Genomic DNA, 71544 nt, shown 5'->3' with positions numbered 1-71544 from the left:
AGAACTCCTCTAGCACCTGCATGATCAAACATCAAACCATTCAATCATATTTATTTAAACTATGGGTCGAGACCCAAAGTGAGTCCTGGTCAAGTGAGAGGTGGGTTGCAAATTTTGAAAATACATCTATAATCATACACCATTTCTTCTTAGTTCAGAGGATCCCTGCATTAAATGCTGAAACAGATACTGAAAGGGCCTGGTGAGGAGCAATAACTCTGGAAGACAACTTGAGATGAACAAGACCCAGACCAGAGATTAATATTCTCCACTAAGGGAATAATGTATCTCTCTGCACATCATCTCTACCCACCTTGTCTAGTAGTGTGAAGGCGACCCTTTGAGGGTACTCGCTGTCTGCTATCACCACTGCACTCAGACTGTCATTCCTCACATACACGTGGCACAGGTACTCTGGAGGGAGAGGGTAGGAATTATAGGAATAACCTCCTGTGAGCAGGTCGAAGACAGCACTGTGAGCAGGTTTTTCTCCAGGCTCCACCATCACCCACTTTTACATCTTTCTTAACTTATAACATGGACGCGGGGTTCTTCCACAGCCCAAGTGCAGAACGGGACAATCGCTTCAGCAACAAGTAGAAGAAACTTCTAACTGGTCAGTTTTATCTCAATCTCTTCATTCAAAGACTCAGTCATGGACACTCTTACTGACAGTTGTGGCTGCTTTGTGTGATGTATTGTTGTCTCTACCTTCTTGCCCTTTGCCCAACAATGTTTGTACCATGTTGTGCTGCTGCCATGTTGTTGACATGTGTTGCTACCATGCTGTGCTGTTATGTGTTGCTGCCTTGCTATGTTGTTGTCTTAGGTCTCTCTTTGTGTAGTGTTGTCTCTATTGTAGTGATGTGTGTTTTGTCCTATATATTTTATTTTATTTTCAATCCCAGCCCCGCATGAGGCCTTTTGCCTTTTGGTAGGCCATCATTGTAAATAAGAATTTGTTCTTAACTGACTTGCCTAGTTAAATTAATGTTAAATACATTTATTAAATAAAAAAATCAGAACACCGCCAAATGCTATGGCCCAGTGTGTCAGGAGTTCACCTTGTTCTTTGACTGAGGCTCGGCTGCCGTGTGCAGAACGCTCCACAATCAAGGCGCTGGTGAAGGTCATGAACTCTTGGACACTGCCAAAACCAAACACACAGACAATGGTGAAAACAGTGTTGGTGTTCTTGTCAATTCTAATGAATTCTGTTAAACCATGACAGGATACTATTAATGACAGGGAAGTCATCTTCTCCTTCATCTGCACTGATGTACAAGAACTGGACAGGTGACAGAATATTCCCAGTCGGAGTCCATCGCACAGTGCTTTCATATATCCTGTCTTCAGATCAGTGGAGATTGAGGGGAATCACCTTTAGACTATTAAAATGCACCCAGGTGCCAAGAGGAAGACCCACCTGGAGCGTTGGAAGAAGCTAAAGGAGGATAGGTCATAGGCAGATTTAAGGAGGTTGGATTTTGTCGCTCCTTTGTGGAGGACGCTGAGGCTGTACAGCTTCATGATGACGCAGGGACAGAGAGTCACCGCGCTAAGGATGAAAGGCGTGTCCCCGCGCAGAAGCCTCAAATCAACAAGAACCACAATGCCAAGAGGTCTCAATGCCTGCCTGCCAAGAAAGGGAAACAATTCAAATCACATGAGCCAAAGCAAACCAAGCATATAGCCACAAAGGACATACTCTGTAAGATAGCCTACTACACACAGTGCCACATATTCTACAATCTAAACGACTGCTAAACTAGTTAACATTACCACGATAGAATCAGACGGAACAAGGGTTAGTTAAACATATATCTTTGAAATAAGTCGACATGCACCGCTACGTCATATACTGGATTTTCATCAATATTGCTGGTTAGTTAGTTAGCTCACACCGATTGCTAGCTCGATAGCTAAATTATTTATTTTATTTTCCTGGCGAGATGAAGAGCAATTTGACACTGGATGAATGAATCTAAATGCGATCCCACTTCATAGAGAGCTGGCTAACGTTACAACAACAACTCGTGTTCTTTCGACGACGGAGTTAGCTAAAGTTAATTTGTCGTACTTACTTACCAGACAAGACTGCACTGTTTGACATATGTTGAGAGTAAAATACCAACTGAATTAGTCCATAACTACAGATCGTTCACTAATGTAGTTTATTTCTATCACTCCAACCACGTCACGATATAAGCTATGTCCCACAGGATAATTGTTCCGGAATGCAACACCGCCTCATCTTCTTCTTCTATGATATCATGGCAGTCCGCAAACAATCGTTAAAGTGCATGCCGTCACCTACTGTGCTGGAATGATCTGCCCAATTCTGTACTACCATGAAAATAAAATTCAAAACCAAATAAATCATAACTTCTACCACACCCTCCCCAACCCCATAGAACTAGATCTATATCATGTTGAAACACTCCACCCTTAGGATTGTTCAGCATGTCAACAACCATTTCAACAGTAACATCTGTTACCCACAATATCTCTTTTGGAGTCTCCACAATAACCTTCAACCTGGCATTTCTGCTTTCCACAACCAAAGTTACATTGTTAACCTTACCAATAAAACCTATGAAGTCAACTTTATTCATTATTAACGTGTCATTTGACACCGCACATTCATAACCACAAGATTTCTGAACAGGCCTCAAAACCCTGCCAGGACCATCAGAAGCACCAGTCCTGACAGTAGGTCCACTTACTACAGGTACATTCATTTAAGCTCCATCAGTCCCCAGTGTAGTTCTACCAACATGTTTTATGGCCTCTGCATACGACACATCATGACTGATCCTATATCTCTGAGCCTCTCTCGGTACCTGGCATCCACCAAATTCTGCACTGTGTTCTCCTCACAATTAGTGCACTTAACCTTCACATTGCTTCCACATTCACTGTAATCATGTTCCCCTCCATACTTGGCACACATTTTCTTTCCTTTACATTGAGCAGCTGCATGTCCCATTCTTTGGAATTTAAAACACTGCACTGCAAATAATACAAATTCTCTAACGTTGAAACTAAGGAATCCTTTCTCAACTTTTCCCAGCAAAACTCTCAAACCTCAGCATCACTGATAAGCTTTCACTTATTTGACCCTCTTTCCTACCGATCAACCTTTTGGCCTCAATCTCTCTGCCTCCCTTCACATTTTCTTTAATATCATCTGTGGACATAGATATTGGGAAACCAGTGATGACTCCCCTCAACCTAGCATAAGCACCAGGAAAATGGCTTTTAATCTTCTTCCCATTAAGCTTTTCCATGTTCAAAATATTCTCTTGCTGAGCCTGGCTACCACACAATATTAACAATCTACCATTTCCAATGAACCCGGCTAATTTCACTTCATCTACCTCTTTATCTACAGCATTAGTTAGCCGGACAGGGTGTGAGGCTCTGTGGTCTCATCAAACACTATCACCACTTTCCACTCCAACAATCACTACTCTTGCTTCCTACCTTGGCCCTCTTTATGCTTTATTTACTAGACACTCCACTGCTTTCTGTATCATGATCTCTCTTCTTCCTTCTGATGACCAGATCACCACCTCAAGCTGAACCTCGGCAAGACGGAGCTGCTCTTCCTCCCGGGGAAGGACTGCCCGTTCCATGATCTCGCCATCACGGTTGACAACTCCATTGTGTCCTCCTCCCAGAGCGCTAAGAACCTTGGCGTGATCCTGGACAACACCCTGTCGTTCTCAACTAACATCAAGGCGGTGGCCCGTTCCTGTAGGTTCATGCTCTACAACATCCGCAGAGTACGACCCTGCCTCACACAGGAAGCGGCGCAGGTCCTAATCCATGCACTTGTCATCTCCCGTCTGGATTACTGCAACTCGCTGTTGGCTGGGCTCCCTGCCTGTGCCATTAACCCCCTACAACTCATCCAGAACGCCGCAGCCCGTCTGGTGTTCAACCTTCCCAAGTTCTCTCACGTCACCCCGCTCCTCCGCTCTCTCCACTGGCTTCCAGTTGAAGCTCACATCCGCTACAAGACCATGGTGCTTGCCTACGGAGCTGTGAGGGGAACGGCACCTCAGTACCTCCAGGCTCTGATCAGGCCCTACACCCAAACAAGGGCACTGCGTTCATCCACCTCTGGCCTGCTCGCCTCCCTACCACTGAGGAAGTACAGTTCGCGCTCAGCCCAGTCAAAACTGTTCGCTGCTCTGGCCCCCCAATGGTGGAACAAACTCCCTCACGACGCCAGGACAGCGGAGTCAATCACCACCTTCCGGAGACACCTGAAACCCCACCTCTTTAAGGAATACCTAGGATAGGATAAAGTAATCCTTCTCACCCCCCCCTTAAAAGATTTAGTTGCACTATTGTAAAGTGGCTGTTCCACTGGATGTCATAAGGTGAATGCACCAATTTGTAAGTCGCTCTGGATAAGAGCGTCTGCTAAATGACTTAAATGTAACGTAAATGTATGTCTTTCCACAACCAATCATTCCGGCCCTTGACCCTCATCCTCCCGCTCGATACCATCAGAACGGACACCCATGTTGTTCGCATTCCAGCACAGCTGTTGCTTCTCAAACTTTTTCTCCATTTAGTCCACACTACTCGCCGTCATTTCCCATTAACCTCTTACAACATTTCTGCAATAGCAAAACAAGTTTCAACGATATCAAACAACTCTGACTTGTGGTCAAACAATCGGTCACCTGCACTGCTGATCCACCTTCTCCCTGTTAGAAAAATGCACTCTTTTTTTCCACACATGCATAAATCAGAGATTTAGGAATGGTAAGGTGGTGCCATGAGAAGAACATCAATGGAGTGATTGCTCTACCGCCTCATGGCCTGTTTTCTGGACCTCTGGCACTCTCTATGGGGGTGCCACAGGGTTCAATTCTCGGGCTGACTCTCTTCTCTGTACACATCAATGATGTCGCTCTTGCTGCTGGTGATTCTCTGATCCACCTCTACGCAGATGACACCATTCTGTATACTTCTGGCCCTTCTTGGGACATTGTGTTAACTAACCTCCAGACGAGCTTCAATGCCATACAACTCTCCTTACGTTGCCTCCAACTGCTCTTAAATGCAAGTAAAACTAAATGCATGCTCTTCAGCCGATCGCTGCCTGCACCTGCCCCCCTGTCCAGCATCACTACTCTGGATGGTTCTGACTTAAAATATGTGGACAGCTACAAAATACCTAGGTGTCTGGTTAGACTGTAAACTCTCCTTCCAGACCCATATTAAGCATCTCCAATCCAAAATTCAATCTAGAAATGGCTTCCTTTTTCGCAACAAAGCATCCTTCACTCACGCTGCCAAACATACCCTCGTAAAACTGATCCTTAGGCGATGTACTACCCACAATTGCGACCTGTACACTCTCGTTAGCTGGCCCTTGCTTCATATCCGTCCCCAAACCCACTGGCTCCAGGTCATTTACAAGTCTCTGCTAGGTAAATTCCTGCCTTATCTCAGCTCTCTGGTAACCATAGCAGCACCTACATGTAGCAAGCGCTCCAGCAGGTGTATCTCACCAGTCACCCCCAAAGCCAATTCCTCCTTTGACCGCCTCTCCTTCCAGTTCTCTGCTGCCAATGACTGGAATGAATATCAAAAATCACTGAAGCTGGAGACTCATATCTCCCTCACTAGCTTTAAGCACCAGTTGTCAGAGCAGCTCACAGATCACTGCACCTGTACACAGCCCATCTGTAAATAGCCCATCCAACTACCTCATCCCCATACTGTATTTATATATTTATCTTGCTTCTTTGCACCCCAGTATCTCTACTTGCACATTCACCTTCTGCACATCTATCACTCCAGTGTTTAATTGATAATATAATAATATAATAATAATAATAATAATAATAATAATAATATATGCCATTTAGCAGACGCTTTTATCCAAAGCGGCTTACAGTCATGTGTGCATACATTCTACGTATGGGTGGTCCCGGGGATCGAACCCACTTATTACTTCGCCACCATGGCCTATTTATTGCCTTATACCTCCCTTATCTTACCTAATTTGCACAAACTGTATATAGACTTTTAATACTGTATTATTGTCTGTATGTTTGTTTATTCCATGTCTAACTCTGTGTTGTTGTATGTCGAACTGCTTTGCTTTATTCTTGGCCAGGTCACCGCCTACCTGGTTAAATGAAGGTGAAATAAATCAAACTAAAACTACAGGCTGTGGTGTGTCCACTACCATATCTTCACAAGCATCACTTGTCTTCTCAATTATTTTAATCGCCTTCTGAATAGGAGATTCATATGACCTTTCTAACCTTTGCCACCTCAATCTCTTTCACCCTTACAGGACACTCCAGGAACTCGGGGATCATGATCCCCACCACAATTGCAACACCAAAGTCCTTCTACACACCGTTTTTCAGTATATTATGTCCGTCTGCAAACACTTGAAACATGGCCAAATCCTCTGCAATTCTTACACTGCAATGGTTTGGAGATGAAAGCTCTAACAGCGTATCTTGCTTAACCAAGCTTCAGATGCGTAGGTATTTGCTATTTATCAAAACACAACAGGACCGGCAGACGTTTTTATTTTTCTCGATTCACCCATCGGGTAAGACACAGGGGCACCAACCACACCAGGAATACTCTTCAGGTATTCAACCTGAACATCCATCGTCACCCCTGACTCCTTTGACAGTTGATCTACTCCGAAGTCTAAAACACAAAACTTCTGTTGTTCGGATTCTTGAGGCTCACTGCAATCTTCCTATGTTCTTCAGAAATACAATGAATCAAAATAAGACCACTAGTGGTCACTGACAGACTCCACTTGTCCCAGTGCATACTTCATTTTTTGACATCTCAAACAGGTCTCCCACATATGCATCCTTACTCAAATGCATCCCAACAAGAAGCGATTCATTTTTCATCCACTCCAGTTTTCGATACCACTGTTGTCCATTCAGAACATTTGTCGTCACCAACTTGTCTCGACGCGCTGCTTGATTCTAACTCAGCATCCACTTCCGCCATCTTTCCCTCCCTTGCCACACACCGCCTTATCAGAGACAGTACAGCTCATCATCACAATCTGTGTAGAGGGGTTGCAGTTGCGTCACAAATCACAAGGTCCCATGTTGGAAGACCAGAGTCAGCCTTAAAGTTTTTTTATTTATATTTTGTATTATTATGAACACAACAAATACAAAACAGAAATATACAAACAAGAGTACATAAACCTAACAGACAGGGGTATTACATCAAGATTCATTTTCCATTTGTTAAATACTTTCATGTTGCATATTGCTTTTTTGTTTTTACATTTACTGATCATTTCAAAACGATTATTTAAATAATGTGAAAAGGGTTTGTTCTCTACACACTACATTTTATGGACAAAGAATACAAAATAACAAAGGGAATAACCGAAATAGTTCTGACAGGCGTACAAACACTCAACACAAAACAACAACCAACAACACCCATATGGGACAAGGCTACCTAAGTATGGCTCTCAATCAGAGACAACGATAGACAGCTGCCTCTGATTGAGAACCACACCTGGCCAAACAACAAAAAAATCCAAAACATAGAAAATTAACATAGAATGCCCACCCTAGTCACACGCTGGTCTAATCAAAATAGAGAATAAAAGCCCCTCTATGGCCAGGGCGTGACAGTCTTTCAAATTAACATGAATAGTTGTTTCTTTTAAAATAAAATCTTCTAACTCACAACAAAATCATATAAGAACAGTCCTAAAATAAATGGTCAAGAGTCTCTGGGTCTCAATCACAAAATACACACTTGTTATCAATAGCTATTTTAAATCTGTGTATAATAAAGGTCTTTACAGGGTAGATTCTATGAATGAGTTTGTATGATAATTCTTTCACCTTATTAGATATAATATTTACCAGATAATAACGAAACTTTGTTCCATTTCACTTGTCCTAGGGCTGCATTCCAGTACATTTTAGCAGAGAAAATAGTAACATATTGACATAGTTTCCTTATATATATGTTATTACATTTATAGTTTAAAATGTAAATTCCTTCTAGTTGTATTGAGGTTACAAAATCCTCAACAGTTGCACTTGGAGTATTGTTATATTCTCCTAAAAGAAGAATAGCACCTTTAGGGACAGCTCTAACAACAATTTGATACTCCTCAGGAGTGAAAGTAACATTGTGTGTTCTAATAAATTCTGCATAATCATATAGTTGTCCATCATTATTCAATAATTGTTTAACCCAAATAATGTTGTTGTCAAACCAGTTCTGGAAAGACAAAGACGTGTTTTTGTATCTTATGTCTTTATTATTCCAGATTGTATATCTATGTCGGGAAAATTGTGTTTGTACATGAGGTTCCAAGTTAGAAGTACTTGTTTTTGAAAGTTTGCAAGCTTAATAGGGATTTTACCCATATCAAAGTTGCATTTGAGTAAGAATTCTAGACCACCAATTTGTTGGAATATTAAATTAGGGATGATATTCCAGATGCAATCCTTATTTCTTAAATAGTATTGTATCCATTTCATCTTAAATATTATAGTAGAGGTTTTAAAATCCAGAGTATTCAACCCTCCCTCACTTTGGGTGCTACATATTACCGCTTGTCTTCAATAATGAGGTTTATTCCTCCATATGAAGTTAAATCATTTAGTATCAACCATTTTAGTTACTGACAGAAGAACATCCAAGGCAAGGGAGGTATAAACTCATCTGGACCTTCAGATTGTGATAAAAGTACACGTCCAGATAAAGAAAGATCTCTTAATAACCAGGAGTTTGTCATGTTTGTCATTTATTATCTTGTCTTGTCCCTGTGCTTCCCATTCTATTCGTTTCCCTCTGCTGGTCTTATTTGGTTCTTTCCCTCCTTCTAGCCCTCTCTCTCCCCCTCCCTCTCTCACTCTCTCGCTCTCTCTTCTCTCTATCGTTCCGTTCCTGCTCCCAGCTGTTCCTATTCCCCTAATCATCATTTAGTCTTCCCACACCTGTTCCCGATCCTTTCCCCTGATTAGAGTCCCTATTTATTCCTTTGTGTTCCGTTCCTGTGCCGTCAGTTCCTTGTTTTGTATTCCATGCTGTGATTGCGTTTCGCCCTGTCCTGTCGTGTTTTTTGCCGTGATTGTGTATCACCCTGTCCTGTCGTGTTTTGTGCCTTCTTCAGACGCTGCGTGTGAGCAGGTGTCTCAGTTGACTACGGCCTGCGCCTACCCGAAGCGACCTGCAGTCTGTGGCCGCTTCTCCAGTTGTTTTCCCCTCTACTAATCTAGAGGATTTCAGTTATTCGGTTTTGAACATTAATAAACTCTGTTTCTGTTAAGTCGCGTTTGGGTCCTCCTTCATCTGCATGACAGAAGGAACCGACCAAAGAATGGACCCAGCGACTTCAGACGCTCGTTACACTGCCGTCGAGATCCAAGGAGCCATGCTCGGCAGACACGAGCAGGAATTGTCTGCTGCTCGCCATGCCGTGGAGAACCTGGCCGCTCAGGTTTCCGACCTCTCTGGACAGTTCCAGAGTCTACGTCTCGTGCCACCTGTTACTCCCTGGCCTGCCGAGCCTCCTGAACCCAGGGTTAATAACCCACCTTGCTACTCCGGGCAGCCCACTGAGTGCCGCTCCTTTCTCACGCAGTGTGAGATTGTGTTCTCTCTCCAACCCCACACATACTCTAGAGAGAGCTCGGGTTGCTTTCGTCATTTCACTCCTTACTGGCCGGGCTCGAGAATGGGGCACAGCTATCTGGGAGGCAAGGGCTGATTGCTCTAACAGATTCCAGAACTTTAAAGAGGAGATGATTCGGGTTTTTGACCGTTCAGTTTTTGGTGAGGAGGCTTCTAGGGCCCTGGCTTCCTTATGCCAAGGTGAACGGTCCATAACGGATTATTCCATTGAGTTTCGCACTCTTGCTGCCTCTAGTGAGTGGAACGAGCCGGCGCTGCTCGCTCGTTTTCTGGAGGGACTCCACGCAGTGGTTAAGGATGAGATTCTCTCCCGGGAGGTTCCTTCAGATGTGGACTCCTTGATTGCTCTCGCCATCCGCATAGAACGACGGGTAGATCTTCGTCACCGGGCTCGTGGAAGAGAGCTCGCATCAACGGTGTTTCCCTGCTCCGCATCGCAACCATCTCCCTCTGGCTTTGAGACTGAGCCCATGCAGCTGGGAGGGATTCGCATCTCGAATAAGGAGAGGGAACAGAGGATCACCAACCGCCTGTGCCTCTATTGCGGAGTTGCTGGACATTTTGTTATTTCATGTCCAGTAAGAGGCCAGAGCCCATCAGTAAGCGGAGGGCTACTGGTGAGCGCTACTACTCAGGTCCCTTCATCTAGATCTTGTACTACTATGTCGGTCCATCTACGCTGGACCGGTTCGGGTGCTACATGCAGTGCTTTGATTGACTCTGGGGCTGAGGGTTGTTTCATGGACGAAGCATGGGCTCGGAAACATAACATTCCTTTCAGACCGTTAGACAGGCCTACGCCCATGTTTGCCTTAGATGGTAGTCATCTTCCCAGTATCAAATTTGAGACACTACCTTTAACTCTCACAGTATCTGGTAACCACAGTGAGACTATGTCTTTTTTGATTTTCCGTTCACCGTTTACACCTGTTGTTTTGGGTCACCCCTGGCTTGTATGTCATAATCCTTCTATTAATTGGTCTAGTAATTCTATCCTATCCTGGAACGTTTCTTGTCATGTGAAGTGTTTAATGTCTGCCATCCCTCCCATTTCTTCTGTCCCTACTTCTCAGGAGGAACCTGGCGATTTGACAGGAGTGCCGGAGGAATATCATGATCTGCGCACGGTCTTCAGTCGGTCCCGAGCCAACTCCCTTCCTCCTCACCGGTCGTATGATTGTAGTATTGATCTCCTTCCGGGGACCACTCCTCCTCGAGGTAGACTATACTCTCTGTCGGCTCCCGAACGTAAGGCTCTCGAGGATTATTTGTCTGTGTCTCTTGACGCCGGTACCATAGTGCCTTCTTCCTCTCCGGCCGGGGCGGGGTTCTTTTTTGTTAAGAAGAAGGACGGTACTCTGCGCCCCTGCGTGGATTATCGAGGGCTGAATGACATAACGGTTAAGAATCGTTATCCGCTTCCCCTTATGTCATCAGCCTTCGAGATTCTGCAGGGAGCCAGGTGCTTTACTAAGTTGGACCTTCGTAACGCTTACCATCTCGTGCGCATCAGAGAGGGGGACGAGTGGAAAACGGCGTTTAATACTCCGTTAGGGCATTTTGAGTACCGGGTTCTGCCGTTCGGTCTATTCGCCAGCGCTTTTGGTGGCCGACTCAGGAGCGTGACACGCGCCGTTTCGTGGCTGCCTGTTCGGACTGCGCGCAGACTAAGTCGGGTAACTCTCCTCCTGCCGGTCGTCTCAGACCGCTCCCCATTCCTTCTCGACCATGGTCTCACATTGCCTTAGACTTCATTACCGGTCTGCCTTTGTCTGCGGGGAAGACTGTGATTCTGACGGTTGTCGATAGGTTCTCTAAGGCGGCACATTTCATTCCCCTCGCTAAACTTCCTTCCGCTAAGGAGACGGCACAAATCATTATTGAGAATGTATTCAGAATTCATGGCCTCCCGTTAGACGCCGTTTCAGACAGAGGTCCGCAATTCACGTCACAGTTTTGGAGGGAGTTCTGTCGTTTGATTGGTGCGTCCGTCAGTCTCTCTTCCGGGTTTCATCCCCAGTCTAACGGTCAAGCAGAGAGGGCCAATCAGACGATTGGTCGCATACTACGCAGCCTTTCTTTCAGGAACCCTGCGTCTTGGGCAGAACAGCTCCCCTGGGCAGAATACGCTCACAATTCGCTTCCTTCGTCTGCTACCGGGTTATCTCCGTTTCAGAGTAGTCTGGGTTACCAGCCTCCTCTGTTCTCATCCCAGCTTGCCGAGTCCAGCGTTCCCTCCGCTCAAGCGTTTGTCCAACGTTGTGAGCGCACCTGGAGGAGGGTGAGGTCTGCACTTTGCCGTTACAGGGCACAGACGGTGAGAGCCGCCAATAAACGCAGGATTAAGAGTCCAAGGTATTGTTGCGGCCAGAGAGTGTGGCTTTCCACTCGCAACCTTCCTCTTACGACAGCTTCTCGTAAGTTGACTCCGCGGTTCATTGGTCCGTTCCGTGTCTCCCAGGTCGTCAATCCTGTCGCTGTGCGACTGCTTCTTCCGCGACATCTTCGTCGCGTCCATCCTGTCTTCCATGTCTCCTGTGTTAAGCCCTTTCTTCGCACCCCCGTTCGTCTTCCCTCCCCCCCCTCCCGTCCTTGTCGAGAGCGCACCTATTTACAAGGTACATAAGATTATGGACATGCGTTCTCGGGGACGGGGTCACCAATACCTAGTGGATTGGGAGGGTTACGGTCCTGAGGAGAGGAGTTGGGTTCCGTCTCGGGACGTGCTGGACCGTTCGCTCATCGATGATTTCCTCCGTTGCCGCCAGGATTCCTCCTCGAGTGCGCCAGGAGGCGCTCGGTGAGTGGGGGGTTACTGTCATGTTTGTCATTTATTATCTTGTCTTGTCCCTGTGCTTCCCATTCTATTCGTTTCCCTCTGCTGGTCTTATTTGGTTCTTTCCCTCCTTCTAGCCCTCTCTCTCCCCCCTCCCTCTCTCACTCTCTCGCTCTCTCTTCTCTCTATCGTTCCGTTCCTGCTCCCAGCTGTTCCTATTCCCCTAATCATCATTTAGTCTTCCCACACCTGTTCCCGATCCTTTCCCCTGATTAGAGTCCCTATTTATTCCTTTGTGTTCCGTTCCTGTGCCGTCAGTTCCTTGTTTTGTATTCCATGCTGTGATTGCGTTTCGCCCTGTCCTGTCGTGTTTTTTGCCGTGATTGTGTATCACCCTGTCCTGTCGTGTTTTGTGCCTTCTTCAGACGCTGCGTGTGAGCAGGTGTCTCAGTTGACTACGGCCTGCGCCTACCCGAAGCGACCTGCAGTCTGTGGCCGCTTCTCCAGTTGTTTTCCCCTCTACTAATCTAGAGGATTTCAGTTATTCGGTTTTGAACATTAATAAACTCTGTTTCTGTTAAGTCGCGTTTGGGTCCTCCTTCATCTGCATGACAGAGTTAAACCTCTTTCCAATGTTCTCTACAATAGGAGAGGTATTTAAGTTGGCCCTTTCTTTCTGATCTGTGCTAACTTTAATACCAAGATATGTGATCACATCTTTTACAGGGATATTACATAATAAGTCACATCTTTTCAACGCAAATAATTGCCATTTCCTAATATTCAGAGATAAACCTGATACATGTGTGAAGGCATTAATACACTCAATAGCTTTCTTGACTTCATTATGATCTTTAAAGATCAGCCAATTGTGAATCTTTTATCTCTTTGTCTTGTATCTGAATACCCCTAAAACTATCCTTACTTATATGAAGTGCCATAACCTGTGTCACCAATAAAAATAAGAAAGGAGAAATTGGGCATCCTTGTTTAATTCCACGTCTAATGTCGAATCTTTGCGAAGTCCCATGGGATAATTTAACAGAGCTGTTACTATTATTGTAAAGTGTCTCAATTACACTTTGAAAATATTGACCAAAGCCAAAAAACCGAGTCTCAAAAATAAAATAATGTTCAACTGTATCAAATGCCTTGTAAAAGTCTACAAATAGAATAAAGCTTTCTTCCATAATGTGCTCATTGTAGTCTATCAAGTCCAATACTAGTAGAATATTATTACCTATGTGTCTGCCCTTCATAAAACCAGACTGGGTATCGTCAATGATTTGGTCAAGACCTTTTTTAAGTCTTTCTGCAAAGATGGATGCAAGTATCTTTCCATAATTGTTCATTAATGTAATTGGTCTAACATCATAGAATCTTTGTTTGGTTTGGGTATTACAGAAATTAGGCCATGTGTCATAGAAACAGGCAGGACCCCTAAATCAATTGCCTCCTTAAAAACATTAAATATAAATTCAATAATATCCTCCTGGAAATATTTATAGAATTCCCTGATAATGTTATCATTCCCTGGAGATTTGTTCTCTTTGAACTTTACGCTCATTTTTATTATTTCATTAATACAATTAAATCAAATCAAATCCAATTTTATTTGTCACATACACATGGTTAGCAGATGTTAATGCGAGTGTAGCGAAATGCTTGTTCCGACAATGCAGTAATAACCAACAAGTAATCTAACTAACAATTCCAAAACTACTGTCTTATACACAGTGTAAGGGGATAAAGAATATGTACATAAAGATATATGAATGAGTGATGGTACAGAGCAGCATAGGCAAGATACAGTAGATGGTATCGAGTACAGTATATACATATGAGATGAGTATGTAAACAAAGTGGCATAGTTAAAGTGGCTAGTGATACATGTATTACATAAGGATGCAGTCAATGATATAGAGTACAGTATATACGTATGCATATGAGATGAATAATGTAGGGTATGTAACATTATATAAGGTTTATATAAGGTTGCATTGTTTAAAGTGGCTAGTGATATATTTACATCATTCCCATCAATTCCCATTATTAAAGTGGCTGGAGTTGAGTCAGTGTCAGTGCCAGTGTGTTGGCAGCAGCCACTCAATGTTAGTGGTGGCTGTTTAACAGTCTGATGGCCTTGAGATAGAAGCTGTTTTTCAGTCTCGGTCCCAGCTTTGATGCACCTGTACTGACCTCGCCCTCTGGATGATAGCGGGGTGAACAGGCAGTGGCTCGGGTGGTTGATGTCCTTGATGATCTTTATGGCTTTCCTGTAACATCGGGTGGTGTAGGTGTCCTGGAGGGCAGGTAGTTTGCCCCCGGTGATGCGTTGTGCAGACCTCACTACCCTCTGGAGAGCCTTACGGTTGTGGGCGGAGCAGTTGCCGTACCAGGCGGTGATACAGCCCGCCAGGATGCTCTCGATTGTGCATCTGTAGAAGTTTGTGAGTGCTTTTGGTGACAAGCCAAATTTCTTCAGCCTCCTGAGGTTGAAGAGGCGCTGCTGCGCCTTCTTCACGATGCTGTCTGTGTGAGTGGACCAATTCAGTTTGTCTGTGATGTGTATGCCGAGGAACTTAAAACTTGCTACCCTCTCCACTACTGTTCCATCGATGTGGATAGGGTGGTGTTCCCTCTGCTGTTTCCTGAAGTCCACAATCATCTCCTTAATTTCCTCACAAGACTTTTGGAAGTCTTCATCTATGAATTTTGCAGTCTTTGACAGAGTCTAGAAAGGCAGATAGGACAGGCATTACTGGTATAAAGGTTACCATAGAATTCTGAAACATATTTTGAAATATCTTTGGGGTTTTCATTTTCTTTGCCATCTATATTGAGCTTATGCATTGATGTAATTCAGAATTCTTTCTAAATTGCAAAAGTATTTTGTATGTTTTTCACCTTCCTCCAACCATCTCCTTCTTTATTTTACAAATGCCCCTTTTGCTCTCTCTTCATACATTCGGTCCATTTCTAGTTGTAAAGAGAGTAACTGAGCCTTTCCTTCTTCATCAAGGTCCTCTATAGAGATTAGAGAAAGTATTTCCTTAACAAGTGTATCTTCCCTAAATCTTTTAAGTTCAGCAATTTATTTACCTCTCTTCATGGCTGTTTGTCTTATTTCATACTTCATTAATTCCCAATATTTCCCATAAGACTTAAATAGTTGGGCTTTCCTCCAATTGTCTTGTATAATATCTTTGGCATCCATCTTGAAATGATCATCTTCCAACAGTCTACTATTGAGTTTCCAATACCTCTGATTCGGTTTAACTTCAAATCCATTCATATTTAAAGATAAGACTATAACATTATTAACTTTATTGATGGTTCAATTGAAACCTTGATTACAGAATTATCTAATGAATTAGAAATCAACCAGAAGTCCATTTTTGACTGTCTGGACATGTCCTTGTTACTCCAAGTGAATTCCTTTTTATCAGGATATTTACATCTCCAAATATCTACTAATTCAAGACCAAGACATAGGTTATTAAACTCAGGATGAACTATGCTGGATCTGTTAGGAGGGGGATATCTGTCAATCATCACATTAGATACAGAATTAAAATCTCCACCTAAGATAATTTTGATATCCTGAAATACACCTCTATTAATTTCTTCTTCAAAATCTTTAAATAATATCCAGTTGTTTTGTTTGTTGTTGGATGCATAAATATTCCCGAATAAAAACATTTCACTGTCGAAATTTACTGTTAAAATTAACAAAACGTCCAGAGTGGTGAGTCTTACTACTGATGACCTTCCTTTTAAATGCACCTCTTAAAATTGCTACACCTGCAGAGTGGTTGTTGCCATATGATAACCAGATATCGTTACCCCATAGATTTTCCTAAAAAGATAGATCGGAAGAACAAGCAGTCTCTTGTAAAAAGTAAAAGTCTGCATTAAACCGTTTTCAATACAGGAAAATAGCCTTACACTCGAGTAAATTACGAATACCCCTGACATTAATTGAATAAAGAGATAAAGACAAACTTCAACCAACAGCCTTGTTATGCTAATATAAGCTTTTCCTAAGGATATGTAACTCAAAAGGGTTTCCATACCATTATTAACCTCTCCAACAAAAAACTAATATTGGTCATAAAGTTACCAAAGTATTCTTACTCCCACAAGGGGGAGACATTGTGTAGACTTTACAATAAGCAGTTATTCACCTATAGTTAGTGGTTAGTGTGCCAGTTCTCAGGTCAGCCTTTTCTTATTCAAGTGTTTGTGTACATTTTTATAATAAAAGGCTGCTTTTCATCTGGTAATCAGTTTTTTGGCCTGACAGTTGTCTGAGTTAGACTCTGGCTCTCACTCAAATGTTCTGATTTGGCCGCATTTCTTTCCGATGATCGATGATCCGCATCGATGATCCACTCTTGCACCGATAAAAAAAATGCAGTTTTCCCTGCCTTTCTAGCTGCAGCCACCATCGGCCACAGTTTCTTTCTTGTCACGTTGTCTGCTGAGGTCAGATCCTCCGTGAACCTCAATTATTGCTTGATGGGGAATTCACAATTCTTCGCTCACCTCCAAAGAAGATCCCTTGTAGATCTGTTGGTGAACCGGATGATGGTTGTCCTCGGTCTCTTGTCTTGATCCTTAAGTCTTCCCAAACGATGGACGATGTCTACATTTTCCTGAAGTTTGGCTTTTGATTCGGGAATGACAGCTCCACAGATGTCAACAACTCAGCATTTGATGTCCTCACCCGCCTGCTCTGGAATTCCATGGAGCTTCAGGTTCCACCTGCGCTGGTATCTCTTCGACTCATTCACCTTTTGCTTGAGTTCAACCACCTTCTTTTCATTTTCCTGGCAGATAACTTCCACTTTCTTCATGTTGAGGTTTTCACTTCTCCAAAGATGAAGTCAACAGATTTGTTAATGGCCTCGATTTTCATCGTATTCTCCCTAACCATGACCGCCAAGCTATTTGCCCTTTCATTTATCTTTGTTGTCAAAAGCATTACAATATTGTTTTGCATCTCAAGAAGTGACATACCCTCCTGGCCTCTCATCTTTATTCCCTGGGGCTTGACTGGAGTGCCGGGGCGGGGTCGTAAGATAAAGGCCTGAGCTGGGGACTGGAGGGGCGCAAGTTGTGAGCATTGTTGTCCGTGCTCACCACATTTTTATCACCCATTGCAGTATTTCCCCCCACAGTTACATTCTGAAGAGGAGTACCCAAAATCATACTATCTGTTGTGGTTAATTGTCCATCTGACGATCTCTCAATTTCTTTCCTTTTGGTTCTGGTCATGGCAGTTTCCATGCACATTCGACAAGCTAGTTTTTGTGCTAGCTAACTTATCAGGCTATCTAGTGTTGTCGCAAACTTCATTTTAGAGGTGAATAACTTGCAGAAATGAATCAATTACTTTGGTAAATAAACTAAACCATATTCATACAGAGTTTTATGACAGTAGAAATAATCCAATGGTCATAATTGGGTAAAGAAATCCAATAATTCCTTCAGCTACCAAAACAAATGATCTGCACTGACCACCATCTTGCGCGCCAAATCGACCAGAGTCAGTCTGCTGGAACTTTGTTGCCTGTCGATCCACATGGCTCTGCATTTTGCTACCAACGAAAACATCTAGACGATTGCCCGTTATTTTGTTTTTCTAAGGACCCAGAAAACGGAGGCAGTGGTAAATACCATGCTATTGTTTGAGGAGCGTGCACAATTTTTAACATGAACAGTTATTAATAAACAAATTAGCCATATTTAGGCAGTCTTGATACCAACTTTTGAAGAGAAATTAAATGGTTCATTGGATCAGTCTACAACTTTACACATAGACTTATGCCATCTAGTGGCCAAAACCTAAATTGCACCTGGGCTGGAATAATACATTATGGCCTTTCTCTTGCATTTCAAAGATGATGGCACAAACAAAATACAAAAGAGCAGTTGGTTTTGTCTTTGTATTATCTTTTACCAGATCTATTGTGTTATATTCTACTACATTCCTTTCACATTTCCATAACCTTCAAAGTGTTTCCTTTCAAATGGTACCAAGAATATGCATATCCCTGCTTTAGGGCCTGAGCTGAAGGCAGTGATATTTAGGTATGTTATTTTAGACGAAAATTGAAAAAAGGGGCTAATCCTTAACCAGTTTTAACACAGTTGCAGTCAACAGTATTTTTCAGTGACAACGTCAGATCTTCAATGTTATATCCACTACCAGAAAAAAGTGGTGGGTAGCACCTCCTACTGAATAATCTACCTACAGCTATCCCTTTGGTCTCCTATCCAAGGTTTTAACTAAGCCCTGCTTAGCTTTGATATTTGTCACTGACTATTACCAATGTGCTATTGTTGTCACGACTTATGCCAAAGTCGGTTCCTCTCCTTGGGCGGTGTTCGGCGGGTGACGTCACCGGTCTTCTAGCCATCGCCGATCCATTTTTCATGTTCCTTTTGTTTTGTCTTGTTTTCACACTCACCTGGTTTCAATTCCCTAATTACATGTTGTATATGTTCCCTCTGTTTTCCCCATGTCCTTGTCGGCAATTGTTTATTTGTAAGTACGTGTGCATTGTGTGACTGGTGCGATATGGGTTCTGTGCCCATGTGTTTGTTGTTGTTCGTATGCCGGTAGTTATGTTTATTAAACGGCTCCAGCTATTTACCAAGTTGTGCTCTCAGCAGGAGCAGGTGGCCCTGGTATAGGGGTCGAGGAGCGCATGCAGGAGCAAGTGAAAATAATCCACCATCTCGGCGCCATCATGGATCAAGTTATCCAGACCCTGGACCGTTGGGAGAGACGGGGAGGTCCACCAGCGCCTTCAACAACGCAACCCGAACCTCCACTACTCACTCCTCCTGCAACCGGTCCCAGTGGGATCTCGCCCTTCCCGGGGAGTATGATGGGACGGCGGGACACTGCCTGAGTTTCCTGTTACAGCTGGATCTGTACCTGGTCACCGTTTACCCAGCTCCCTCGGGAAGGGAGAGGGTGTCCGCCCTCATCTCGTGCCTCTCAGGGAGAGCTCTGGAGTGGGCCAACGTCGTGTGGGGAGAAGGAGATGCGGCGTTTGACTTCACAGAGTGCCTCTTCCAGCTGAGGCAAGAGACGAGGAGCGACAAGGAGTTTGCCATAGAGTTTAGGACCCTGGTTGCCGGCGTGGGATGTAACAACAGGGCCCTGATCGACCACTACCATTGCAGTCTGCGGGAGGACGTCCGTCGGGAGTTGGCCTGCAGAGACACCACCCTCATCTTGGATCAGCTGGTGGACCTGTCCATCCGGCTGGATAACCTGTTGGATACCCGCGGACGTTCAAACCGGGGTCTGGTGGTTCCATCCCCTCGCACCCCCTCTCCTGAACCTATGGAGCTGGGAGGTGCAGTGCGTAGGAAGACCGGGGTTCCAGTTCGTGCACCATCTGTGGCCGCAGAGGACATACTGCCGGTCGGTGCCGGGTTGGTCCCTCTGGGAGTCGAGGCAGCAGGCAGGACACTCTGGCGTCACCCCAGGTTATTGACAGAGCGCTCACTCTTAGTCTTATTATCCCCATTATCCCTGTGGCTAGACCTGTCCCAGTGCACGCTCTGGATAGTCGACCATTAGGGTCCGGGCTAATCGGGGAAGCCACCATCTCCCTGGTCATGGTGACGCAGGGGAGTCACGAGGAGAGAATAAGTCTCTTTCTCATTGACTCCTGCGTTTCCCGTGGTACTGGGCCTTCCCTGGTTAGCTCATCATAACCCCACTATTTCATGGCAATAGAGGTCTCTCACTGGGTGGTCGCGAGAGTACTCAGGGAGGTGTGTAGGGGTTTCCGTTGGTGCTACTATGTTGGAATGTCCAGACCAGGTCTCCAATGTGCGCATCCCTCCCGAATATGCCGATTTGGCTCTCGCCTTCTGTAAAAAATAATTACCACCCCATCGTTGAGATGGAGACGTGAATCCAACATCTACATTTTTATTTGTGGACAATTTGAAATTAAAGCAACTAAATCAGTGGCACAGATGTAACAAGATACATGTTCTTCAAATGTTGATATTTGGATGTGTTGACAACCAAACACAATTCAATATTACTTTTGTAGGATAGTAAATAGCCTAAAGTTAAGGTTTTCTTACCAACTAACATAACATTATTTATTTGACCTTCCATGGCAACATTGAGGTTACCGTAACTGCATGTCTCCTTATGTAATCATAGAATGCATGTACAGTGCCGTGCGAAAGTATTCGGCCCCCTTGAACTTTGCGACCTTTTTCCACATTTCAGGCTTCAAACATAAAGATATAAAACTGTATTTTTTTTGTGAAGAATCAACAACAAGTGGGACACAATCATGAAGTGGAAAGACATTTATTGGATATTTCAAACTTTTTTAACAAATCAAAAACGGAATAATTGGGCGTGCAAAATTATTCAGCCCCTTTACTTTCAGTGCAGCAAACTCTCTCCAGAAGTTCAGTGAGGATCTCTGAATGATCCAATGTTGACCTAAATGACTAATGATGATAAATACAATCCACCTGTGTGTAATCAAGTCTCCGTATAAATGCACCTGCACTGTGATAGTCTCAAAGGTCCGTTAAAAGCGCAGCGAGCATCATGAAGAACAAGGAACACACCAGGCATGTCCGAGATACTGTTGTGAAGAAGTTTAAAGCCGGATTTGGATAAAAACAGATTTCCCAAGCTTTAAACATCCCAAGGAGCACTGTGCAAGCGATAATATTGAAATGGAAGGAGTATCAGACCACTGCAAATCTACCAAGACCTGGCCGTCCCTCTAAACTTTCAGCTCATACAAGGAGAAGACTGATCAGAGATGCAGCCAAGAGGCCCATGATCACTCTGGATGGACTGCAGAGATCTACAGCTGAGGTGGGAGACTCTGTCCATAGGACAACAATCAGTCATATATTGCACAAATCTGGCCTTTATGGAAGAGTGGCAAGAAGAAAGCCATTTCTTAAAGATATCCATAAAAAGTGTTGTTTAAAGTTTGCCACGAGCCACCTGGGAGACACACCAAACATGTGGAAGAAGGTGCTCTGGTCAGATGAAACCAAAATGGAACTTTTTGGCAACAATGCAAAACGTTATGTTTGGCGTAAAAGCAACACCCTGAACACACCATCCCCACTGTCAAACATGGGGGTGGCAGCATCATGGTTTGGGCCTGCTTTTCTTCAGCAGGGACAGGGAAGATGGTTAAAATTGATGGGAAGATGGATGGAGCCAAATACAGGACCATTCTGGAAGAAAACCTGATGGAGTCTGCAAAAGACCTGAGACTGGGACGGAGATTTGTCTTCCAACAAGACAATGATCCAAAACATAAAGCAAAATCTACAATGGAATGGTTCAAAAATAAACATATCCAGGTGTTAAAATGGCCAAGTCAAAGTCCAGACCTGAATCCAATCGAGAATCTGTGGAAATAACTGAAAACTGCTGTTCACAAATGCTCTCCATCCAACCTCACTGAGCTCGAGCTGTTTTGCAAGGAGGAATAGGAAAAAATGTCAGTCTCTCGACGTGCAAAACTGATAGAGACATACCCCAAGCGACTTACAGCTGTAATCGCAGCAAAAGGTGGCGCTACAAAGTATTAACTTAAGGGGGCTGAATAGTTTTGCACGCCCAATTTTTCAGTTTTTGATTTGTTAAAAAGTTTGAAATATCCAATAAATGTCATTCCACTTCATGATTGTGTCCCACTTGTTGTTGATTCTTCACAAAAAAATACAGTTTTATATATTTATGTTTGAAGCCTGAAATGTGGCAAAAGGTCGCAAAGTTCAAGGGGGCCGGATACTTTCGCAAGGCACTGTATGTTCAAGATAGCATGCAAGTCACAGATCTGTGGAGATCTTCACAATTGCTATAATAATCTGCATAGAATCTCGAACAGCATTGATGTACTTTTTATGTAATCTGAACTGCAATCCAGGACATTTGGTGGTGCTATTAGATGAAGCACAGTGATAACACATTAAGTTGTTGTATAAATAAACACATTATCTGACTTTGTATTCCTATTTGAACTTGGTTGTGCTTTTAAATGCTTGAAATTGCAAAGATAGCACATTTAGGTGACAACTAACCCAAAATCTGACATTGTTTTTCATTGGAATTTGGTTGTGTTTTTAGATGGTTGACAGCGTACTGACAACACATTCGGGAATTCAGCATATGTTTGGCCGTCTTTTTGAAAGGGTGAATATAAACAGAGTGGACAAAATATTAGGAACTCATGCTCTTTCCATGACATAGACTGACCAGGTGAATTCAGGTGAAGGCTATGATCCCACTTGTTAAATCCACTTCAATCAGTGAGGATGAAGAGGAGGAGCAGGTTAAATAATTATTTTTAAGCCTTGAGACAATTGGGACATGGATTGTGTATGTGTGCAATTCAGAGGGTAAATGGGCAAGACAAAATATTTAAGTGCCTTTGAACGGGGCATGGTAGTAGGTGCCAGGTGCACCGGTTTGAGTGTGTCAAGAACTGCAGCACTGCTGGGTTTTTCATGCTCAACAGTTTTCCGTGTGTAAGAAAAATGGTCCACCACCCAAAGGTCATCTAGAGCCAACTTGGCACAACCGTGGGAAGCATTGAAGTCAACATGGGCCAGCATCCCCATGGAACGCTTTTGACACCTTGTAGAATCCAAGCGAATTAAGGCTGTTCGTAATGTTTTGTACACTCAGTGTAGGCTGTATCTCATTGGTCAATGTCTCAATCAAATACTATCAACGTTGATATGACGTGGTGTGCCCAGGGGGTAGTAGTTTGGTAAACTATATTTTCAGAGTAGCTTTCCCAACACTGGTAAAATGTCAACAACAGGACAGGCCATGATGACCTAAGCCTCACCTAGGCTACTGTCATTTCTCAGCACCCCCAGTCTTTGTTTCCCTAAGTAATTTTGCTCCATTTAACAATTCCCACTTGGCCACTTTCCTCAGTGCTAAGTGTTTTCCATACCAGAAGTGTCCAGATAAATTGATTTCCAGGGCAACGGATTAAAAACATTGAGCATGGAGACTGTGAAAGAGAGTTCTTGGAAGCATCTGTTGATGGGGTGGTTGTGGCAGATTGAGGGGAGTTTTCCCCCCCTTGAATAGGATAGTTTTGGTTGCCATAGATATTCAGAAAAAAATATCCCTGCCTAGTCAATGAGACGTGGCTTTGGAGCTGTATACCGTAACCGTACGCAATTGTTTTCTCAAATGGAAAAGCAATAAAACATGTATTTTTTGGATACACATTGAGATTCATATTTGGTTGAAAATTCCGATCTGAGGACCAAGGTGAGAAGGACTTGATTTAACCTGATGTTGAGTAGTTTGCTTTTGGCCAGTACACTTATATTGACGGCCGCAGTGGATGCATCATTAACTGCAAAAGCACACGAATTAAGAAAAATAGTTTCCAGGCCTTTGAGTGAACACTTTTAACTGAATTAGCTATTGTTGTAAATTATTATTTTACAAAATAACTAGCCTAACAGCAGACAAAATGTTCAGCAGGGAGGAATTGGTTGGACATAAATGACTGGACCTTTGTTCAACACATGTTAAATAAATAGTTTAAAAATAATAATAAAAACATGTATTATGTATTTACAGATGAAGACCAATCATTTCTAAGTTTGTTATTTATCTTTACATTTCTGCGTTCTTCATGTAGCACCTTTAAAACAAACCGCTACTTTTTAACCTGCTCCTGTCGCCCACCTGGACAACACTGTACTATTCCACAGCAGACAGCAGACAGCAGACAGCAGACAGCACCCATGACCGGCAGGACTTGTGTTACATGGACCCTCATACGATGGACAAGGTAAAAACAGAAAACTATTACCATGTGTTTTTAATGTTACAAATTGTCATTGTGATAATCTAATCCGTTAATGGAAAATGACCTAAAGTGCCCTTTTAAATTGTCCTAAGAAAGTCTCAGAAATCTCACCTCCTCCCAGGGCAGTGGAAACTTTACTTATCTAGCAAACTGAGTTTCCAGAAGTTTAAGAATAAATCACTGCAAAAGTCCATGAAAGCATGAAACAGTGTAACAGATCATGAGGACATGAATGAATTAGCAGGTATTTGGATAAATGTTCTGGATATTTTACTTGTCTTCAGCATTCTAAATGCCTCATTATACAATTGGTTCTATATTTGCTTTACTTCTAAATTATTACTTTCACCATATTCTCAATATAGAACGTATTATTATTATTTTCTAAGTCAGGGGTCTTATCTGATGAGTGAGGCAGGTGGATGGAAGCCTCACCCATCAGGCCATCTCAGCAAACAGCCTAGCTGGAGAGCTCTAACTGGGTTCAATTAGCTGGCATAATCAGCTGTGGAGAAGCACTTGGCACACGTTCAAGTTCCATCCATAAAAGGACCTGACACAAATCAAACATGGCTGGATTTCTCAAACAGCAGCATGCATATGCCTGTGTGTGTGTGTCTGTATCTGTGTGTGTGTGTGTGTGTGTCTGTATCTGTGTGTGTGCGTGTGAGTATGTGTGTGTATGTTCAATCAAACTTGAATGATTTATGAATTATTACACAAGTTTATACTGTTAGAGAATAAAGAATGTTTGGATGAACTAAAGTCAGACGTTCTTAATTTGCAGTTCAAGGTTTGGCCAAATCTCTTAACAGTCTACTGATAAGAATTGTAGTGGACCCAGTGTGTGTCAACTTGTATGTCTGGATTATTGATGCATTTACTCTGAAACCAGGAGGTCCTGGCACCGAGGAAAGGGTCACCACGGCTATTTTTGGAGCAGTTTTTGATAACCTTTGAGTGATAAGCACAGGAACCCTTTGCCTACAAAGCTTCATTGTTGATTTTATGGGCCATTCAACTTTGCAGTGTGCTAAATTTAGATGTATATTTATCTAGTTAAATAATGATAGACTTTGAGTAATGCAAAATTAACCTGCATCTACCAGTATCTGATCTGCCTAGGTACACGTACACAGGCACAAATCATGTGCATGTTGAACCCAACGACATAGGCTACACTTAAACCCACTGATTTAGGTCACATCTCTGCCACGCTTTCAAAGCAAAGACAATAATCTGCATTTCAACTATTTCTAGGTCAAATTACGTTATCTGTTCTACTAAATTAAAGTCAGGTCATCGCATAGATACAGATCGGAAATTAACTTAATGGAATTAAAAATGATTTTTTAAGTGGTTTTTAGTTTAGATCAACATTTACCTCTGTCTGAGGCGTTTATTTAGTTAGTCTGCTTTTGGGGTTTCTCATTACCAGCCAGAATCTTTATTCAAATTGATAAAACATTGAGATCTTGTTGGCCATTACACATGTGACAGATTCAGTCACAGCAAAGTCAAATTGACCTGTTATGATAATAGAAAGGTATAATATACACTGAGTGTACAAAACATTAAGAACACCTTCCTTGAGTTACAGCCCTTTTGCCCTCAGAACAGCCTCATTTCGTCAGGCCCTGGACTCTACAAGGTGTCAAAAGCGTTCCACAGGGATGCTGGACCATGTTGACTCCAATGCTTCCCACAGTTGTGTCAAGTTGGCTAGATTTTTGATACACACGGGCCATTCTTGATACACAAGGAAACTGTTGAGCGTGAAAAATCCAGCAGCGTTGCAGTTCTTGACACACTCAAACTCACACCTACTACCATACCCTGTTCAAAGGCACTTAAATATTTTGTCTTGCCCATTCACCCTCTGAATCCATGTCTCAATTATATCAAGGCTTAAAAATCCTTCTTTAACCTGTCTCCTCCCCTTCATCTAAACTGATTGAAGTGGATTGAACAAGTGACATCAATAAGGGATCATAGTGTTCACCTGGATTCACCTGGTCAGTCTTGTACACTCAGTCTATAGCTCTCCTGAAATCAGGTCATAGATATTTCATCTGACCATATGACCTTGGCCAGATGGGATGAGGCATTAGGGTGTGGGTGTTTGTGTGTGTACAGAGGCCACCATCTTCTCCGGCCAGCCCCTTTTACCAGAGCATAAAAACAGCTGAGGTCCTCATTCAACTGTATTTACAGTCCACTGGCTCTGCAGACTCACACTCTCCATACACCTAGATACACACGGAGAGTCATTTGTAAGGCTAGAAAAGATGCCGTGTGTCAGCGCCTACACGGGCCAGATGGGGAAGATGCCTTGTAACCTCAGCTCTGTGCTAGAGACAGCCCTCATGGTAAGACACACATTTCTGAAGAGTTTAGATGAGAACTAATTTTGGTATCCAGTCTAGGTTTTAACGTCAGAATAGTTTACTTAGGATTGAGTTACTTGAATTGATTTTCAAATAATTTGTACATTATTGCCTTAATTATGTTATAATTTGACTACTATTATTACTCATACTGTTCTGCATGAATGTTGTCTGAATTAACTCGTCTTCACACACAGACTGCCACGTGTTTGAGAAGAAATTATGGGTGAGAAGCTTTGTCAGATGTTCAGTTCACTACTTTGTCCTCTTTGTGAAATAGCTGGATGAAATTCTGTGTGTCTTGGAGGCAACCACCAAACAGGGCATACTGCAAATAGCAACTTCTTTGACTTTCAACTTATTACATTTGATGTTATTTGTTTTCAATGTTTGTGTTTCAGCAGGTCACATTTTAGATGAACAAAAATGGAGAGCAAGGGCTAAAGTGAAATATTAAATCTTCATTATCCCTTACTCTCCTACACAACTTTTTTTTCAATATTTGCTTTATTGTGCTATAAATTATGTACTCCATCGTTTCCCAAACTAGGGTTAACGACCCATGTGGGGTCACCTGATTTAAAATGGGTGTGCGAGAAAAACTCTGAAATGAAAAGTAAAAAATGGTGCTTGGTTCATAGAACTGGGGTTACGTCAGTAACCTCCGGTAGCCGCTAGATGCGGTTGTAATAACAGAGCGGTTTCTGTTTTCCTCCTACAAATGTGGCACACTCTTTTAAGTTACAAAATATTATGACCCCATCACTGAAAGATAAGGAACACGTATGTGTCTTCTGTTTCCCTCTACAATCCCACAAGCTGCAAGGGACACATTAGAACAGAGTGGATAAGACCAGGCACTAAATCAGACTGGGGGGAAAATAGCATCAATGATAACGTTCTTTTCTACACAGAAGTTTCCAGAACATTATAGCCTGGGGATCTTCTGAACTTCCCAATACCTTTCTGATGCATTTCAGTCAATTCAAACCATACTTCCTTCAGATTGAAACACCATCACAAGTACTATCAGACTGATTTGTAATAGACTGTCATAGACTCAACTTAAAGAGTAACCATTGACCGTTGATTACAACAGTTTGGGAACCCCTGCTGTACTTTATCTGTGACGTATGTAAAGTGTCCTTGGGCTTGAGAAATGCCACACCTGGCGTTTCCTTGGGGGGAAATAATGTGATTCTATTCAAAAGGTATTTTATGAATGAGACCTGCTCTGACCCTGTTCGTCCCTCCCTCCCCAGGTGGAGCAGATTCTGTCGGAGTTCAGGTTGAAGAAGGAGCAGTTGAAGGAGGTGATGAAGAGGATGATGAGGGAGATGGACCGGGGACTGCGTGTAGAGACGCACCAGGAGTCCAGCGTCAAAATGCTGCCCACTTATGTCTACTCCACTCCTGAGGGATCAGGTAGAAGCATTTACCTCATTTGGGTCGCTCAACGAAATGAGTGCCTTTTGCGTATCTTTCATATTTTAAGTAGAAATTGTGCACCAATATTGCATTTTTAAAAGCCTGTTATAATAAAAGGATCAGACCCTTTTTTTCAATTTTCGCCTAAAATGACATACCCAAATCTAACTGCTCAGGACCCGAGGCAAGGATATTCATATTCTTGATACCATTTGAAAGGAAACACCTTGAAGTTTGTGGAAATGTGAAATGAATGTAGGAGAATGTAACACATTAGATCTGGTTAAAGATAATACAAACAAAAAACTTTTTCTATAAAACTAAAAATTAATCATCTTTGAAATGCAAGCGAAAGGCCATAATATAATATTGCAGTTTATAGGCGCAACTTACATTTTGGCCACTAGATGGGAGCAGTGTGTGTGCAAAGTTTCAGATTGATCCAGTGAAGCATTGCAATACTGAACAATATTTTGTATCAAGTCTGCCCAAACGTGCCAAATTGGTCAATTGATACATTTTCAAGTACATAACTATAGAGAACATACAAAAATGATATGGTAATACAAAGTGTAAGTTTACACACTCCAAGGAAAGTCCTACATGATGGATCATTAGCTTATACACTCACTTTCACACATCTAGATGGCCATGCGGGATGGGTGTGGAGCCAGAGACTGTAGATCCCAGTTCCTACATTTGAATATAAAAATGTATTTTATGAAACAAAACTACGCTACATTTTATCTCTGGGAAATCCGAGGAAGATTACAGAATGTAAGTGCATTATTTACCTTCAGAGGTGAATTTATCAAACCAGTTGCCATGATACATTTTTTGTTGTTGTTGTGGACTCTCCTCAAACAATAACATGGTATTTTTTCACTGTAATAACTACTGTAAATTGTACGGTGCAGTTAGATTAACAAGAATGTAAGCTTTCTGCCCATATAAAACATGTCTATGTCCTGGAAAGTTTGCTGTTACTTACAACTGTCATGTCAATCACATTAGCACACATTAGTGCAACCGTCCCGGTATAGGGACACCGATCCCGTAGAGGTTTTTAAATGAAGTGCCCTTTAATATAGACAACTAAGAGAATTCAACTTATCTGAATTTCAATATGAAATAGAAGTCACACCCTCTGACTTCTAGGAAGGTTTTAACCCACTTACCCACAACATTTCTCAAAGTTTTCACCAACAATGTAAAACTCTAGTTATTTTGTTGCTTTGACAGTCATTCCTGAAGATTATTAATGATTTAATGTGATTACTGATTAATTCACATTGGTCCCTCATTTTAAGGTCAACCCTGTTACGTGAACTGAACTCTGGTTTTAATGTGGTGAAATTATTCCTTTAAAAACATGTATTTTATAGAAACATTTAAAATCATGTTGTAATAAAAAGGTGAGCTGGTTTTAAAAATGTTGGCAATTTTCTGGTGTCTTGTGGTGGAAAACTGAGCGGGTCGGGAATAACACGTCAACCCTGTTACCCATACAGGCTGGAAAGGTTTGAACAATTTCCCCTAAAAGAATAAGCTTGCATTCAATTGCCCCTCACTGTTGGACACAGCTTCCATTCTCCCTGTCACAAGATTATTTATGGCTGATTTAAGATGAAATCACCAACCCTGTTACAGTCAAACCTGTTACATTAAACACTTACTTTATTTGGCTCTTTATAGGCAATTGCTATAGTCTACTTGATTGCTTTTTACCTCTTGAGATTGGAAAACATGTTTTTTGTGAAGTTATGAAGTTTTTTTTGACCAAGTTACACTTCGCATAAGCCACCGATTTGGTTCAACAACCCATTTATTCAATGCCTTCTTGTGAAATAACAATGTAAATTCATGATAGATAGTCTATTTGTACCGAATGGTACATGAAAGAACATGAACGAACATTACATTTCTTAATAGATCTAGTTTACATTCAGTGTCTAGGGCTTTTTGAAATACAATATTCCACAATAAAACTGTATTCCAAAAAACCCTGGTTGTGCGAGTGTGTGTTTGATCCTTTATGACAACCTTCTCTATGCTGCGCTGTGTCAGAGGTGGGGGATTTCCTGGCCCTGGACCTGGGGGGGACTAACTTCCGTGTGATGTTGGTGAAGGTGGGGGAGGATGAGGAGAGGGGATGGAAGGTGGAGACCAAACACCAGATGTACTCCATCCCTGAAGACGCAATGACAGGCACAGCTGAGATGGTGAGCGTGCAGCACTAGTGTACTTAGAAGTGTTCACTCAGAAGTGCACTGTGCTGACCAGTGTAATTAGTGTCCCATAAATCCTGTCTTTCCATTTCTCCGTCTTCCCCTCTTTCTCCTTTTCCCTCTTCCCTCCCTCTCTCTTCTCAGCTCTTTGACTACATTGCAGAGTGTATATCGGACTTCCTGGACAGACATCACATCAAACACAGGAAGCTTCCTCTGGGTTTCACCTTCTCCTTCCCCGTACGGCATGAGAACATAGACAAGGTACGACATGGACTAAGTACAAGATCCACACAAGTTTAGAGACTTCAGATTAGAGAGTTGACCTCAGTGACTGATTGTCTGAGTTAGTGTCTGTCAGAGGAGGCTGGTGGGAGGAACTATAAGTGGTCTGGCTCATTGTAATGGCTGGAATGGAATGGTATCAAACACATCAAACATATGTACACCACAAGGTTGACTCTGTTCCAGACATTACAATAAGCCTGTCATCCTATTTTATTTATTTATTTTTAAATTATTTTTAAATTTTAACTAGGCAAGTCAGTTAAGAACAAATTCTTATTTTCAATGATGGCCTAGGAACAGTGGGGTAACTGCCTGTTCAGGTGCAGCCTACCGGCCTCCTCTAAGCCCTGCTACCAACCCTGCCCCTAACTCTAACCTGTGTGTTCCTCCCAGGGCATCCTACTGAACTGGACCAAAGGGTTCAAGGCGTCTGGAGCCGAGGGTAACAACGTGGTGGGACTACTGAGAGATGCCATCAAGAGAAGAGGGGTAGGGTTTTTACTACAGGATAAGGATTCTATGTTTACGATACACACAATTATAAATATGTTATGGTAGACATGCTATGAGACATTTGTAAAACATGCGCAGGAGATTCATGTAAATAGATCCGTACTGAAATGTTCCTTTACTCTTCAGGACTTTGAGATGGACGTAGTTGCCATGGTGAACGATACAGTTGCTACCATGATATCTTGCTACTATGAGGACCGCAGCTGCGAAGTGGGAATGATTGTGGGTGAGGACACACACACACACATTGATTGCTCATCCACTAATCTGTTACCTACCACCTACTCTACCCGTCTTTAAAGCCAACTATGTTGGTGTTTGTCTGTAATACAACACACAAATCAAGTGTAATATGAGCATTGTCCTGTCCCCAGGTACTGGGTGTAACGCATGCTACATGGAGGAGATGAGGACAGTGGAGCTGGTGGAGGGAGAAGAGGGGAGGATGTGTGTGAACACAGAGTGGGGGGCCTTCGGTGCCAACGGAGAGCTGGAGGAATTCAGACTGGAGTACGACAGGGTGGTGGATGAGACATCACTCAACCCTGGACAACAACTGTGAGTACTGGAGAGCTGTCTGCTTCACCAAGAATCAACCAGGCCCTTCTATGTTTAGGGGGTGTTCCAATCTCCACTGGTGATTAAACATTTCATAGACATGAAAGTGGCTAAATTAATCGATTCTTGAAAGTAGCACCTAGAGGTAACTGCCAAAATAAAGGAAACACCAACATAAAGTGTTTTCATAGGGCATTGGTCCACCACAAGCCACCAGAACAGCTTCTATGCACCTTGGCATAAGTGTCTGGAACTCTATTGGAGGAATGTGACACCATTCTTCCACGAGAAATTCCATCTTTTGGTGTTTTGTTGGTGGTGGTGGAAAACACTGTCTCAGGCTCCGCTCCATAATCTCACATAAGTGTTTAATTGGGTTGAAATCTGGTGACTGAGACACACACACACACACACACACACACACACACACACACACACACACACACACACACACACACACACACACACACACACACACACACACACACACACACACACACACACACACACACACACACACACACACACACACACACACACACACACACACACACACACACACACACACACACACACACACACCCTTTAATCCCCCTGTGTTCCTTTGAGACCCCTCTTTCAAAGTCACTGAGATCTCTTCTTCTAGCCATGGTAGACAAAATAATGGGTTACTGGGCATTTTTATACATGACCTTAAGCATGATGGGATGTTTTAATTGCTTAATTAATTAAGGAAACACCTGTGTGGAAGCACTTGCTTTCACTATATTTTTTTACCAGTAGTTTCAGCTAATACTGCACATGTATCTGTGACACACTGCACATGTTTCTGTGACACACTGCACATGTTTCTGTGACACTGCACATGTTTCTGTGACACACTGCACATGTTTCTGTGACACACTGCACATGTTTCTGTGACACACTGCACATGTTTCTGTGACACACTGCACATGTTTCTGTGACACTGCACATATTTCTGTGAGTCACTGCACATGTTTCTGTGACTCACTGCACATGCTTCTGTGACACACTGCACATGCAGCCTGAGGATAAGCACATGTGGAAACGTGCCTCTCTCTCTCTCTCTCTCTCTCTCGTTCTCTCCCTCACCTGTCTATGACGCTCACCTGACTGACCTACAGCCTGTGTGGTCGCTAGGTAACCAGGTTGTTTTCCTGGCTGTGGCCAGTGGCAGGCCCATATACGTCAGGGTCAGATTAATGAGCTCCTGTCCAGTGCTCAACCAGGCTAATGGCTGTTTACCGTTTGCTCTGACAGTCTCTTCACACAGGCAACCGAGGAGCTGAGCCTCACTCACCCTGGCACTTTATCTCTCTCTCCACTCACAACGACAGAGAGATGGAGAGATCGCTCTCCTGCTTTGCAATCCTTCTTATTCTTCAGCCTAGCTGGGAAATGATGATGACAGGGATATATATAGAGGTTGACGTGTTATGTGACGCACAACTCTCTCTCCATCCACCTCCTCTGCCCTGCGGCTTCCCTCTACTGTCTCCCCCCCTCCATCTGTCTGTAGCTACGAGAAGTTGATCAGTGGGAAGTACATGGGAGAGCTGGTGAGGGTGGTATTGTTGAAGCTGGTGAATGAAGAGCTGCTGTTTAACGGGGAAGCCTCTGACCTGCTGAAGACTCGCGGCAGCTTTGAGACGCGCTACGTCTCCCAGATAGAGAGGTGAGGGGTCAAGACAAAACCGTGAAATGACAATAACATCTGTCAACACTATTAGAATTACAGCAACACAGTTTGTGTCAGTGACTGTCTTCTGTGTGAGACAGTAAAGCTACGCTCAGTAAGTCTTGGTTCCTTAGTAAATGTTCTGTGTATTCTCACCCTGTGTGTTTCTCAGTGACTCTGGTGACAGGAAGCAGATCTACAACATCCTGTCCACGCTGGGCGTGTTGCCCTCGGAGTTGGACTGTGACATAGTGCGTCTGGCGTGTGAGAGCGTGTCCACGCGGGCAGCACACATGTGTGGAGCGGGGTTAGCCGCCGTAATCAATCGCATGAGAGAACGCCGCAGCCAGGAGGTGCTGAAGATCACCGTGGGCGTTGACGGCTCCGTCTACAAACTCCACCCCTGGTGAGGAGGGGGAGGGAGAGGCAGAGAGAGAGAGACAGAGGGTCACTAAGTCTGTAACATACAAATGATGCTAGTCATATCTAGTGAAAATGTCATGGATGTTATTCTAACCCTGATGTTGATCTCCCTCCACAGTTTCCAAGACAGGTTCCACAAAGTTGTGCGTGAGCTGACGCCTCACTGTGACATCACCTTCATCCAATCAGAGGAAGGGAGTGGCCGAGGGGCAGCACTTATCTCTGCAGTAGCCTGTAAGATGGCAGCGTGCATGCTGACACAGTGAGAGGGTCGTAACTGCCTCCCACCTATAGGGGGTGATACAGGTGAACCAGGCTGAACTGAACCGCTGCATTAAATGACTCTGGAGAATCTCAATTGGTTTTGCTCAACTCGCATCCTCTCCTCCATCCTCACCTCGCCTCCTTTTGAAAAAGGTCAACGGTAATCGAGGAGAGGAAGGGAGGAAACATGGAAACAAATGCATTTGTATGAAATTAGTCCCTCCTTCTTCACAAGCGGGTCATCATACAAATGACGTTTACAGAGGCGTAAAGTAGTAAAAACTAATGTAGCGAGTTGTGCTGGACATTTTATAGATAAAACTACAAGTATTGTTTTGAAATATGTGCATGCTTTCTCCTCCAAGTGAACAACAGCTGAATCAAAGGGGGCAGATTTCAAAACTCTGCCGCGGAGGATGCACTTCAGTATCCTTCGCGAGAGGAAGCTATAGAAGTGAGGAGGACACTCCTCTGTTCGCCTACAAACAAATTAACTCTCTCCTTGACCACTTATCGGTTCAGGTCACACAAGAGAGGAGGACAGAAGAGTCGAGGAGAGGATGGACTGTTGTCCAATTAAGAACCCCCTCCCATCTAAGCTCACCCAACCCTTTTTTTTAAAGCATCCCTACTCACTGGTGAGAGAGGGAATATATGTGTGGAGAACTCATTGTACTGACACATAACTCTACCACACAGCACACACACTATGGAAAACAAAGAGGCAGGTTAAATCAGTATTTTTCCTAGTGTACAGTACTATACAGAGTCTCTGTAAATTTCCTGGAGTACCCACAATGCAAAGGTGGTGTGTCAGAGCAAGTACTGAACCCTTGTTATAACATGTTCTCAAGCTACCACCGATGGCAGGTGTTTGAAGCCTGGTTAGTACTGTAATATAACGTTCATGTGAAAAGCATTGCCATTGATTCATAACATCTGTATGTTTTCAGTTTGCTGATGTCTGTACAATCCAGAGATGTTACCTTAGATACAGTAACTCAAGAGTAAAGGATTTATACGTTTCAAATGTATTGCAGTTTAGTCTTTCACTTACTGTTAGTGGGAAATGAAATGCCTCTTTATAAAAGGTATGTATGATGAGTTTAGGTCTTAATTGCTAATATGTATATCTAAGAATGAGAATGTGCTTTGTTTATTGTAAATAAAGTTGCTATAAAAAAAATCAATTTATTTTGTGTCTATCATCATGAAAACATTTAGGCTTTTGCTGTACATGACCACATACTTTGGTGTCATAAAGAACTGTAAAGTTTCTGTTCAGCAAAGTCTAAGAGTAGGTGAGTAACACAAAATCAGGCAAACACCCAACACAACTGAAATAAGAGTATAAACAACAGCCATACCAATGGGTAACATCTCAACTCTTCATCGGTAGAGATTTTACTGACTACTCACATTGCATCACATAATACCCACAATCCTCTAAATCTCACCTCCTCGTTTGCCATATCCCGCCATCCCCGCTCTCTCACCGTATCTCTGCACATCCACCTCCCCTCTCTCTCCCTCTCCCTTCTCTGCTCTCATTGTATCACCCCTCCCCCTGCACTATATCTCTCCCTATCTCCTTCTACCACCCCAGTGGAATCCTGGTCCTTGGGTCCTTATCGTGTTCCCACAGAGAGAGGTTAGAGATGGCCATGTAAGGGACTATGGCACCCACTGCAGGCTTATTATAGGAGGGCAGAAGATAACATGGGCCATACATATAAACCCTCCCCACTCATCACACATAGTCCTGGACCAAGAGAGACATCGCACCACACACTGACATGGTGAGTAGAAAAATCACATTCTCCATATTATTCATCGTTTGCCATCTAACTTTTCTTTGAGCAATATATCTCTGTAATATTGATCTGGAATGGAGTTCATTGTTGTGATACAATATTAGAAGTGTTTTTGACTATGTAGAGAGTAAATCTGGTGTTGGCTTTCTATTGGAACTCCTTTTACAGTGTTCAAAGCCCTTTTATAATATCCTACTGTTTTGATTACAAATATAAGTCCTTAAAAGTAAATCATGCTGAATTGAATTGAAATCATACCAACTTTGGGTGACCTTGGTCAAGTAAAACTAGGATGTTTTAGTGTAAGAAGAAGAAGAGGCTTAAATGTATGTGACATGTTTGAATTCATCACTCAATACTCTTTCACGTAGAATACATGGTTCAATTATTGGTTCAATTATTACATGTTGATGTTGATGTAAGTAACTCCCTCTCTCCTCTCACTCTGGTCAGACTGAGAGACAGCAAAGATCATGTGTCTGTCTATTTGTCCTGGTTTCTCAGGCCAGTAAGAAGGCTGCTAATAAGAGACAGAGAGGAGCCCAGAAGAGCTGCTCCAATGTCTTCTCCATGTTCGAACAGTCCCAGATACAGGAGTTTAAGGAGGTATAGTTACACTTTCACTGTCTAATTCATAAAAGTGCTATATTGGTAGTTTGGATTGCTGGTTCATAGACATTAGACATCAGAGGAAACTGCTTTAAATATAAGTGATAAATACATTTGGATAATAATTATTTATTTTATGATGAAGGTAAAAACCAAACAAAAGCAATATAACCACTGGTGAAAAAAGTACTCAATTATCAAACTTGAGTAAAAGCAAAGATACCTTCATAGAAAATGACTCAGGTAGAAGTGAAAGTCACCCAGCAAAATTCTACTTGAGTAAAAGCAAAGATACCTTCATAGAAAATTACTCAGGTAGAAGTGAAAGTCACCCAGCAAAATTCTACTTGAGTAAAAGTTTAAAAGTATCTGTTTTAAATGGACTTAAGTACAGTGGTGGAAATAATATTTAATTGTCATTCTTGAGTAAAAGTACAAGTAAATTCTACACATCAAATTCCTTATATGAAGCAAATGAAAAGACAAGATTTATTTTCGGGACAGTCAGGGACACACTTCAAAACTCAAACATAATTTACAAATGCTCTATTTGTGTTTATTGAGTACGCCAGTGAAGAGGCGCTAGGGATGACAACAAAGGTTACGTATGTGAGCACGGATAGACTGGTCCACTAACACCTTTCAGAGGCCGAGCCCAAAGCTGGAGGCGGTGTGGGTCCGGATGCCACAGTGTCTGAAAGAGCAGGTTGGGCCTCAGGGGCAGCTGCCATGGAGTCCCCGACAAGAGGGACAACAGGAGGCTGAACAATGGTGGTCTCGGCCAGCATGGAGCTATCAAGTGCAGCTGGTGGCCCATCAAAATGACCCTGTCTAGCATAGCTGGGATCAGGGGAAATGGTGGGAACACGTAAAGCCAATCGTGAGCGAGGGTGTCCAGACCCAGAGGTCCTGTAGGGTCCGACATCGAGAACCAGCTGGGGAAATGAGTGTTTTCCTGAGTTGCAAACAGGTCCACCTGTACAGGTGCATCTAAATATATACATACTCTGGACACCGACATTGCTCGTCCTAATATTTCTCTATTTCTGAATTCCATTCTTTCACTTTTAGATTTGTGCGTATTGTTATCTATTACTGCACTGTTGGAGCTAGGAACACAAGCACGTCTCTATAAAATCTTCAGACCCCTTGACTTTTCCCACATTTTATTACATCACAGCCTTATTCTAAAATTGATTCAATATTTTTTTGCAAATTTATATAAAATAAAAAAAAACTGAAATAGCACATTTACAAAAGTACTCAGACCCTTTGCTCAGTACTTTGTTGAAGCACCTTTTTCAGCATTTACAGCCTTGAGACTTCTTGGACATGACGCTACAAGCTTGGCACACCTGTATTTGGGGAGCCTTACCATGAGCGGTTCCTCCTCAATTAAGGTGCCACCAACCTGTGGTTGGGATGTATAGAAATGATGGACAGTATGTGGATAGACTATATAGTATATCTGAATAATACATGGATAGGAGAGTATATGTACAGCAATAGTTGAAAAGGATGGACTTGACTAGAATACAGTATATACATTTTAAATGGGTTAACCATGTCTGTACATAGGGTAGCAGCCTCTAAGATGTATGGTTGAGTAATTGGGTGGTAGCCGGCTAGTAACAGTGACTAAGTTCAGGATAAGGTACTGGGCGGAGGCCGACTATTTAACAGCCTTCAGATAGAAGCTGTTTTTCAGTCTCTTGGTCCCAGCTTTGATGCACCTGTACTGACCTCACCTTCTGGATGTTAACTGTGTGAACAGGCAGTGGCTCGGGTGGCTGAGGTCTTTGATGATCTTCTTGGCCTTCCTGTGACACCAGGTGCTGTAGATGTCCTGGAAGGCAGGCAGAGTGCCCCCGGTGATGCGTTGGGCTGACCGCCTCACCCTTTGGAGAGTCTTGTGGTTGCGGACGGTGCAGATGTCGTACCAGTGAGGGGCCAAGGGGAATTTCTTCAGCCTCCTGAGGTTGAAGAAGTGTTGTTGCGCCTTCTTTACCACTTTGTCTGTGTGGGTGGACCATTTCAAATGATCAGTGATGTGTACTTCAAGGAAAGCAGAGGAACGCCGAGGAAGCTTTTCAACGACCACAGTCAATGTGGATGTAGGCTGTCTCATCATTGTTGGTAATCAGGCTTATCACTGTTGTGTCCTCTGCAAATTGTATGATTGAGTTGGAGGTGTGCGTGGCCACGGAGTCATGGGTGAACAGGGAGTACAGGAGGGTGCCGAGCATGCACCCTTGTGAGGCCCCAGTTTTGAGGACCAGCATAGTGAAGGTGTTGTTGCCTACCTTCACCGCCTTGTGGCGGTCCATCAGGATGTAAAGGACCCAGTTGCACAGGGTGGGGTTCAGACCCAGGGCCCCAAGCTTAATGATGAGCTTGGATGGTAATATGGTGTTGAAGGCTCAGCTGTAGTCCATGAACAGCTTTCTTACATAGATATACCTCCTGTGCAGACGGGACAGGGCAGTGTGCAGTACGATAGCAATTGCATCATCCATGAATCTATTGGGGCAGTATGCAAATTGCAGTGGGTGTCGGGTAAGGTGGAGGTAATATGACCCTTAACTAACCTCTCAAAGCACTTCATGATGACAGAAGTGAGTGCTACGGAGCGATAGTCATTTAGTTCAGTTACCTTTGCGTTCTTGGGTATAGGAACAATGGTGGACATCTTGAAACAAGTGGGGACAGCAGACTGGGATAGGGAGAGATCGAATATGTCCACAAACACTTCAGCCAGCTGGTCTGTGCATGCTCTAAGGACGCGGCTAGGGATGCCGTCAGGGCTGGCTTAACACTCTTAAATGTCTTACTCACGTCGGCCACGGAGAACGAGAGTTAACAGTCCTCTGGAGCGGCCAGTGTCAGCGGCACTGTGTTATCCTCAAAGTGAGTGAAGAAGGTGTTTAGCTGCGCCTTGTGAGAGATGAAAACGTGGTGCCTCACGACACCTAGCTCACTATCATGTGCGAACTGCAAGTCCGCTGGTGCAAAACATATACAGTAGAGCACCCAGATGGAGAGGCTAGCTAGCTAATTGCTCCAAGCTATTGAATAGCTGTGGGTATACTTCTGCCCCCATATACTCTAACATAGAGCTCTTACCAAGCGAATCCACTCTGGAATGAGACGAAAAATAGGAGAGGAGGAAGTAGTGCGGCGACAGCTATTTAAGAGGGTCAGCCTCAGCACTACCAGGTACACAGGAATAATCTGCATTCCTTACTTGGAATGTATGCGGCTGTGTCGAAGGATACCATATTGGAATGATTCAATATTGTGCAACATAACTTGTTATATTGATAGGTGCGTGAATTGGATTATATTGCTATCGAAATGTAACAAGTACTTTTGGATGTCAGGGATCATGTATAGAAGTAAAAGTAAAAGTTCTCAAAAATATTACTAGTAAAGTACTTAAGTAGCACTTCAAAGTATTTGTACTAGTTACCTTACACCACTGTTACTAACTTATGGTTGTACTGTGTCTGTCTCCAGGCTTTCGGCTGTATTGACCAAGACAGAGATGGTGTCATCAAAAAACAGGATCTGAGGGAAACCTATGGACAGCTAGGTATTCAGTCTCTTTACAAATGTGTCTGTGTGCATGCGTTCATGTGCATATGTTGGTATATTCATTCGTTTTTTTGTTTCCCAGGAAAGTTGAACGTAAAGGATGAGGAGCTGGATGAGATGTTGAACGAGGGGAAGGGTCCCATCAACTTCACCGTTTTCCTCTCTTTGTTTGGGGAGAAACTCAATGGTGAGATCCCTCGGCATCTCACACAATCTACTTCACAATTAGAAGGCTGAGTCTCTTTTAATCTTGCCATAGGGACAGTCAATCATCAGTGTTTCCTCTGTATGAATGTCCTGATATCAATGTTATGATGTTATGTCATATAATGTGGGTTACACTGTTGGTTATTCGGCTGGATTGTGTGTGTGTGTGTGTGTGTGTGTGTGTGTGTGTGTGTGTGTGTGTGTGTGTGTGTGTGTGTGTGTGTGTGTGTGTGTGTGTGTGTGTGTGTGTGTGTGTGTGTGTGTGTGTGTGTGTGTGTGTGTCCGTGCTAGCTGAACTATGGAATATACCGTGACTCTCCCCCTACAGGCACAGACCCCGAGGACACCATCCTCGCTGCCTTCAAGCTCTTTGACCCAAACGGCACAGGCTTCGTCAACAAGGATGAGTCAGTATCATTTGAATCTCTTCCTAGTTTGCCAAACTGTACAATGACGTAGAGTATAATGTTAGTTTATTCAATTTCTTCTGTCTTTTCAATTTTCTTTAGGTTTAGACGATTACTGATGAACCAGGCTGATAAATTCACAGCAGATGAGGTTGGTAATGTCTAACTCCTTCTTACCTCCTTAACAAGAATACATTTTTTTTTAAATCACACAGTTGACAAATTACTAGAGAGAGAGAGGGATCAATCATTCAATCAGTAGTACAGTCCTACAAGGACAGTAGAATCAATATCTGTTCACATTTATTTTTATCCTTTCCCAATGAGTTGCCTAACCCCACTGTCCTCTCCTGATGAAATCCTCAGGTGGATCAGGCCTTCTCTGTGGCTCCAATTGACGTGGCCGGCAACATCGACTACAAGTCACTGTGTTACATCATCACGCACGGAGACGAGAAGGAGGAGTCCTAAAGACCTTCTGACACCTGATAGGGCAGTCCTGGAATCTCCTCTGTGCTCGTCTTTTGCCAATACATTAAAGAAAATGTAAAAAATCAACACCTGTCTGTGAAATGTTTAGGCTTGTTTCAAATCAAATCAAACTTTATTTGTCACATTGGCCGAATACAACAAGTGTATTACCGTGAAATGCTTACTTACAAGCCCTAAACCAACAGTGCAGTTTAAGAAGAGTTAAGAAAATATTTACCAAATGAACTAAAGTAAAAAAAATATAAAAAGTAACTCAATAAAATAACAATAACGAGCCTATATACAGGGGATACCGGTACCGAGTCAGTGTGCGGGGGTACCATTTAGTTGAGGTCATTTGTACATGTAGGTGGGGGTGAAGTGACTATACACAGATAATGAACAGCGAGTAGCAGCAGTGTACAAAACAAATGGGGGGGGGGAATGTAAATAGTCCAGTGGCCATTTGATTAATTGTTCAGCAGTCTTATGGCTTGGGGGTAGAAGCTGTTAAGGAGCCTTTTGGTCCTAGACTTGGCGCTCCGGTACAGCTTGCTGTGCGGTAGCAGAGAAAACAGTCTATGACTTGGGTAACTAGAGTCTCTGACAATTTTATGGGCTTTCCTCAGACACCGCCTGGTATAGAGGTCCTGGATGGCAGAAAGCTTGGCCCCAGTGATGTACTGGGCTATACGCACTACCCTATGTAGCACCTTACTGAGCAGATGCTGTTACGGGATTCTTCCTGGGAAGGAGAGGCGGACCAAACTGCAGCGTGGTTATAATTCATGGTTCTTTAATAATGAAACTATACATGAATAAACTACAAAAACAAGAAACGTGAAAACCTGAAACAGTCCCGTGTGGTACAAACACTGACACAGGAGACAACCACCCACAACACCCAACACAAAACAGGCTACCTAAATATGGCTCCCAATCATAGACAATGACTAACACCTGCCTCTGATTGAGAACCATATCAGGCCCAAACACAGAAACAGACAAACTAGACATCCAACATAGAATGCCCACTCAGATCACACCCTGACCAAACAAAACATACAAACATACAAAGCAAACTATGGTCAGGGTGTGACAGACGCTGAGCAGTTGCCATACCAGGTGGTGATGCAACAGGTCAGGATGCTCTCGATGGTGCAGCTGTACGTGATATGACATGCTCATGCAAGAGACTAGTGGCTGTTAGTTAAATTCAATTTAATTTATAAAAACAGACGTTATAAACATTATATATCAGGCTCTACCGGGTTCTTTAGAATGGTAGGGCTGAACAACTCGGTAGTATCATGTGAAGGTACTAGGGTATTCTAAAATGTTGGTATAAATGTATGTTTTGTAGCACGATACAGTGCAACCCGTCATTCAGGGCAGGTGGGGTTTTGAGCCCCACACTATTTGCAAAAATATATATATATATTAAAAATACTTTTTTGGGGGAGCTTGCCTGTTTTGCATTTTATTTTGGTATTAATACGTGTCACATATCAGTTTGAAAATTATGTAAAAATAATATATATCGTTGAGTTAACAAGGCCGCATATAAACGTGGTCTCTTTTTTGTTTTCTTGAGTAAGGCAGCTCCAAAATGTAGGTGTTTCAGCCTAGCTCAGTGCTTTCTGTGGTGGGGCATGCCAACAGAAAATATTGCACCGTGATTGGCTCAGTGTTCCGTCACTCATGGGGTACTACGTCACCGCCAAGTCTAAGCGTAGACTTCGAAAATTCTAGCCCCTAGAATTAGAAGTGCCCATCCAAGAAGGCTCAAGGTCATTGGCCACAGATGAAACGACTTCAAATCACGTTATATGTACAGTAGCTTTGATTGGAATGATCATGTCAACATCATACTTTCACAATCTTAGCTAGCAGTGATCATCATGAATCAAGTCGACAATCTACTGGCAAATAATTTTTAATCCTTGTCATAGGAAGAGAAATAATGAAAATATATTATAGATAAAACGTATCGGTGCTCATTGGCCATCCAACACAAGTTGTAAATCGCAATTCAACGAGTGGTTTGGAAGGAATCAGTGACAGTGGCTGTGTGTTCCCAAATCTAGGATTAAGGGGCACTTTTCTATGTTTCAAATGATAAAATTCAACATTGGCCATGCTGTCAATGAAGCAAGATTTGTGCAGCGTTCAAAACAACTTAACTTGGAGGACCTCCGCGCCACCTTCCTGTTCAAGTGAGCCGAGCACAACAATGTGAGTCCAAATATGTTTTGTATGCTGCTTCATAAATGATGTAATATGCCAGGGAGATATGTATACTGTAGCTAAGTGTCACGACTTCCGCCGAAGTAGGCTCCTTTCCTTGTTCGGGCGGCGTTCCGCATTACCGGCATTTTTCATTTATCCATTTGTTTTGTCTTGTTCCCTGCACACCTGGTTTTCATTCCCCAATCAATTCATATGTATTTATTCCTCTGTTCCCCATCATGTAGGATTGTTTGTGTTAAGTGTATTTTGATATTGTGGATATAGTTACGCTCATTATTTTTTGTTTATGTTCTGTATTTTGGGCACATTTCGTCATTTTGTGCTGTCATTTTGTCCGGAATAAAAAGTGTGCCTGTTCACTACACTCTGCTCTCCTGCACCTGACATCGACTCCAATACACACCCCTAACACTAAGAAAGTAATACTACGAATGTTGTGTAGTAAGATGTTTGTAGACATCTGCCTCACCCTAATAACTTGGTCTATATACCGCTCTTAACTTTGCCTACTTTTGACTGTTCTGTAGCCTATAACCTGTTTTAGAGAAATGAATCATTGAATATTGTATTATTTAGCCGACGGTTCTAACTGGGTGTACAGAGAGAGCACTGTAAGAACAGCCCATGTTCTGAATTCTGTCGCTGTATGTTAAGTGCTAAACAAATAGTTGTATTGACTAACGTTACATCTGTCCTAGCTCGCTCATTGTCTTTATTGAAATGACGGATTGCCTCCTATCCGCTTGGCATTCCCTTATGCCAGTTTGTACATCTCAATAGTCATTAGAAACCACATTTGTTTAAGCAAGTCAGCCATGTTTTTTTAAGGGTAGTAGGAGGCTGAATGAACTGTTTCACTTCCAGAAAGGCTCTGCCAGTTGTAGGCAGTGGTAAGATGTCTGGACAGCTTTCTGTAGGTCCTAACAGTTTGTGGGCACCGTTTGAGTGCAATTAATGTATTGTTTCGTGTAGTGGCTTTGCATTCCGTTGTTCATATTTTTTGCCCCACCAAGATTTACATGCTAAAAATCACCACTGCCGTGATATCAAATCGTGGTACCGGCACACCATGCAAAACTAGTCACAGCACTGTTTATAAAACATTTAAAATCATCAATTCACAAATCAGTTTTACTGATTCTGACTACCTTGTTCTAGTAGCTGAGCTTGTTAATAAACACACCCCTAAAAGAGGGAACAGCTGAAGACTAATGTTTATTTTCAAACAATTAGCAGCATTGATTGATCTACTGGGCTCAATATACAGGGGGGGGGGGAAACATTCACACAAAAAATAAACAGTCATCGTATATGCATAACAAAACTCTGACATTCAGAACTCTGGGATTAAACAACAAAAAGTTATACGGTCACAAGGTTATAAATTCATTCGAAGGCCAAACAGGATTTCATAGTCATTTCCTAGCAGAACCATTTTTTACAGCAGCACAATAAAGAGCTATTCCAATCGGACCTGCCACCCCATCTCCTTTACAGTTCCATTGCACTATAGTGTTGACACAAGTCTTTCCAATGTAATGCGAATTGGCTTATCAGTTATCATACAGTCTGCAAGACACGGTCAATGTTACGTCACTGAATGGTCCATCCACACGATGGCAGTCTAGTCTGTGGTCATCGGTATTAGTCAGTCATCAGGCAGGGATGTGGTAGTGGAGGGTGTCAGTCGCTGTGACTGCTGTTGTCCTCCTCACTCCCAACCACCATGCTGCTGTACATCTTCTGCTGCTCCTCTTTAAACACATCCTTCACCTTGGCTCTCTTCAGGCCCCCATCCCTACACAGGAACAAACACACGTAAGAAACATTTACGTTTGTAATTTAGCAGACACACTTATACATTTCGTACTTTTCCCAAACTGGTTCCCTGTGGGAATTGAACCCACAACTCTGGCGTTGCAAGCGCCATACTCTACCAACTGAGCCCCATGGGACCAATGTTCTTTACGAATGTATGTTTAAGAAACAAACGTATCTGTGCTCAAGCGAAACTACAGCAATTCTGTGTGCCTTTTTTTTGTTTCCCCTTTATTTGAACAAGGAGACCCATTGAGACCAATGTCTCTTTTACTGGGGAGCCCTGCATATTTATTTAACTAGGCAAGTCAGTTAAGAATAAATTCTTATTTACAATGTCGGCCTACATTGGCCAAACCAAGACGATGCTGGGCCAATTGTGCTCTGCCCTATGAGATTCCCAATCGCGGCCTGGATTCGAACCAGGGTGTCTGTAGTGACGCCTCAAGCACTGAGATGCATTGGCTTAGACCGCTGCGCCACTCAGGAGCATATATACAATTTACAAATAAAACATAATACACATTTACAAGATGACAAATCAAACTCAAGTGAAACAATCCCATTCCTCAGCAAAGAGGTCCCCAATGCCTTCACTGCCCAGGTCAAAGACAGTCCAGTACGAGGCAGTTAGGCTGTCAAATGTTTATGCCTAGGCTCTAGTGCAAGTGAATTATCAGAAAATCCTTATAGAAGGACGGAAGGATATTGTTACCAGGACAAGTCCACTAGTCCACCCCGATGTGCGATGGCAGACTTGACTCTGTTGGCAAACTGGACAGCATCCTCCCCTGCCTGTGAAAAGAGGAAATATATCAGTGGCACTTGGTGCATGGCTGGCATGTTGTGTGTGTCTGTGTGTTGTATACACACACCTGTTGGGTCATGGCTGGCAGGTTGTGTGTGTCTGTGTTGTATACACACACCTGTTGGGTCATGGCTGGCATGTTGTGTGTGTCTGTGTGTTGTATACACACACATGTTGGGTCATGGCTGGCATGTTGTGTGTGTCTGTGTGTTGTATACACACATCTGTTGGGTCATGGCTGGCAGGTTGTGCGTGTCTGTGTTGTATACACACACCTGTTGTGTCATGGCTGGCAGGTTGTGTGTGTCTGTGTGTTGTATACACACACCTGTTGTGTCATGGCTGGCATGTTGTGTGTGTCTGTGTGTTGTATACACACATCTGTTGGGTCATGGCTGGCATGTTGTGTGTGTCTGTGTGTTGTATACACACACCTGTTGGGTCATGGCTGGCATGTTGTGTGTGTCTGTGTGTTGTATACACACACATGTTGGGTCATGGCTGGCAGGTTGTGCGTGTCTGTGTTGTATACACACACCTGTTGGGTCATGGCTGGCAGGTTGTGTGTGTCTGTGTGTTGTATACACACACCTGTTGGGTCATGGCTGGCAGGTTGTGCGTGTCTGTGTTGTATACACACACCTGTTGGGTCATGGCTGGCAGGTTGTGTGTGTCTGTGTGTTGTATACACACACATCTGTTGGGTCATGGCTGGCAGGTTGTGTGTGTCTGTGTGTTGTATACACACACCTGTTGGGTCATGGCTGGCAGGTTGTGTGTGTCTGTGTGTTGTATACACACACCTGTTGGGTCATGGCTGGCAGGTTGTGTGTGTCTGTGTGTTGTATACACACACATCTGTTGGGTCATGGCTGGCAGGTTGTGCGTGTCTGTGTTGTATACACACACCTGTTGGGTCATGGCTGGCAGGTACCACACATTGCAGACTATAGCCCAGCTGGTCATCATCCTCAGCAGGTAGCTCACCATGTTGTACTTGGTACTGTTCCAGAACGCATCCCCAAACTGAGGGTCATACTGCGGGAGGGAGATGGTCCCACAGTTGACAGAACACCTCTTCAAAGACATGCTGACATTTTCTTGCAACTTTCCCAATGCCATCTTTGCGTGATTTAGGGAAAAGTCAACTACTGAACAGAAGCAGTGATATTGATGCCTCACCTTTATGGCTACTGGGTATATTGTTCCTCCAATCTCAAAACTTCCCTTTTTGAACATCATGACAGACGTGTTGTTGATACAGGTCCCTGAGGACACCAGAAATATGCACTGTAGATAAGCCACAACCACCACAAACATACAGTATACAGATCCTAAGATGATAACAATGCTGTCCAAAATGACAGAAAAGGGTGAAAACTGCAAGGCCCTGCATGTGAGATAGAGATATGTGTGTAATATATATATAAATATAACACATGTGACTTGCATATACTGTATACAGCAGTGGTTCCCAAACTTGTTAAAGTCCCGTACTCCTTCAAAATATTCAACCTCCAGCTGCGTACCCCCTCTCGCACCAGGGTCAGAGCACTCTCAAATGTTGTTTTTTTTGCCATCATTGTAAGCCTGCCACACACACTATACATTTATTAAACATAAGCATGAGTGCGAGTTGTCGTCGTAAACCAGCTTGTGGGAAGTTTCAAAGAGCTCTTATAGGACCAGGGCACAAATAATAACAATAATCAATCATTTTGCTCTTTATTTAGCCATCTTACACATAAAACTTTATTTGTTCATCAAAAAATTGTGAATAACTCACCACAGGTTAATGAGAAGGGTGTGCTTGAAAAGATGCTCATAACTCTGCAATGTTGAGTTGTATTGGAGTCTCGGTCTTAAATCATTTTCAACACAGTCGGTGCCTGTATTTAGTTTTCATGCTAGTGAGATCTGAGAATCCACTCTCACATATGTACATGTCTTAACAGCGCAATTTGCCAAGGCAAGAAACTGAGCGTAGTATCCAGAAATCTGGCAGTGGCTTCTGATTAAATGTCATTTTCACAGGCTCCTCTTTTCAGATATCGGTAAGTGGACTAAAGGCAGGGCATGAAAGGTATAGAGAATCCAGTGGTATGTTTCAGGAAAGTATCTGCGTACCCAGCTTAATCAGGTGCTTCGATATATCACATTTGACATTGTCCGTAAGCTTGAATTCATTTGCACTCCATCATACAATGATGGAAAGACCTGCGTGTTGTCCTTGTTAATGCAGACAGAGAAGAGCTCCATCTTCTTAATCATAGCCTCAATGTTGTCCCGCACATTGAATATAGTTGTAGAGAGTCCATGTTATCCTAGATTCAGATCATTCAAGGCGAGAAAAGACATCACCCAGATAGGCCAGTCGTATGAGAAATTCGTCATCATGCAAGAGGTCAGACAAGTGAAAATTATGGTCAGTAAAGAAAACTTTAAACTCGTCTCTCAATTTAAAAAAAATGTGCGTTACCACTCCACTATGTCTTCCTGTCATGGATGTTGCACCATCTGTACAGATACCAACATCTTGACCACCAAATTCAATTTGATGTCAAAAAGCTGTCCAGTACTTTAAAAATATCCTCATGTTTTCCTGGTTTCCAGAAGAGGATGTCTTCCTTAATTGACCCCCCATAAACGTAACTGACATATACCAGGAGATGTGCCAGGCCTGCCATGTCTGTTGACTCATCCAGCTCATCCAAACGCATAGTAATTAGTAATTGTAATAGTAATTGTTTAAAAACATCTCCTGCCATGTCACTGATGCATCGTGAAACAGTGTTGTTTCATTGAGACATTGTATAGTTTTTTTGGCCTTTTCTCCCAACATGGTCTCTGCCATATCGAAGGCAGCAGGAAGAATGAAGTCCTCCACAATAGTATGGGGCTCGTCTGTTCTAGCCACTCAGTAGCTCACCACGTAAGATGCTTCTAGCCCAGTCTTATTAATGGTATCTGTTTCTGTTATACATGTCTTACTACTCAAACGTCTTTCTTTTTTATTTAAAAAATCCTGTGGCTTATTTTTCAAATGGTCATGTTTCGTTTCTAAATGTCTGCGCAAGAGTGAATGTTTCCCGTGAGAGAGTAACGGCGAACGTGATTGGATGTTAATTATTTGACTAGTCTACCTGTATTTGACATTGTGTTGTTATTTCGCTGAACACTAGATGGTTTAAATTTACTTTTGGCAGTCAAACTAGGCTACTCAGGCGAGAAAGAAAAAAAAAACTCACCCAAATGTATAGCCCCGTTGGAAAATACAAAATGTACTGTTTGAAAATGTGAAGAAAATGATTTCAGTTTGGGAATACCTGGTATACAGCATATGTATATTTGTAGGTGTAGGATCAGTTTACCCTAACTAACCAAGGCACTGGCTTAAATCAGTGTCTAAGGGCAACTTCATGCTAATCCATTTGGCCAATGTAGCACTTACCGATACGGATAGTCCAGATTGTCCATCTGTAGATGCTCTACAGATAGTTTGTTGTTAGCATGACCATCTGTTGATAAGCAACTGCTTGCTAGGGTTAGGAGTAGAATAAGGGTGAGGGTTAAGCTTGGGGTTAAGGTTAGAGATAGGGTTAGTAGATTGTAGAGCATCTACAGATGGACTGACTATCCAAATTAAATAGAACCCACCTTCTGGAAAGATCAATATAGGAAGCTTTGTGTTGTCATTCACGTGATCCGTCAACCTATAAACATTAATAACAGTTATATAAAGTTAGGTTGTCTCTGGGAGGAGTATGAACATAGCTCCAACTGGAACTATAATGCATGTCCATATCAGAAAATGTCAGTGTTAAATTATATCCCTAATTGTCAATGGCAATGACTTGACACTAATACATTTGTGCATGAATGTGCTAGAGTTTGGTTTTACTGACAAGTACCTATAAAGCAGAGAACATACTGTAAGTAAGATGTCTGGCAGGAGTACATTATCAGGATGAGGAAATATGATTAGATATGACTGATTATTTGTCTGTAGCCATTTTCAATGGGCATGTCATTGCTTGTCTGAACATTGTAGGGAGAGATGGGAATAACAGTGAACAGGTAAGCTCACCTCTTGGCCACCAGGTGGCGATCTTTCATATCAGCTCTCTCAAACCAGATGTGAGGACAGGACCTGGCCATGGCCCTCTGCAGCACTCCCATCAGACCACCATGTGACTGGCCCACCTAAAACACATCAGATCAAATCCCAAATAAAGTCCTCAGAATTCCTTTCACAGACAATTCATCCGATTAGGATTAAAGAAGTATAAAGTAGTAAATTGCCAGATAAATGTAAGGTACACAAACATGTATAAAATGGTGTATAAAATAAAAATAGGCTACACAGAGGGAAAGCAGTCAATTGAGCGTCAATCAACAAATTTCACACAGTTCAGCCATTTCAAGCGAGGCTTAATGTCAGCTTTATTTCACGTACCATGGCGTAACACCCATCGTTGCAGAGAATTACGATATCAATCGGGGAGGTGTGATTGGCCACACAGATTCCTCCTTTTCTGGGTCTGTTTTCTCTGTAAAACAAGATGGAGACCACACATACACACTAAAGTAAAATAAAATAAATCTCTGCACACATCATGAGGACCAACAGTAGGGTCACTTGGGGACAGGATGGTGTGTAATAGCTTGCTGAGTAGAAATGTGCGAGAGGGGAGGTCAGTTAACTGACTTGTTATAGTAGTGAATGGTGCAGGAGAGGCCTCGGGCACAGATCCTGTAGCACATCACATGGACCCAATCGCTCAGCCAGGACTTCAGCCTACAAAACACACAGACGCTACCTTAAAGATGACTAAAATACAATGACGAGAGGAATGTCTCAGTCTTTAAAAAATAATATAATAATAATAATAATAATATAATAATAATAATATATAATAATAATAATAATAAATGCCATTTAGCAGACGCTTTTATCCAAAGCAACTTAGTCATGTGTGCATACATTCTACGTATGGGTGGTCCCGGGAATTGAACCCACTACCCTGGCGTTACAAGCGCCATGCTCTACCAACTGAGCTACAGAAGGACCACCAAAAAACAATCCTGTGTGAACTTGTAGATTGAAAGCTGTGTAAGTGTACCTCCAGTTGGGGAGGAATCCTACAGCAGTGGTTCCTATCACCAGCCAGGTCAGGCCTATAGATGCCAGTGTGATCCTGAAAGAAAACATTCTCACTCAGGAACATACATTACACGACAACACATTATGCTGGTCATGAGCCAACACTCCACACCACAGGAGGTTGGTGGCACCTTAATTGGGGAGGACAGGCTCGTAGTAATGACTGGTGTGGAATGGTAACTAATACACCAAACACATGGCCTCCGGGTGTTTGATGCCATTCGCGCAGCGTTCCGGACATTATTACGAGCCGTTCTCCCCTCAGCACCCACCTGTGCTCCACACTTTATTGAGACCTGTGGTTGTGCATCCTGTCTATTCAGCCACTAGCTGGTTTATTTGTGGTAAGCACTGCATTTAATATTACTGGTGCATGGCATGTATGTTTGGTTCGGGGATGTGAACTGTAGGAGAACTGAGGCCTTGCTATATGGGAACAGTGATTCTGAATGGTTTCACACTCCCAGGTGTTACCTGAGTGGAGCCAGGATGCAGTAGCGTATGAACACGCCCAGGCCCCAGACCATAGTCAGTTTGAGGCTGATGTACTGGAAGTCGATGTTGGTGCGAGTTAGCAGGTTCCACGACACCAGCTCCTCTGACGAAAACCGCTGGGTCACCTTGAAATCAGAAGAACAACATTACAAATAATGTAGGCCTACCTGTACAGAAAGAAAGTCTGTACTTTGAATAGACGTTGTACCGTTTTTCCCAATCCTGAATCAACCCCTGGCCCTAAACACTTCCTGATGCCCCTTCGTTGATATGAAAGGACTGGACATGTGCAGTAAAGGCAATAACTAGGAAACTCATCTTAGCCTACCAGAGAGTTAAGCATTACTGTATAGCTCAGATCTATCAGGGGCCATCATGGAATATCTAGCATTATGGGTACATTTGGAATTAGGCATCAATCTTATTCTAGTTGTGATCTCACCTCATCCTCTACGATGTCCTCGATGCCTCGTCTGTAGAAGTAGAAACAGTCGCTGAGTGTGAAGTCCCCTCCTACTGGTGTTTTAGGGCGACTGCGCCTCAACTCCCCAAGCGCCTCCTCCATAGAACCATCATCCCTCTGGATGAGGCCTGGAAATCCACACACAAAGATATCACCTAGTCAACCCAATATCATTTTCAGATGTGATCATATTGTACTGCTATCTGTAGTTGATAAAGATTCATTTTTTAAATATTTTACCATCAATACAGACAACATTCACAGTGTCACAAACAAAGAGCTTCAAAGTCCAATAAGTTTATTCATTTTGAATGACAAATATGTCAAACGACCATGGGCATGTTAGGAGCTGTCGAGGAAGGAAATGAGTCACAGAACTGCAACACATTTAAGAGAGTGTCACCAACTAACTCACACTGTTGCTCCATATTGAGAAATCTTGGGCTGATAGCTGAGTGGAAGAATCACTAACCACAACCATAGTCCTGATCCTAAACAGGTTAAATCACCAATATCATGTTCCTACAGAATCCATAAGAAATGACAGGCCATCAAACATAGTAAACGGCCCTTTGTGTGTCTGTCATCTTGAGGTAATCACAGGTCTAGGATCAGATTACCAAACCACAGTGTATCCCTTCCTCCTAGAGGTCTGAAGGCAGTGAAATCAGCTGAGGAGACTCAATCTCAAGACGCACAAGGCAAAGTTCAGGAGAGAGAGACAGTGACTGACTTTATGCTGAATTCAATCAATCCTGCTAAAGCAATGTTTATGCTGGACCCATTTGTTTTCTTTGAAAACTACAACCAGCATCTACAGTGAGAAACAATACATCCTGTGAGTTTATATATAACAAATTAAAAGAGTATCTTGATGTGCTGTGCTAACTAGTGAACACAGCGCTGTGAGTTTGATTGAATTGCCCCCTGACAAACCTATAAGACTGCTAATTGTGAAGTGATTGAGTCAGTGGATAGATAGGCAGCCAGCACAGAGCCACATCATTCAGCACAGAACATTGTAAATTCTCACGATCACAGCCTGCTAATTAACAGAGACTGTTCCAAGCCTTCCACTGCAAGCAATATAAATTTTTTTAAAAAAATAAAAAAAAATCAGGTTTACACCGTCTCTAGGTTCTCAGTGGTATAATTAAGCAGTAAGGCCCAAGGGGGTGGCGGTCCTGGCAATATACCACAACTAAGGGCTGTTCTTATGCGTGATGCAATGCGGAGTGCCTGGATTACAGCCCTTAGTCGTGGTATATTGGTCATATACCATAAACCCCAGAGGTGCCTTATTGCTTTTATAAAGTGCTTACCAATGTAATTATGCAGTAAAAATGTAAGTATTGTCATACTGTCAGTCAATCATCATTCAGGGCTTGAACCATCCAGTTTATAATTTCATATAGGTTACCCCATCCCACCTAACGTGCCTTGAGCACATTGAAAATATATATATTATAAATGCAACCTATTTCAACCATTGACAGCTGACTGAAATCAATCCTGACATGATACAGTGCCTTGCGAAAGTATTCGGCCCCCTTGAACTTTGCGACCTTTTGCCACATTTCAGGCTTCAAACATAAAGATATAAAACTGTATTTTTTTGTGAAGAATCAACAACAAGTGGGACACAATCATGAAGTGGAACGACATTTATTGGATATTTCAAACCTTTTTAACAAATCAAAAACTGAAAAATTGGGCGTGCAAAATTATTCAGCCCCTTTACTTTCAGTGCAGCAAACTCTCTCCAGAATTTCAGTGAGGCTCTCTGAATGATCCAATGTTGACCTAAATAACTAATGATGATAAATACAATCCACCTGTGTGTAATCAAGTCTCCGTATAAATGCACCTGCACTGTGATAGTCTCAAAGGTCCGTTAAAAACACAGAGAGCATCATGAAGAACAAGGAACACACCAGGCAGGTCCGAGATACTGTTGTGAAGAAGTTTAAAGCCGGATTTGGATACAAAAAGATTTCCCAAGCTTTAAACATCCCAAGGAGCACTGTGCAAGCGATAATATTGAAATGGAAGGAGTATCAGACCACTGCAAATCTACCAAGACCTGGCCGTCCCTCTAAACTTTCAGCTCATACAAGGAGAAGACTGATCAGAGATGCAGCCAAGAGGCCCATGATCACTCTGGATGAACTGCAGAGATCTACAGCTGAGGTGGGAGACTCTGTCCATAGGACAACAATCAGTCGTATATTGCACAAATCTGGCCTTTGTGGAAGAGTGGCAAGAAGAAAGCCATTTCTTAAAGATATCCATAAAAAGTGTTGTTTAAAGTTTGCCACAAGCCACCTGGGAGACACACCAAACATGTGGAAGAAGGTGCTCTGGTCAGATGAAACCAAAATTGAACTTTTTGGCAACAATGCAAAACGTTATGTTTGGCGTAAAAGCAACACGGCTCATCACCCTGAACACACCATCCCCACTGTCAAACATGGTGGTGGCAGCATCATGGTTTGGGCCTGCTTTTCTTCAGCAGGGACAGGGAAGATGGTTAAAATTGATGGGAAGATGGATGGAGCCAAATACAGGACCATTCTGGAAGAAAACCTGATGGAGTCTGCAAAAGACCTGAGACTGGGACGGAGATTTGTCTTCCAACAAGACAATGATCCAAAACATAAAGCAAAATCTACAATGGAATGGTTCAAAAATAAACATATCCAGGTGTTAGAATGGCCAAGTCAAAGTCCAGACCTGAATCCAATCGAGAATCTGTGGAAAGAACTGAAAACTGCTGTTCACAAATGCTCTCCATCCAACCTCACTGAGCTCGAGCTGTTTTGCAAGGATGAATGGGAAAGAATTTCAGTCTCTCGATGTGCAAAACTGATAGAGACATACCCCAAGCGACTTACAGCTGTAATCGCAGCAAAAGGTGGCGCTACAAAGTATTAACTTAAGGGGGCTGAATAATTTTGCACTTCATGATTGTCCCACTTGTTGTTGATTCTTCACAAAAAAATATAGTTTTATATCTTTATGTTTGAAACCTGAAATGTGGCAAAAGGTCACAAAGTTCAAGGGGGCCAAATACTTTCGCAAGGCATTGTATTTTCAATGCACTCCACAGAGGAAAACCTGTTTAACTACTATGGTACACTAACAACCAGGATTTGTTCTAAGGAACTTTACATGTAAATTAGCTTCTGAACACAGCAGATAAACAACAGTGTCTTTGGGAACCAGTGTTGTTGAGAGAGATGAGAAACAGACTGAATAGAAACATACTGTATATGTTTCTTTATGAGTTTCTCCATGGCAATGGGAGTGTGAGTAAAGGGAGTGACTGAAAACATTGAGGTTTCTCTTTCCACATTGGCCAGACATGGACGCCTAAATGATCAACCATGCAACTTTAGGGAATGCCCACAATCATTTCCTTATCAGAGACCAATGAGTAAATAAATCTCTATCCATTCATCCATCCTATATATCGATCAAGCAAATTAATCCAATGAGCTCTGCTCATTGGCTCACCGTTGGATGAGGAGGATTCGATTATATGCTGCTCTTTGTTGACTGTCTGGATCCTCAACGTGGCCCACTGGAGAATATGAGAGAAGAGAAACACCTTTAGCCTTTGACATCTCACCCCATGACCCACAGCAGGACAGGAGAGAAAGGACATACACATATTCACCCCTAAACTCTCACCCCAGATAAGCCCCTGGACAGGGTTTGAAAGTTTGTTTTTTCCCCAGGAGGCCACAAGGTTACAGGATGTTCAGATGGAAAAGTGCAGAGAACGTGTGCTTTTCTGTCAGAAATCATGTCAGTTCTATACATTTATTGCGATTCAAAGTTCCAAACATATTGCTCACCATGTCTGCTGCAGAGGGCCAAGAGCCATGAGAAAAGGAGGTTTGATCAGTCATGGAAATAAAAGTGCTGAAAACAAATTGGCTCCATATTTAAGAAGATGAGAACATGCTATGAAGGGAAATTACTGGAGTTTTGATGCAGGTACAGCCCACCTGCTCAAAATAATATTGCGATATGAAACTGTATCGATTTGTTTCTCCCTCACTAATGCTGTGGTATAAATGCATACATTAAGGCCACAATATATCTTATATTTAGGACATGATGAATAGATAACATTTCAGACAACTATAGACACATGAAGCTGTGCCCCTGACGTTGTCTTAGTGATGCAGTTTACCAGATTTTACAGAGTGTGTAAGTATTACATTTCCTCTTTCCCATTTTGTTGTACCCGCCCTACTTCTGAACAGAGGCAGTTTACCTCAAGGGTTTTGACCAGGATCTTCATGTATGTCTCAGAGATGCCCAGGGAGAAGCCAAACATGGCAGGCACCATAAGAAGAGCCACAATGAGGTAGACCCACACCTTCAGCCCTGCCAGGACCACCACCCAGAAATCTTCCATCGCTACAGAACTCTCTACAGTATGTCACCCTGCAGAAACAACAACCGGTGATTGATTGCAGTAATAGCATAGAAATCTTATGTGTAGGCTATGGGAGATAGGGTCATAAACACACACATTGAACCAACATTGAAGGGTGTCAGAATAACCTCTCTGTGTGTAAGCGCAGGGTGTTGTTGGTTCAATATCTATCAGTACTACCTCAATTGCTACAGTTCAAGATATAATTCACCCAAATGACATATTGGTTTCCTTACCGTGTAAGCAGTCTATGGACAAGGTGAGACAGCAAATTAAATCCATGCTTTGATGCTTTCACCCCAGAACTCTCATGTGAAATATGCTAATAATCGGTGATATTGACTTGCATTGGATTTGTTCCACAAATTCCTTAAAGACATTTTTTTTAGGTTTTGGAGACAGTGGCCAGGTAAACAAAACCAAAACATAGATCTCTGTCATACCATTTTCATAGACTGCTTACAAGGTAAGGAAAACATTTTGATAATTTTGTTATTTGGGTGAACTATCCCTTTAACTATAGGCTAGAGAGGGTGGGAAATGATACCACTCAGATTTCAGGACAAACACTGAACATGGCTACACATCAGGTATGTGTGTGACTATGTAAAGCAGAATGAAACAAATATATATGAATAACATAGAATGTGCAATCTATTAGACCAAAAACACAAGGGGAGCTGAAATAGGCCTACTATACTTTACTAAATTATAAACGTGACATGTAAAGTGTTGGTCCCATGTTTCTTGAAGTGAAATCAAAGATTCCAAGAATGTTCCAAACGCACAAAAAGCTTCTCACAAACGTTGCGCACAAATTTGTTTACAATCCCTGTTAGTGAGCATTTCTCCTTTGCCAAGATAATCAATCCACCTGACAGGTGTGGCATATCAAGAAGCAGATTAAATAGCATGATCATTACACAGGTGCACCTTGTGATGGGGACAATAAAAGGACACTCTAAAATGTGCAGTTGTCACAACAATGCAACAGATGTCTCAAGTTTTGATGGAGTGTGCAATTGGCATGCTGACTGCAGGAATGTCCCCCAGAGCTGTTGCCAGTTAATTAAATGTTAATTTCTCTACCATAAACTACCGCCAACCTCATTTAAAATAATTTGGCAGCACATCCAACCGGCTCACAACCACGTGTAACCATGCCAGCCCAGGAACTCCACATCCGCCTTCTTCACCTGCGGGATCGCAGGAGACCAGCCACCCGGACAGCTGATGAAACAGAAGTATTTCTGTCTGTAATAAAGCCCTTTTGTGGGGAAAAACGAATTCTGATTGGCTGGACCTGGTTCCCCATTGGGTGGTCCTATGCCCTCCTTGGCCCATCCATGGCTGCGCACCTGCCCAGTCATGTGAAATCTATAGATTAGGGCCTAATACATTTATTTAAATGGACTGATTTCCTTATGACCTGTAACAGTAAAATCGTTCATTGTTACATGTTGCGTTTATATTTTTATCAGTATAATAATGGGCTAACGTAGGACTAATATCAACAAAACCCAGGCGCATGCCTGAAATGACAAGTTTAAACGCGACAGAAAGAAGCCCAGCATTTGATTATAGGCTAATACAAATCTATCTACACTGACGATTCAATTTAAAATAAACTTCACCAACTTTAGATTGCGCAACATATACGCTCGTCACAAAAATCCTCAACCGGAGACGCTCAATTCATTTCAACGTCAATAGGCAATTATAAACAGAGTAGGCTATTGGACACAGCTAAACCAAATCGCTTGACAAAAAAATGTCAGCAAATTGTCCAGACCTGGCCGGACAATTACAAAGTTTGGTTCCCGATATTCAGCCCGGCGTGGTGAATCTTACCTGTCAAACTCCAGTCCATGTTACCATGCCCTTCCCTATTGTAGAACTCATACGACAATGTGTGAAGCTAACCACAATAGGGATTATCCACAATAGTGGAATTTGCGGATCGCTTTCAAAATAAAGGTCCATAATTGAAACTGATCCAAACGGGAACAAATAGGGGAATGATTCCACATTTGGATTAGATAATGCTAAACAAGGTTGAAATGTTGTCACGTAACTTAATAATAAATACAATAATGTATTTATTTGACAATAAACAGTAAACAAACTGTTCAGATCCCACTGTGGCTGGAATAGACTGCATACTTGCATTGGGGCATATGCATTGTACAGCCTTAACTATAGAGAGCAGTGGTGGTTGGCGGGAGGAGCTATAGGAGGACGGGCTCATTGTAATGGCTGCAGTGAAATTAATGGAATGGTATCAAACACATGGACATCACATTTGACTCAGCTCATTAATTCCATTCCAGCCATTACAACGAGCCCATCATCAAATCAAAGTTTATTTGTCATGTGCGCCGACAGTGAAATGCTTACCGACAGTGAACGCCGACAGTGAACAGTGAAATGCTTACTTTCTGCTCTAACCAATAGTGAGGAGAGAAAGTGTGTGTGTGTGTGTGTGTGTGTGTGTGTGTGTGTGTGTGTGTGTGTGTGTGTGTGTGTGTGTGTGTGTGTGTGTGTGTGTGTGTGTGTGTGTGTGTGTGTGTGTGTGTGTGTGTGTGTGTGTGTGTGTGGGTAAGTCAAGAAATAAAACAGTAAAAAGACATTTGAAAATAAGAGTAGCAAGGCTATATACCTGTTAGTCAGGCTTATTGAGGTACTATGCACATGTGGGATGTACTGGGCCGAACGCACTACCCTCTGAAGTGCCTTGCGGTCGGAGGATGAGCAATTTCCGTACCAGGCAGTGATGCAACCGGTCAGGATGCTCTCGATGTTGCAGCTGTAGAACCTTTTGAGGATCTCAGGACCCATGCCAAATATGTTTAGTTTCCTGAGGGGGAAGAGATTTTGTCGTGCTCTTTTCACGACTGTCTTGGTGTGTTTGACTCGTTCTAGTTTGTTGTTGATATGGACACCAAGGAATTTGAAGCTCTCAACCTGCTCCACTACAGCCCCGTCAATGAGAATGGGGACGTGCTCGGTGGTCCTTTTCCTGTAGTCCACAATCATCTCCTTAGTCTTGGTTACGTTGAGGGATAGGTTGTTATTATGACACCACCCGGCCAGGTCTCTGACCTCCTCCCTATAAGCTGTCTCGTCGTTGTGGGTGATTAGGCCTACCACTGTTGTGTCGTCAGCAAACTTAATGATGGTGTTGGAGTCGTGCCTGGCCATGCAGTCGTGGGTGAACAGGGAGTAGAGGAGGGAATGAGCACACACCCCTGGGGAGCTCCAGTGTTGAGGATCAGCGTGGCAGATGTGTTGCTACCTACCCTCACTACCTGGGGGCGGCCCGTCAGGAAGTCCAGGATCCAGTTGCAGAGGGAGGTGTTTAGTCCCAGGTCCCTTAGCTTAGTGATGAGCTTTGAGGATACTATGGTCTTGAACGCTGAGCTGTAGTCAATGAATAGCATTCTCACATAAGTGTTCCTTTTGTCCAGGTGGGAAAGGGCAGTGTGGAGTGCAATAGGGATTGCATCATCTGTGGATGTGTTTGGGCGGTATGCAAATTGGAGTGGGTCTAGGGTTTCTGGGATAATGGTGTTGATGTGAGCCATTACCAGCCTTTCAAAGCACTTCATGGCTAAGGACGTGAGTGCCACAGGTCTGTATTCATTTAGGCAGGTTGCCTTTGTGTTCTTGGGCACAGGGACTATGGTGGTCTGCTTGAAGCATGTTGGTATTACAGACTCAATCAGGGACATGTTGAAAATGTCAGTGAAGACACCTGCCAGTTGGTCAGCACATGCCCGGAGCACACGTCCTGGTAATCCATCTGGCCCCGCAGCCATGTGAATGTCGGCTACGGAGAGTGTGATCACACAGTCGTCCAGAACAGCTGATGCTCTCATACATGCCTCAGTGTTGCTTGCCTCGAAGCAAGCATAGAAGTGATTTAGCTCATCTGGTAGGCTCGTGTCACTGGGCAGCTCGCGGCTGTGCTTCCCTTTGTAGTCTGTAATAGTTTGCAAGCCCTGCCACATACGACGAGCATCGGAGCCGGTGTAGTATGATTCAATCTTAGCCCTGTATTTACGCTTTGCCTGTTTGATGGTTTGTCGCAGGGCATAGCAGGATTTCATGTAAGGGGCAGCTCTACCCTTTAGCTCAGTGCGAATGTTGCCTGTAATCCATGGCTTCTGGTTGGGGTATGTACGTACAGTCACTGTGGGTACGACTTCATCTGATCATTTTCTTATACACTGAGTCACTGGTGCTTCCTGCTTTCATTTTAGCTTATAAGCAGGAATCAGGAGGATAGAGTTGTGGTCGGATTTACCAAATGGAGGGCGAGGGAGAGCTTTGTCTCTGTGTGTGGAGTACAGGTGATCTAGAATTTTTTTCCCTCTGGTTGCACATTTAACATATTGATAGAGATTTGGTAGAACCGATTTAAGTTTCCCTGCATTAAAGTCTCCGGCCACTAGGAGCGCCACCTCTGGGTGAGTGGTTTCCTGTTTGCTTATTTCCTCCTATAGCTCCTCCCACCAGCCTTCACTGCTATAGAGTGTGCACCCATGAAATGGGATACCTGCCTACTCAGTGACACCCACAGCACACAACTATGTAGAGTTTACGCAAATATTATCATCATAGCTCTTATTGCACGACTCTGAAACCACTGTGAAATGAGCCACAGCTCACCAGTTAAGCTATTTTATTTTAATTACATTTTTTATTTAACCTTTATTTAACTAGGCAAGTCACTTTAAGAACAAATTCTTATTTACAATGACGGCCTACCAAAAGGCCTCCTGCGGGGACGGGGGCTGGGATTAAACATGTAAAATGTTTAAATATATAAATATAGGACAAAACATCATGACAAGAGAGACAACACAACACTACATAAAGAGAGACCTAAGACAACAACATAGCAAGGCAGCAACACATGACAGCACAGCATGGTAGCATCACAATAACAACATGGTAGCAACACAACATGGTAGCAGCACAAAACATGGTACAAACATAATTGGGCACCGCGCAAAGGGCAAGAAGGTAGAGACACAACAATACATCACACAAAGCAGCCACAAGTGTCAGTAAGAGTGTCCATGACTGAGTCTTTGAATGAAGAGATTGAGATAAAACTGTCCAGTTTGTGTGTTTGTTGTAGGTCATTCCAGTTGCTAGCCGCAGTGAACTGAAAAGAGGAGTGACCCAGGGATGTATGTGCTTTGGGGACCTTTAACAGAATGTGACTGGCAACTTTTGCTATTGTGCCTATTGAACATTCATTGAACATTCATATAGGACTGTAAAGCCTTACCTATGGAGTGTGCACCCATGGAGTGGGCTATCAGTTTACCTATCAGTACACCCACAGAACAGAACTACGTAGTTTGCACCAATATGAGCGTCATACCTCTTATAATTCTTATTGAAGGACTGCAAACAATGTGAAATGAGCCACATTAGCTCATCTATTGTGCGTATTGAACATTCATATTAGACTGTATAGCCTTATCTATGGAGTGTGCATGCATGAAATGTGTAGCCTACTCAGTGACAACCACAGTTTACAATCTAAAAGAATTTACACAAATATGAGCGTCATAGTTTTATTAGCGTCAAGTTATTTCAACATGAGGAAATGCACTTTTGGGCTCCACCTCCGAAGAATGACGAAGGCTACTTGGTGCATTTGATGCCGCGTTCAAAACAACTGGAGGTGAAAAATAAGAGTTCCGAGTTGTTTTGACTCGGCACGAATTGGGTGTGGGAATTTCCCAGTTTATTTCCATGTGGATTTAATTAACATCAACAAATAGGGCACTGATAGTTGTCAGTGTAGCTAGCTTGCTAACCTTATCTATCTAGCTAGCTTGCTAACCTTATCTATCTAGCTAATGTTATATATTGTTGCTGTAATGTATTTCTTACTACATTTATTCAAAAGATTAGTCCAGAGCTGTGAACTCTCACGCATTGTCCGTGAGACACAACAAATTGACCCTCTTCTCACGCTCTCACGGCACACCTCTTATTTCACGCATTGAAAAGTAGCCTACTGCTTACATTTTCTCTAAAAGTCTTTTTAATTGTGCTCCGTATCGCTTTGAAATAGGGGCTTCTGCGCCTGCAATTTAACATCAGGAAAGGAGCCATTGTCCTGCCACGGCACTGTGAACCGCGGCACATTGAAGCATATGATTGGTTTAGTTATGTAAGGGATCTCTGACAACGAAAAGACAGCAGCAGAGACCTGTATGTTTTAGCAGTGACGTTTGGTAGGGTGACCTGATTTGTAACTATGAAAATCATTTTTGTCTAAGAGATTGTGAACCCAAAAGTTCGATTATAGAGGGGGGGGGGGGGGGGGGGGGGCAGGGCAGGCAATAAATATAACAATTATTTGGTTAGGGTGTAAGGACAGATTTTATTATGTATTTACTTTATTTAGTCTGATCAGTGGAACAATTCTCATTCTTAACAATGGGCTAAAATACAGTGGAATTACTGTGCTTGTCAGCAACAACCGTACTGTATTTTATTACTCCACTTCTTCCCAATTTTGCCAGTGTAATCACATATTTGAAATCTGATGCCTACGTTTGTCTTTTTAAATGTATTATATGAGGCTATGCATTTTTGCAGCCATTCGTGGAAAGTTTTGAATAAGTCATACAAATAACCATAGGATATTAAATGCTCCATGAATCAAATATCTTTTTTTTTTTTTTTACATTTTAGTATTGTGCACATGCTAGACAGAGATGGTAGGGGGACTCATGACTCAAACACATATTTTGTCTATGTAGAGTAAGATTATCGTCAACTAGTGGGCATAAACCATCTGCATATTGATATTCATTAGATTTTTCTTGGTGATTGAGAAATACAAAATTAAATGTAAAAAAATTGAAATGAATAACGAATACAAATAAATAGTAGAAATAACATGGCTATATATAGTAAGTAGAAAATAACATGGCTATATACAGGGAGTACCAGTACCGAGTGGATGCGCAGGGGTGATAGGTCAATGAGATAGCTATGTACTGTACATAAAGGTAGATGCTGTTACCTTCTTTGACCACGTTTACATGTCCAAAGTATTCCGGATAGTAGCTCATAGCACCTTTATCCTGTTCATGAGTATCCCTGTAACCGTGAATAAACAGAATATTCCTCATTGGTTCATATGGCTTAAACTGTAACTGAAATCTGGACACTGAATGTAGGCCTATAACCTCTCACATATAGAGTAATATAATATTAACTCCTGCAGAATTATACATTTCTTGCAGTAAAATGATACAACAAATGTACATTTTTACTCTGGAACAAGATTGGAGAAATGTCTTTCTTACAGCATCTCTTGAGAAAATGTATTTCAGTATTTCAATTTCAATAAAATATGCACCCAAGAAAAACTGAGTCTTATCAGAAATGTGTTTAATCGTTTTATCAGCTTTTCATTTCCTTAAAACCCGGTCAAACTGATGACATTGGACATTTTGCACAGGACCAATCTTTAGTGTTTTGGAGTTACTGCATTTTCTCCCAGTCCCTAAACAAAACAGACACCTTTACTGGTGTTACCTAGATTACTAATATGTTCATTATATCGATGTTGGACATTATTCTGCTGAGCACTACTTTATTTAGTCTTGTAGGGCAACAACTTATGATAGAAGAGAAGCTGCATGTATCTAACTATACTTGATAAACAACTGACCAACCAAATGTCCAAACTTATATGTGACCGACCAGATCGATCTTATGTACATTGGCTTGAGAATGTATTCACCCCCCTTGGCATTTTTCCTATTGTGTTGCCTTACAACCTGGAATTAAATATATATTTTTTGGGGGGGTTGTATAATTTGATTTACACAACATGCCTACCACTTTGAAGATGCAAAATATTTTATTTTGTGAAACAAACAAGAAAAACCACAAAAAAGCTTGAGTGTGCATAACTATTCATCCACCCAAAGTCAAAACTTTAAAGACCCACCTTTTCCAGCACTTACAGCTGCAAGTCTCTTAGGGTATGTCTACAAGCTTGGCACACCTAGCCACTGGGATCTTTGCTCAATTTTAGTCTAACCTGACCAGAGTACCTTCTTCCATATGTTTGGGGAGTCTCCCACATGCATTTTGGCAAACACCAAACGTGTTTACTTGTTTTTTTCTTTAAGCAATGGCTTTTTTCTGGCCACTCTTCTGTAAAGCCCAGCTCTGTGGAGTGTGAGGCTTAAAGTGGTCCTAGATACTTCAATCTCCACTGTGGAGCTTTGCAGCTCCTTCAGGGTTATCTTTGGTCTCTTTGTTGCCTCTCTGATTAATGCCCTCCTTGCCTGGTCTCTGAGTTTTGGTGGGCGGCCCTCTCCTGGCAGGTTTGTTGTGGTGCCATATTCTTTCCATTTTTTAATAATGGATTTAATGGTGCTCTGTGGGATGTTCAAAGTTTCTGATTTTTTCATTTTTATAACCCAACCCTGATCTGTACTTCTCCACAACTTTGTCCCAGACCTGTTTGGCGAGATCCTTAGTCTTCATGGTGCCACTTGCATAGTGATGTTGCAGACTCTGGGACCTTTCAGAACAGGTGTATATATACTGAGATCATGTGACACTTAGATTGCACGCAGGTGGACTTTATTGAACTAATTATGTGACTTCTGAAGGTAATTGGTTGCACCACATCTTATTAAGGGGCTTCATAGCAAAGGGGTGAATACATAAACACGCCCCACTTTTACGGTTTTTATTTTTGGACTATTTTGTGTCCATGTCCATTACATGAAATCCAAATAAAAATCTATTTTAGTGACAGGTTGTAATGCATTAAAATAAGAAAGTACTACTTAAGTAGTTTTTGGGGTATCTGTACATTACTATTTATATTTTTGACTACTTTCACTTCACTACATTCCTTAAGAAAATATTGTACTTTTTACTCCATACATTTTCCTTGACACCCAAAAGTGTTGGAGTGTGCCTCTGGCTTCCCATAAATTAAAAAAACAAGAAAATGGTGCCATCTGGTTTGCTTAATGATTTATACTTTTGATACTTAAGTATATTTTAAACCAAATACTTTTTAGACTTTTACTCAAGTAGAATTTGACTGAATTCTACTTTTATTTGAGTTATTTTCCATTAAGGTATCTTTACTTTTACTCAAGTATGACAATTGGGTACTTTTTCCACCACTACGCATAGGGCTTTTCAGTCTCAAATGGCCATAATCTTTTGAACATGATGGGGGCAATGAAACAATAAAGACCCACAAAGGGAAGCGAAGTGGGCGGAGGGACGATTTGCAAGTGGAGCTTGGCAAAGGGGGCATGAATTGTTGACATAATTGTAATGAAAACCCAACCTTCATTTACTGGTGACTCACTCAGGTTCCAAACTCAGTTTTACATGAGACTTTATGACACAATTATCCTATTTACACTTTGTAATCAATATTGACAAGAATAAATGTTTCTGACTCATATCAATGCCATATAGGCCATTTTATAAAACATTGGTTGTTTTTTTAGGGGGGGGGGTCATTATTTAAATGTTTGTGGGACACTAACAGTTTGAGCTGGAGGGAGAGATGAGCAAGGAAAGACCTGTTCTTGAGTGGCCCAGCCAGAGTCTGGACTTGAACCCGATCGAACATCTCTGGAGAGACCTGAAAATAGCATTGCAGCGACGCTCCCCATCCAACCTGACAGAGCTTGAGAGGATCTGCAGAGAAGAATGAGAGAAACTACCCAAATACAGGTGTGCCAAGCTTGTAGCATCATACCCAAGAAGAATCAAGGCTGTAATCGCTGTCAAATGTGCTTCAACAAAGTACTGAGTAAAGGGTCTGAATACTTATGTAAGTGTGATATTTAAGTGTTTTTGTTATTTTTATAAATTTGCAAAAATGTCTGAAAGCCTGTTTTTGCTTTGTCATTATGGGGTATTGTTTGTAGATTGATGAGGAACAATTTTATATAATCCATTCTAGAATAAGGCTGTAATGTAACAAAATGTGGAAAATGAAGGGGCCTGAATGCTTTCCGAATGGAATGCACTGTAGCATACCCTAAAGGGCAATAATGCAGTCTAATAAGTCCACAGTGTTTTTTAAAATGTTTATTGTTTATTGTCAAATTAATTCATTATTGTATTCATTTTCAAGTTATGTAACAACATTCCAATCTTGTTTACCATTATCTAGTCCAAAAAGGGCAATATTCCACTATTTGTATCCGTTTGGATGTTTCAATGGGGAACTTTTATTTTGAAGGCAAACAGCAAATTCCACTAGTGTGGCTAGTCCTTAGTGTGGCTTTCTTACACAGTTACTATCTGTGAGAGGTTGAGAGGGCAAGCCACCACTGTACTAAAAGAGTCTGGACCAAAGTTCACCATGTCAGGTAGAACAGCGCCATCCAATGGGCAGAGAAAGAAAGGCAGACAGGTGTACATACACCTATCAATGCAAATTTATGAATAACCTATAAAACGACATAGACAACACTACATTACGCTCCGTACCTTCCTTCTTGGTAGTGTGTGAATTTTCCTTAACCTGCAAACTCAGGTGAGTAAGTCCCTATTGTGAGTCTGATATTAAACCAAGATCTAAACACATAGCTGGTGGTCCAGGACCATAGTAGACACACACACACACACACACACACACACACACACACACACACACACACACACACACACACACACACACACACACACACACACACACACACACACACACACACACACACACACACACACACACACACACAAGCAAACAAACACACAGACATGCGCGCGCACACACACTCGATTTATTTAGGTCATCTCTGGGACTGATTAAAAAACACTGTTGATTCTGACTTGGAAAGCCTTTTGGGATAAGCCAGAGCAATATACAGTGCATTCAGAAAGTACTCAGACCCCTTGACTTTTTCCCAAACATTTTACATTATATCCTTATTCTAAAATGGATTAAATCGTTTTTCCCCCTCATCAATCTACACACAGTACCACACAATGACAAACCAAAAACAGTTTTAAAAAATGGTTTCCAAATGTGTTAAAGATAAAAAACATAAACCTTATTTACATAAGTATTCAGACCCTTTGCAATGAGACTCGATGTTGAGTTCATGTGCATCCTGTTTCTACAACTTGATTGGAGTCCATCTGTAGTAAATTCAATTGATTGGACATGATTTGGAAAGGCACACACCTGTCTATATAGGGTCCCACAGTTGACAGTGCATGTCAGAGAAAAAAACAAGCCTTGAGGTCAAAGGAATTGTCCGTAGAGCTCCAAGACAGGATTGTGTAGAGGTACACATCTGGGGAAGGGTACCAAAACATTTCTGCAGCATTGAAGGTCTACAAGAACACAGTGGCTTCCATCATTCTTAAATGGAAGAAGTTTGGAACCACCAAGACTCTTCCTAGTGTTGGCCGCCTGAGCAATCGGGGGAGAAGGGCCTGTCACTCTGACAGAGCTCCAGAGTTCCTCTGTGGAGATGGAATAATCTTCCAGAAGGACAACCATCTCTGCAGTACTCCACCAATCAGGCCTTTATGGTAGAGTAGCCAGACGGAAGCCACTCCTTGGTTAAAGGCACATGACAGCCCGCTTGGAGTTTGCCAAAAGGCACCTAAAGGACTCAAACCATGAGAAACAAGATTCTCTGGTCTGATGAAACCAAGATTGAACTCTTTGGCCTGAATGCCAAGCATCACGTCTGGAGGAAACCTGGCACCATCCCTACGGTGAAGCATGGTGGTGGCAGCATCATGCTGTGGGGACTTTTCTCAGCTTCAGGGACTGGGAGACCAGTCAGAATTGAGGGAAAGATGAACGGAGCAAAGTACAGAGAGATCCTTGATGAAAACCTGCTCCGGAGCGCTCAGGACCTCAGAATGGGTCAAAAGTGTGATGGCCCTAAGCACTCAGCCAAGACAGACATGTTTTCAAGACAAATCTCTGAATGTCATTGAGTGGCCTGGCCTTGAACCCGATCAAACATCTCTGGAGAGACCTGAAAATAGCTGTGCAGCGACACTCCCCATCCAACCTGACAGAGCTTGAGAGGATCTGCAGAGAAGAATGGGAGAAACTCCCCAAATACAAGTGTGTCAAGCTTGTAGATTCATACCTAAGAAGACTTGAGGCTGTAATCACTGCCAAAGGTGCTTCAACAAAGTACTGAGTAAAGGGTCTGAATACTTATGTAACAGTGATATTTCCGTTTTATATTTTTTATGAATTTGCTAAATTATTAAACCTATTTTTTCTTTGTCATTATGGGGAATTGTGTGTAGATTGATGAGGGGAAAAACATATTTAATCCATCTTAGAATAAGGCTGTAACGTAACAAAATGTGTGAAAAGTAAAGGGGTCTGAACACTTTCTGAATACACTGTATTTACATTTATTGCTTTGGGATAAGAACTGATTTTTAAAAAATACTGTAAACATGATTCTGAGTTGAAAAGCCTTTTGGGATATTTAGATATATGTCTCTGGGAAAAAACAGAATCTGGTGCCTTGGCAGAGGATCATGTTCCAACAGAATGGCTGCCATGTATCTTGTATTGGACTTACAAAAAATGAACGGTTTTCATTAAGAGTAGCTAAACACATGAGAATATTGTGTTTAGACAAGTCATTTGTCATAGGCTATTTCGTTTGAAGTTTAAGCAACATATCGAACCAACAAATTCACAAACTCGGCCCCCTGCCCCATCTCAGTTTGTAACCGGTCATATCAGATAATGCCATCTATATTGCTCAGCTTGGAAATATCTAGGGGTTGCTCTTATGACATAAATGTCTCAATAAAATTGGTTTACTATGCTGTTATGCGCTGGCTGGAAAATCACACAGGTTTACTGAGAAGTGTGTGTGTGTCCAGAGGGCTACAACATGATCCACGTTCTCTAGAAAATCTATGTAAAACTTCCTGACAACAGGGATTTCCTCAAACCTCCATTAATCTTTTATCTAATGAATCCGTCTATCAACTCCCTCTCCCCCCCCACTCTCTCACTCTCTCTCTCTGTTTCTCTCTCTCTCTCTCTCTCTCTCTCTCTCTCTCTCTCTCTCTCTCTCTCTCTCTCTCTCTCTCTCTCTCTCTCACCCTCTCAAATATTAAATCAATCATTCCTAATTTATTCAATCACTCATTCAGTCCATACCTCCCTATCCTCCCTCTACCTCTCTCCCCCTCTCTCTCTCCCTCCCTCATCCCATCATTCACTCTGTCCCCCACTGCCTCCCAAAACCCTGCTGGTTCACTGATAATTTTTATTGTGTGTGTGTGTGTGTGTTTGTGTGTGTGTGCGCGCGTCTGTGTGTGCGTCTGTGTGTGCGTCTGTGTGTGTGTCTGTGTGTGTAGGTCCTCCAGACCTCAGTTATTTAACATGAAACAAGGCTCCTCACTCTCATCTCTGTATGTGGCCCCCCAGACAGATGAGTATGCTGGGTCTGAGTCTGGGTCTAGGCCTGGGTCTGGGTCTGATCTGTGCCTGGGTCTGGGTCTGATCTGTGCCTGGGTCTGGGTCTGGGTCTGGGTCTGGGTCTGGGTCTAGGCCTGGGTCTGGGTCTGATCTGTGCCTGGGTCTGATCTGTGCCTGGGTTTGGGTCTGGGTCTGAGCCTGGGTCTGAGTCTGGGTCTGGGTCTAGGTCTAGGTCTAGGTCTAGGTCTAGGTCTAGGCCTGGGTATGGATATAGGCCTAGGTCTGATCTGTGTCTGGGTCTGGGTCTGATCTGGGTCTGATCTGTGTCTGGGTCTGGGTCTGGGTCTGATCTGGGTCTGATCTGGGTCTGGGTCTGGGTCTGATCTGGGTCTGATCTGGGTCTGGGTCTGGGTCTGGGTCTGGGTCTAGGTCTAGGTCTAGGTCTAGGTCTAGGCCTGGGTATGGATATAGGCCTAGGTCTGATCTGTGTCTGGGTCTGGGTCTGGGTCTAGGTCTAGGTCTAGGTCTGGGTCTAGGCCTGGGTATGGATATAGGCCTAGGTCTGATCTGTGTCTGGGTCTGGGTCTGGGTCTGATCTGGGTCTGATCTGGGTCTGGGTCTGGGTCTGGGTCTGGGTCTGGGTCTGGGTCTAGGTCTAGGTCTAGGTCTAGGTCTAGGTCTAGGCCTGGGTATGGATATAGGCCTAGGTCTGATCTGTGTCTGGGTCTGGGTCTGGGTCTGATCTGGGTCTGGGTCTGGGTCTGGGTCTGGGTCTAGGTCTAGGTCTAGGTCTAGGCCTGGGTATGGATATAGGCCTAGGTCTGATCTGTGTCTGGGTCTGGGTCTGGGTCTGATCTGGGTCTGATCTGGGTCTGGGTCTGGGTCTAGGTCTAGGTCTAGGTCTGGGTCTAGGCCTGGGTATGGATATAGGCCTAGGTCTGATCTGTGTCTGGTCTGTGCCTGGGTCTGATCTGAGTGGTGTGGTCTCCAGAGTGGTGCAGTGGTCTAAGGCACTGAATCTCAGTGCTTGAGGTGTCACTATAGACACCTTGGTTCAGATCCAGGCTGTATCACAACTGGTTGTGATTGGGAGTCCCATAGGGTGGCCAACAAGTTCTCCAGGTTTGGCCGCTGTATGTCGTCATTGTAAATAATAATTTTTTATTAATTAACTGACTTGCCTATTTAAATAAAAGTTACGTTTTTTTTAAATACCAGACCCTGGCCCCAACAGTAGGTCAGGTTAGGACTGAGTGACATGCGGTTTTCATTCATAAAACAATCACTTCAATAGATGGATAGGTAAATAGGTTTAATTCATTCACAATGTATCTCATATCACCAAAAAGTCAAGACAAAAAGTAATTTCCAGGCAAATCAAGTCAAATCTTCAATTTCTAGTCCATCTTTTTTAATGGTCTTGAGG

General features: G+C 42.7%; 4 protein-coding genes across 6 annotated transcripts in view; 2 read left to right on the top strand and 2 right to left on the bottom strand.

The window, feature by feature from the left end:
- LOC124036536 (synaptobrevin homolog YKT6) overlaps positions 1-2249 on the bottom strand; it is a 6325-nt gene extending 4076 nt beyond the window's left edge. Inside the window, exons 1-5 of one of the 2 annotated variants that reach the window (XM_046351238.1) lie at positions 2089-2249; positions 1427-1636; positions 1065-1147; positions 314-414; positions 1-16 (exon numbers count right to left, since the gene is read on the bottom strand). The exon at positions 1-16 is cut by the window's left edge and continues 89 nt beyond it. In XM_046351238.1, coding sequence (XP_046207194.1) covers positions 1-16; positions 314-414; positions 1065-1147; positions 1427-1530 — 304 coding nt within the window. In that variant the 5' untranslated portion in view covers positions 1531-1636; positions 2089-2249. The remainder of the gene's footprint in view (positions 17-313; positions 415-1064; positions 1148-1426; positions 1637-2088) is intronic. The other variant, XM_046351239.1, reaches the window with a different exon arrangement.
- A 24291-nt stretch (positions 2250-26540) lies between these two features.
- On the top strand, positions 26541-35305 carry LOC124036534 (hexokinase-4-like). The gene is made up of 10 exons (XM_046351237.1): positions 26541-26696; positions 27977-28139; positions 30210-30364; positions 30515-30634; positions 31052-31147; positions 31298-31397; positions 31546-31729; positions 33270-33425; positions 33601-33834; positions 33970-35305. Exons 1-10 carry the CDS (start codon positions 26616-26618, stop codon positions 34115-34117), a joined length of 1437 nt encoding a protein of 478 aa, XP_046207193.1. The 5' UTR covers positions 26541-26615; the 3' UTR covers positions 34118-35305.
- A 553-nt stretch (positions 35306-35858) lies between these two features.
- myl7 (myosin, light chain 7, regulatory) lies at positions 35859-41304 on the top strand. The gene is made up of 7 exons (XM_046351236.1): positions 35859-35914; positions 36434-36535; positions 40055-40130; positions 40215-40319; positions 40668-40746; positions 40849-40897; positions 41113-41304. The coding sequence occupies exons 1-7, from the start codon at positions 35912-35914 to the stop codon at positions 41215-41217; spliced, it is 519 nt and encodes a 172-aa protein (XP_046207192.1). The 5' UTR covers positions 35859-35911; the 3' UTR covers positions 41218-41304.
- Positions 41305-44663: 3359 nt separating this feature from the next.
- On the bottom strand, positions 44664-58640 carry agpat9l (1-acylglycerol-3-phosphate O-acyltransferase 9, like). Of its 2 annotated transcripts, XM_046351235.1 has the most exons (15): positions 58517-58541; positions 57772-57895; positions 56501-56673; positions 55732-55798; positions 52195-52343; positions 51732-51877; positions 51217-51291; positions 50802-50891; positions 50550-50643; positions 50181-50296; positions 49751-49806; positions 47276-47361; positions 47003-47131; positions 46001-46080; positions 44664-45265 (listed from the first exon to the last, which is right to left on the bottom strand). In XM_046351235.1, the coding sequence occupies exons 3-15, from the start codon at positions 56642-56644 to the stop codon at positions 45151-45153; spliced, it is 1347 nt and encodes a 448-aa protein (XP_046207191.1). In that variant the 5' UTR covers positions 56645-56673; positions 57772-57895; positions 58517-58541; the 3' UTR covers positions 44664-45150. The 2 variants fall into 2 exon arrangements, with proteins under 2 accessions (XP_046207191.1, XP_046207190.1); XM_046351234.1 differs by lacking the exon at positions 57772-57895 and having other exon boundaries at positions 58517-58640.
- Positions 58641-71544: the final 12904 nt, after the last annotated feature.

Source organism: Oncorhynchus gorbuscha, linkage group LG05, assembly GCF_021184085.1.
Source record: "Oncorhynchus gorbuscha isolate QuinsamMale2020 ecotype Even-year linkage group LG05, OgorEven_v1.0, whole genome shotgun sequence".
Taxonomy (NCBI): Eukaryota; Metazoa; Chordata; class Actinopteri; order Salmoniformes; family Salmonidae; genus Oncorhynchus; species Oncorhynchus gorbuscha.
The sequence above is the reverse complement of the archived record's forward strand: the minus strand, read 5'-3'. Positions and strand labels throughout refer to the sequence as shown.

Excerpts from the sequence above, each read along its gene's own strand:
- LOC124036534 (XM_046351237.1), top strand. The coding sequence starts at position 26,616 with ATGCCGTGTGTCAGCGCCTACACGGGCCAGATGGGGAAGATGCCTTGT. Across the intron at positions 30,365-30,514 it reads TGACAGGCACAGCTGAGATG|CTCTTTGACTACATTGCAGA; the intron begins GTGAGCGTGCAG and ends CTCTCTTCTCAG. Across the intron at positions 31,398-31,545 it reads CGAAGTGGGAATGATTGTGG|GTACTGGGTGTAACGCATGC; the intron begins GTGAGGACACAC and ends TCCTGTCCCCAG.
- myl7 (XM_046351236.1), top strand. Across the intron at positions 36,536-40,054 it reads AGATACAGGAGTTTAAGGAG|GCTTTCGGCTGTATTGACCA; the intron begins GTATAGTTACAC and ends GTCTGTCTCCAG. Across the intron at positions 40,747-40,848 it reads GGCTTCGTCAACAAGGATGA|GTTTAGACGATTACTGATGA; the intron begins GTCAGTATCATT and ends AATTTTCTTTAG.
- agpat9l (XM_046351234.1), bottom strand. The coding sequence starts at position 56,644 with ATGGAAGATTTCTGGGTGGTGGTCCTGGCAGGGCTGAAGGTGTGGGTC. Across the intron at positions 52,344-55,731 it reads CGAATCCTCCTCATCCAACG|GCCTCATCCAGAGGGATGAT; the intron begins GTGAGCCAATGA and ends GTGGATTTCCAG. Across the intron at positions 47,132-47,275 it reads TATACCCAGTAGCCATAAAG|TATGACCCTCAGTTTGGGGA; the intron begins GTGAGGCATCAA and ends TCCCTCCCGCAG.